At 45.4% G+C, this 69,717-nt stretch overlaps 3 protein-coding genes across 6 annotated transcripts; 2 read left to right on the forward strand and 1 right to left on the reverse strand.

Annotated features, from left to right (window-relative positions):
* The first annotated feature begins 11,811 nt into the window (after positions 1 to 11,811).
* Positions 11,812 to 20,473, forward strand: OVOL2 (ovo like zinc finger 2). The gene is made up of 4 exons (XM_032682978.1): positions 11,812 to 12,053; positions 12,722 to 12,912; positions 15,081 to 15,270; positions 18,953 to 20,473. The coding sequence occupies exons 1-4, from the start codon at positions 11,954 to 11,956 to the stop codon at positions 19,261 to 19,263; spliced, it is 792 nt and encodes a 263-aa protein (XP_032538869.1). The 5' UTR covers positions 11,812 to 11,953; the 3' UTR covers positions 19,264 to 20,473.
* Positions 20,474 to 22,582: 2,109 nt separating this feature from the next.
* MGME1 (mitochondrial genome maintenance exonuclease 1) lies at positions 22,583 to 31,285 on the reverse strand. 3 transcript variants are annotated; one of them, XM_032682583.1, is made up of 6 exons: positions 31,128 to 31,285; positions 29,651 to 29,697; positions 27,188 to 27,788; positions 25,817 to 26,039; positions 25,230 to 25,362; positions 22,583 to 24,017 (listed from the first exon to the last, which is right to left on the reverse strand). In XM_032682583.1, the coding sequence occupies exons 3-6, from the start codon at positions 27,708 to 27,710 to the stop codon at positions 23,883 to 23,885; spliced, it is 1,014 nt and encodes a 337-aa protein (XP_032538474.1). In that variant the 5' UTR covers positions 27,711 to 27,788; positions 29,651 to 29,697; positions 31,128 to 31,285; the 3' UTR covers positions 22,583 to 23,882. The 3 variants fall into 3 exon arrangements, with proteins under 3 accessions (XP_032538474.1, XP_032538475.1, XP_032538476.1); XM_032682584.1 differs by lacking the exon at positions 27,188 to 27,788; XM_032682585.1 differs by lacking the exons at positions 27,188 to 27,788; positions 29,651 to 29,697.
* A 1,183-nt stretch (positions 31,286 to 32,468) lies between these two features.
* SNX5 (sorting nexin 5) lies at positions 32,469 to 51,867 on the forward strand. Of its 2 annotated transcripts, none has more exons than XM_032682581.1 (13): positions 32,469 to 32,864; positions 40,834 to 40,938; positions 41,428 to 41,538; positions 42,123 to 42,244; positions 42,566 to 42,689; positions 45,936 to 46,031; positions 46,888 to 46,993; positions 47,072 to 47,147; positions 47,979 to 48,018; positions 48,113 to 48,199; positions 49,277 to 49,436; positions 50,220 to 50,305; positions 51,306 to 51,867. In XM_032682581.1, the coding sequence occupies exons 1-13, from the start codon at positions 32,832 to 32,834 to the stop codon at positions 51,351 to 51,353; spliced, it is 1,194 nt and encodes a 397-aa protein (XP_032538472.1). In that variant the 5' UTR covers positions 32,469 to 32,831; the 3' UTR covers positions 51,354 to 51,867. The 2 variants fall into 2 exon arrangements, with proteins under 2 accessions (XP_032538472.1, XP_032538473.1); XM_032682582.1 differs by lacking the exon at positions 32,469 to 32,864 and adding an exon at positions 34,474 to 34,573.
* The last annotated feature ends 17,850 nt before the right edge of the window (positions 51,868 to 69,717 follow it).

Raw genomic sequence — 69,717 nt, forward strand, 5'->3', positions numbered from 1 at the left:
GCCCGACTGTGCCCGGCCGTGCCCGACTGTGCCCGGCCGTGCCCGACTGTGCCCGGCCGTGCCCGACTGTGCCCGGCCGTGCCCGACCGTGCCCGGCCGTGCCCGTGCCTCCCGGTGCCTTTCCGGAGGGGCTGTTGGCTGGAGCTTCCTGCCGGCGTTCGCTTGCATTTCCAGTGCGGTCGCAGCTCTAAAACGAAAGAAAGGAGGTTTCTTCTGAGTACAAGAAAGATTTTTGGTTTTACTGTGTGAAGTAAAACAGTTCTGCACTTACTTGGCCCAGAAAACCCGAATTGTGTAAGACAAGCATCTGGAGAAAGACGCTCTTCAGTTGTTTGGTTTCTTCTCATTGTTCAGTGTGTGGCTCTAAAGCCCCACGTTTGGCACTTTTTGATGCTCCGAAGACAGAATTATTCCTCTCCCTGGGGGCTTTTCCCTGGCACCTCCTCAATGGAGTGTGTAAGTGCTTCACAGACAGAGAAAAAGTTATATTTCCAGTGCTCCTGTGTGAGAACAACAGATGGCTGTCATGAATGATACTGATCACCATGTTCAGAGGTGATCCAGGCCTCAGCTAGAAGACTTCAGCCTTTCGGGGCACTTTTGCCCCATAACACTTAAAAGCAAACTTCTCCCTGGCTTCTGTGGAGCAGACAGATGCTCAGCCATGCATCGGAGAACCTGTCAGCACTCACTATCTGCTGCCTTGCCACTCAAATGAGCATAGCAGAGGCACACAAAAGGATGTCTGGTGGGGAGGGGGCATATACCACGAGGTCTCTAAAACCCTGATAGAAGTCAGGGAACAACCATTCACTGTTTCCCACAGCGAGTGGGTAAGAAGCTTAAAGAAAGCAGAAGAAGGTTGCACCATGCAGGACTAAGTGGTGGAAGTCATAGCCCTTGTACTCCAGAAATTGAACCTACCTATAAATTCAGAAAGTAATTGTACAAATTCCTGGAGCACCCTTGATGTCTGGATGCTGTTTTTGTCTTACAAGCTCCTTAAACCACAAATGAACGAGAATGTGGGAGGTTTGTTGTGAAAGATGTAGGCTTATTCCTGACTCCTTCCTGTGCTTTTTTTCCTCCAAGCATCTGCCACAGCTCACTGCCAGGCAGTATGGTGGGGCACAAGGAATCTCAACCTCAGCAGGTGCCTGAGTTTTTTCCATGGTAGGTCAGGTGTTCCTGCTCTTCTCCCTTCCTCCCAATAGATGGGCCTTGTTGAAGGGCTTGCCTTCCCTGCCATGGCCCTGCTCTTCTGTTTTGGGGGGTTACCCCCTCTCCATGCTTAGGGTGAGCTCATTCAGGGAGGGAACCTTTTCCAAACCCAGCCATGGACCAGATGGTCTGGTTCAAAACCCTGCAGTAGCAACAGTGTGGCAAAGCCCATTTTCCTTTTTCTGAGACACTTTTCCAGCTGGATTGGGTAAGCCCACCAGAGGCACACTGCAGAGGCACGGAAGTGGGGGTGGTGGAGGAGAAAGGGCAGGAGTGCCCAGTGGTGACACCAACTGTTTTAGGTGGTGGTTGGGAGAAGGACAAGAGAGAAGATATCAGAGTTGCCCCAATGAACACAAGCTTGGTGACCCTTGGCCTGTTGCAGAGATGTCTCGTGGGGCTGATGGGGCGTGTGTGACTGGCAAAGCCTAAAGGAGACTCTGAAAAGCTGAAGGCCATTTTTCCCCTGGGCAAAGAGCTCAGATCTATATAGTGGTCTTGGATAACATATCTTCAGTCCATCCTTAGGGGGTATTGTTTCCTGGATTTCAAAGAAAATTAAGCTTGTGCAGCCTTTGTGCCTCATCCACCCCCTCCCTTGCCTCTATGCTCTTACACAGGCATTTGCCACCCTCCTTGATAAGGCTGCATTGCAGGCCCCATCTCATTAAGACTTCCATGTGTATTTCTCCATTCCAACCATTTTGATGATGTGGAGGAGTTCAGGCTGAGCTTTGTGTAATGGGTGATTATGCTGAGCAGTGTAATATCCCATGAAGGGAAAGGGTAGCAGTGTCAGCTCAACCCTATTAGCCACCAGAGAATCCAGAAAACAGTTTGCTCAATTGTGGCTTGCCTTAGTGACAAAAAAAAAAAAAAAAGGAAAAAGCCTAAGGAAAAGCCTGCAAGATATTGCAGAGGAGGAGGACAGTGTTTGAACAGACCCTATTTCCAGGTTCATGTCCTGAACCATAGCCCCCTCCTGCTCCATTTCTCCCATGGAATATGAGGAACCACTCTCACTTATCAAACTGCAAACAAAAATAATCCTAAAGGTATGTTTTCACAAAGCTTTCCTCTTCACAGAGGCAGCTCTCCCTCCCTCCTGGGTGGGCATGTACATGAAGGCATGTGTGCTCACACAGGAGACTTTGCAAGCACCTGGAGCACTCCACCAGGACACAGTGGCTCGGCTACCCTAGTGGCAAAGAAGACAAAAAAACTAAACCCAAATTCAACCTAAACCAAGTTTTCATTTTCTCTGTGAAGCCATGTGTGGCTGACGAATGCAGGTATGCATGCAGGTGCCTGCACAACAGTCTGCAAGGTCTCCAGATAGATACAGAGCTCAGCACTCAGGACAATCTACCAAAGAGAGGAGCACACTGTGCCTGCTCTTATTAGCATTGATTTTCTCCCTATGGCAGCGCTAATAATAGCAGCAAAAATATAGACATGCTATGATGTAGAGACACTTTTATCTCACTGTGATACCTTTTTCACTTTGAGAAAAAGAATTATTCCTGTCCCCCCACAACAGTGACAGACCTGGTTATGACAGTGTAGGCATCTGTTGTCCAGGTGCAGCTGCTCTGGCCCTGCAGTAAATGTTTCTATTGGATTTGCTGGGGGGGGTCATGTTGTTGGTATTGAAAACTGCATTATGCAGAGGAAAAAACTGTAATGTGGTAATTTTTGTGTCCCTCCTCTGTAATTCAGCGGCATGGTCGCTGGGGACTTCTCTGTGCGCAGAAACTAAAAAAATAGTTTAAATTAATGAAATGTATGTATTAAAAATGCCTTATTGTGACCAGGTTAGCCTCCTCTCTAGGCAGGTGGAGGTATGGCTGGCTTGGGCAAGTTTTATTTTCTGTTGGGCATGAATGAAGTGAAAGCCATCCAAACTCATCCCCTCAGCACTTGTATGGAAGCTTCACCAGCCTCTGATGTGTTCTTACCAGCTATCTGGATGAATTTTGTTGCTCCTCCCATGCAGACAAGCCCCAGGGCTCTGATAGTTCTTCTCAGGGAGCTGGAGGGAAGCAAGTTTGATTGTCCTGAGGTTTTAATGATGGAGGATTGCACGATTACGAGCAAGATTACGAGGAAGGGAGCATTAAAACTTTACTTCCATTTGCAGAGCAGCCCAAAAAACAGTTACTTTTGATTTTAAATTCCCCGTGCATTTCCTCCTTCCAGTGGTGAGGGCAGAATCCTGGGGCAGCCACTCCTGGAGTCTTGCTGATTTTATAGTCAGTTATGTTAGTTACATGTTAGCCGCCCAGCCCTGGGGACACCAGTGGGTTGCCTCCAGGTAAATAAACTAAGGTGTGGGCTACCACCTCATATTGCCCTGGCCACAGGGTGGCGAGGCCCCCATGGCCCCAGACACCCTGCCCCACCAGGATAGGGGAAGGGGGGAGAGCAGTTTGGATGGTGGCTCCATACCACATCTCTCCCCGCTTTCCCCATGACACGGCTTGTGTGTGCCCTTCATTTTGGGACACTGCAGAGGGTACCCAACTCAGGGAATGCACCCTGGCTCCCTCCTGTGTGTGCTTCCCCTGAGAGAGGAGGGGCAGTTGAAATGCAGGTGGAGGCCAAAGTCTATCTGCTCAGCAGCAGAGAGAGGATGTAAACCCAGCACTTTATAATTATATTGGTGGCAATTGCACAGACCCTTGCCCATGGATGGTGGGAGGCAGGTGTTTTAGCAGTGCCATTGGGAATTGAGGGCAGAGATGATTACAGGCATGGGGTTGGGTTTTTTTTTCCTGGAAATCATTGTAAAAGGCACTGGGAGATAAAAACCCTTATAGAACCCCAAAGCATTGGCAGAGTAATTCTGCAGTCACCTTCAGCTTGCATGGCAAAGGTAACCCCGCCTCAGCACTAGGGCCACTGTGAGGCAGGAAGGTGTGGGAGTCTCTGGCCCCAAAGCAAGGTGAGTCCTGTGGGGTGCTGCACCCCCCAGCTCATACCCTCCCAGGGCTCCCCCAGGAGAAAGAGGGCTTCCTGGGCTGCAGTGGTGCTGCTGTGCAGGGAGCAGGGAGAGGAGGGCTAAAGTAAGGCTTTGGCCTCATCTAGGTGGGCGTGGAGGGGGCAAGAGACATCCACAGGTGCTGCAGCCAGCACTATGTCCCTCCAGCTGTCAAACCACAGCTGTAGGGAAAGGACCCCAGCTGGAAGCAGCATCACTGAGCTCCCTGGGTGATTTCATAGGCAGTGGGTATATATCCTGGTGCTTAACTCATCCTGGGCTTGTTGGAGCAGATGCTCTGCTGTAGCATAGGCAGGACAGGCAAGGACTCTCCAGCAGCAGCACTGGATCCTTGCAAGGAGCCAGCCCTCCACATGCACACGTGGCACCAAGACAAGGAGCAGGAAAGGTCCATCTCTAACACAGCAGTATTAAAGACTCTCCCAACAGGGGTTGGGACATCCTGTCCTGTCCCCTGGCCCTGCCTAGAGCAGTTTTGTGCTCAGGCTGGCAGCACTGCCAGTAGCCAAGGCTCTCCTGGTGGTTCTCCTTGATGGAGAGGAGCTGAGGGGAGCCCAGAGGAACCTCATCTTCTCTCTCTACTGTTGCCATAACCCCCACCCAGGGAGTTGCACTGCTTGGCCAGGGGTGGCAGCGATAGGACCATCCTGAGCACCCAACTGGAGAGAGTTATTCTTTCCTCTAGCTCATAACTGACCCTCTCTGCTCTGGTCACTGCTCCCTCACTCTGTTAATCTTTCTGTTCTCCCTCAAAAGCACCTGTCAAAAATCTCTCCTGGAGATTTTTGAAATGGTAAAGAAATCCTCCAACTCCATATGCATACAATGGGGTTTATGGCAGCCATCATCTGGCAGGAATGAGGAAGCCTTGGGGGCCCCAGAGGTGCCATTTGTCCTTGGGGAGGGGACAGGGGATTTTCTACCACCGAGGCTGGAGCTTGGAGGGGGATGGCAGTGTTGGCAGAGCTTGTGGAAGGGGGAAAGCACAGCCCCCTACAGCCCTCCAAGGTGTTGTGGCAGCTTATCAGCCCATGCCAGCTGTGGGAAGCTGGGGTTTTAAAGGCATTTCAAAAGCACACTCATTATTTTTTAGGAACCTGGAAAGGGAGTGACTGGGTCAGACCCCATTTGTGGCTCATTCAGCTTTTTTTTCACTAGCGCCAGCCAGCACCCACCTTTCCATGAAGAGTTTTCCCTAGTGAACCAGGTGACTGTCCGCTCCCTAATCCCTGATAAATCCCAGTCAGCTAATGAGACAGGCTGCTGACCCAGCAGCCAGGCTTTGCATGCCTTGCTTGAACTCTCAGCCTCAGAGCACATCCTGGTGTGCAGTGCATCCCAAAAACAGTGCATCCTGATGGCGGTGCATCCTGATGTGACGTGCATCTCAGCATCAGGGCATCCCAACAGCAGCACATCCCAAGGTGCAGCGTATCCTGGCAGCAATGCATGCCAACAGCAGCGCATCCTGACATGTGTCAAGTGTATCTTGACAGCAGTGCATCCTGACAACAGCACATCCCGACGTGCAGTGCATGCCAGTATCGAGGAAAATGTGTCTTTTCTGGGGCAATGCCTCCCATCTGCATGGGTCACCCTGCTGAAGCAGACTCCAACTGGGCAGCAAAATGGTAGCATGGAGATATGGTGATGATGAGTTGAACATAAGGAGGGAAAACATCTCTCTCAAGGATAAAGCCAGGGAGTGGATGACAGTGGACAACCTGTGGTAGCCTTTCCGCTGCATTTGAGCAGTAGCTGTGGCCGTAGCTGTGGCCCTCTCTGGAGATGGAATTGGGCTCAGATGGGGAAGCTGCTTATCTGGTTGAACCCACCTGGCTGAATCTTTCTGTGACCTGCCAGAGAGAATCCAAAATCCAAATCACTGGACAAAAAGAGCAAGAAGCTGCTGCCCCATTTCTTCGCTGTTCACACAGCTGTTGGGTTTGGTGCATAGAGAGACGTCTTTTGTGAAAACATCAGAGAAACCCTGGGTTTGAGGGCCACCAGCAGCAGCAACTGGTTAATTGAAGACCTGGCAGGGCTCTAACTTACATGGTTGTGGCTTTGGGAAGTTAGAGCCTGTGTGGATTTGTTGGTGTCTAGTAAAAGCAGTATATTTTTAAGTACAACAGGAACATTCAGAGGGAGTAGCTTTCTGTCCTCTATTTAGCTACCAATTTGAAGGAAACTCTTGGAATTTCACTACCTTTGCAACCTTTGCTGCTCTATTAGGCTTGGTAGGAACACATTGAAGTTCCCAGGGAGGAAACACCAGACAGTGAGATTGAAGGGATCCAAGCAACAAAAAAAAGTTAGACAGTGCAGTTAAAGATGGTAAGGGGCTTCAGAGACCTCCAGAGACAGACGCTCACTCAGTCAGGTTTCTATATCAGAGTCTGAGAGCTCAGGGCTCTGCTGACCACCTTGTGAGAGTGGACATCTCTCCAAGGGGGTCATGATCCTCACAGAGTTGTGCTGGACCATGTGCAGGGGATAAGGGGCACACAGGGTCCTCCAGCAGCCTCATCAAGGCTATGGATACCATGGGGAGGATGCTCAGGGGTTGTTGCTGGGGTCTGACACCCCACAAGGACTTTACAAGGGTGGCTGGGTGCCATTTCCGCAGGGAGTGGGACTCAGAGGCTCATTGGGGAGCAGCCAGGCAACCTGGGGTGATGCTGGGTGCCCCAGGGGAGCAGAACCACAGTGAGTGGGCAGCCAGAGAGACAGCGCCAAGCTGACGGGGGGAGTGGGAAGGAAGCGGAGGTATAGGTGGAGAAAGACAGGGAGACGCCGGGAGTGGCAGGGTCCGTGGGAGGCAGGGAAACAGGAGCCCGGTGAGTCAGCCTGGTGGGGTTCTTTGAAACTCAGCAGGGAAGCACAGGCAGGGCAGGTTCTGCTGCAGCCTGGGGAGCCATCTTCCCCCAGCTGGCACCTTCTCCATCTCTCCCTGCTCAGTCAAGGAAAGCAGATCACCCTCCAAACTGGGGCAGCTTGTGGAGCTGCTATTCTCTCCTTCCAAGATAATGCTGGCGTGGAGCCACTCTGTCTCCATCCGCTGTGGTGAAGTCGTTCCTCATCTAAGGAGAGCTGCCAAAACCTGGCTTGGAAGCACAGCTTTCCAGTGGTCAGGCTTGGCCCCAAGGCGGCAGCACAGAGGGTGTTGCGCAGGCATGACCAGGGCAGTAGCTTTGCTCTGTCAGTCTGTGCCACCCCCAGCAATGCTCACATCCCCCAGACCTCCTGGAGATGCCGTGCTTTGGATGGGAACCCGCTCTCAGAGACAACGGCAACCCCTCCAGCAAGGCATGATGTGTGTTTGCAGGCGTCTGCTGAAACCTATCTGAGTCATGCTGATGCTGCAGGTGTGCGATGGGGTGTGGGGCGGGCTGGACAGGAGCGTCTCCAGGAGCGTGTTGCCTCTTCATAGGCAGATGCTGAGCTGCAGCACCAAGGGCAGCCATGCAGGTGAAAGGAAAGCTGGGGCTGGAAACAGCATGTACCCCAGGTGAAGGTTTCTTCTAGAGCAGGGGGACATTTCCTCTGTCCTTTTCTGTGGGCTTTTAAGACATGGTCCTCAGAGGTCCCCACAGTCCTTCTTGAAAGACCCTATGACATGCTCGACCTCCACTGGATAATCCAGGGAGGCAGCAGGTTGGGAAAGGCTAGGAAAGAGATACTTCCTTCTGTGAACCTTCTCTCTGTAATGTGGCTGGGATGCAAACCCAGGGCTCCTGGTGGTCTCATGGTGTCCATTCCTGGGTGCTGCAAGGACCTCCATGCTCAGCATCCCACCTCGGATGGAGAAATGCAGAGCATTTCAAGGAAGGGGTGTCACACCAGGGTATTTCCTGCAGAGAACTGGGCAAAGTTTTGACACCCAACCTCCTCTTCATGTCTCACAAATTATCTCTTAAGAGCAGCATGAGGGTTCACCAGCCAAGGGGGTGTCAGCTGGGTGTTTGAGTGACTTGCAGCAGCCCAGATGTCCCAGCCCTGGTGTTTCAAGAACATCACAGAACACAGACAATAAAGGTTCATCTTCCCAAGGATGTGAAGCTGTGGCCTTTCTTTCATGGTCAGTAAACTTGTATAAATCCCCCCCACCTGAGTTCTGGTGGGAGCCAGAAACCGAAGGTTACACTGTTGCATTGCCAGGCTCCTGCACCAGCCAGGGTCTCATTTCTGTCTGGCCTCATTTGGATCAAAATCATGAGAAATCAACAGAAATAGGGCCCTGGGTGACTACTGCCAGCCTTGTGGGCAGAGTATCCCCAGCCCCTGCAGGTGTACCTGCTGGAGTCCCTCCACTTCTGCGAAGGAGGAGTGATAGCTGGGGTCAAGATCCCACTGGGGGCTGAGCATGAAGGTGGATTCCATGCTCTAAGACATCACCATGGCATTGCTGAGGGACTGTGCCTTTCAACAGTGTTCGTCTCTGCTGGGCTGTGCAATCAAACCCACGTCCCTGCCCAGGCCATATCCCTCTGCAGCTGCATCATGCTGATCATGATGAAAAGTAGCCCAGGCAAGAAGAAGAAAGGACAGGGCTTCTCAGGATCACAGGTAAAATATTCATTACACCTCTTTTACTGAACATCTCTCCTCTGCTCTTCTCAAGCCTCCTTCCCTTGCTCCCTGCACCCAGGTCCTTGCCCCCAAGCATGCTTTCCCCACTTCTTTCTAGGTGCCATATCAATAGGGGTGAGGCTGGCAGCGAGATGAGGTCCTCCAGAAGGGACAAGTCCCCCTGCTCCTCACACATGGCCATCAATTCAATCTCCCTACAGGGTTAGCTTGGGAAGGAGCGGGGTTTGATTGTGACTGCAACACATGGCTGATTCATTGTTTGATTCCATCTCTCCCTCCTCACTCACAAATTATTTGAGTGAAATGAAATACATTTTAGTAGTCAAATCTGTAAGGGGGGGTCCCATTGTGCTTTGACTCTACAGGGCATTCTGTACGCTTAATTTGATTTACACCCAAAATGTTAATTTAATATACTGAATTTTCTCCCACACCCAAGTAATGCTGAAAATTAAACAAGACCCTATAGAAATCTTTGTGTGCCATTATCTCATTAGTGTCATTATTTATTGAGTGATTACAGTGCTTGGGCTCTACGTGCAACATCACTTCAGTGAGTGTATAGAGAAGGACACCAGCAGCCCACAGACACAGACATGTCTGTGGGCTGCCTTGCCGAAGACAGTGTGGCCCCAAGGATTCCACTTCATGCTGCTGCATGTGGCTCCCTGCAATAGTTTTGGTGGGGTTGTGCTGTGAGCATGCTCCCCAGGCTCTTCCAGGTTAGAAAATACCAAGGAATGGTACTTTTAGGAAAGGCAGTATGGTTTTCTTATGGGCTCTGGTCAAGCAAAAACAAGGCTTGGTCAACAGTCTGTATTTCTACCTGCTAGCTCAGGGGAAAGGCAGCCTACCACCACTGAGATGCTCTACTTCATGTAGCTGATGTCTCTCCATCCAGCTCTTCTTGCCTTGCCAGAGGCTGCAGGACTTTCTCCACTCTGTGTCTACAGTGGTGGTGGGCACACCTCAGCACTGACCACCCATGTCAAGGCTCCAGAGCTCATAATAATAATTTAGTTCCTGATTCAGCTGTGCTTGTGAGTGCACATCTGAATTGTAAGTGAAGTGTGTCCTCCAGGACCTCATTAAATAGAAACCTCAAAGCAGGATTTGAGAAAGCCCAGATGACAGTGAAGTTGTCTCTTGGTTTGGGAGCATTGTGATTAATGTAATTTACTACCTCTTTTGGCTTAAAAGACAAGGAATCATTAAAATAAAAGAAATTTCAAGTTGAAAGCATTGCAAAAAATCAATTAAACCCCACATAGCTGCATTTTGTCCTGGAGCAAAATCTCAGACATAACAGAGAAATTACACAGCCTTAAAGAGAAAGAAAGAGAAGGTTTTACTTGTGGTATTGCTGAGGTGTTGCCCGAAGGCATGCTGAGGTGGCTTCTTACTGGTACCTGCAGAGACTGTAACTCCCTGCAGGAGTAGGGGCAGCAAGTAAGTGCCCCCAGTCCTTGCCGTCACTCCCAGGGCCTATCTCGTGGGTCAGCGGTCAGGGCTTAAAAGCCTTTCTAGAGGACAAAGTGCTGAGCAGTGGGGTAACTCCTCTGCTGGGATAAAGATGTCTGTGCCTGTGTGTTGCTCAATTAGACCTTATCAAAACAGTGGGTAGGGCTGCTGTGGCTCATGGCTGAGATTTCCTGGCTGGAAATACCAATTGTTGGAGGAGATCTCTGCCAGTGTGTCAGCTGATGCAGCACTCGGGGCTGGAGCCGGGGCTTCTCCATCTCTAGCGGTCCAGCCAGTCTCACACCCCCATGTCTCAGACCCATACAAGAGCTCACACCTCTTTGCCCCTGGAGCCCAAAAGAGTAATGAGGATCTGAGTCAAGCTGAAGTCTTTCACTTGGCTTCGACATTTGAAGGTGTGTCCTTTCCAGAGGCTCCAGGTCCAGCCCCTGAAGTTAAACTTTTGTCTCGAGGAAACAAAACAGTGAAACTCCCATCAATTCCCCCTGGCCTGTGCTTTGCCCTTAGGGAGGAGAGCCGAAACCTTAGAGAAGAGTGACCAAGTTTGAAAGGCCTCTTCCTTCATGTGGGGAAACAGCTCTTGGTGCTCAGTCCCACCAGCCTCAACTGCTCCATCCCTGTGCTGGCTTTGCTGCAAAGATGTGCTTGGGGAGGAAGGCACCAAGTGTGTTTCCACTGCATTTAATTAAAAAGCAGATTGAATATTAGGCAGGAGAAGGTACTCCTGTTAAATACCCAAGGCCACGCCAGGCATAGGATTTGCTACACTTGCAGACTTTTCAGTGCAGTTTTGTGGGTTTTCTTCTGCTTCTTTTGCTTTCTTCCCCAACCCCCAGCCTCTTGTCTTTATTTCATTTCCACTTCGGGAAGAGGGGTAGAGGACAAGAGGCAAATAAAAAAACAAGGAGTGGGGGGAGAGGAAAGGCTGTGAGACATTTTTAATTTTAAATCAATGACTGAAAAAGAATAAAACTTTTTTTTAACAGAAGAAGGGCTTGTCATTAAGAAAAATAGTAACAACTTTCTCTTCCGGCTGCTGCCCCGAGGGCCTCTTCCTCGGCGCCCTCGGGAGTCTTCCCCTCGACGGGCTGTCCCGGGGGCTCTCAGCGCAGCCCCCCGTGGACGGTGGGACCCGCACCCGATAGTGGTGAGCACTCTAGGCTGCCCGCGGCATCCCAGTGCGGGGGGCGGGCAGTGGGTCCGACCCCATGGGGTCCCCGCCGGCGGGGTGGCGGGCAAGCGGCAGCGCCGGGGCTCCCCTCCTCGTGTGTTTTTTTTTTTTTTTTTAATTTTCAGACGTTAAATTCTTTTGCAAACATTCATGCCTTAGGAAGGGCTGGAACAAAGCTCAGCTGCTCCAACCGGTCGGACAGGTAAGCAGACTTGTTGACACCGTTATGTTTGCAGCACGCATGCTCCTTCCCAAGTTTCCTGGTGCATTTTTCTATTCCACCTTATGAAACTTTCCTCCCCCCCCACCCTCTCCCCTCTCCTCCCCTCCCCTTCCCCTCCCCGTGCCTCGGCGGCTCTGCCCGGTGCGTGCGGTCCCGCTCCCTCGGACGGCAGCGCAGCGCCCGCGCCCTGCCGGGCTGCGGGCGGGCGGCGAGGTGAAGCCGCCGCTTCGCTCCGTGCTCGGCCGTGCCCCTTGCCCTCACTATGCCCAGAGCCTTCTTGGTGAAGCGCCGGAGCCTGCAGCCGGCAGTGCGCAGCTGGGATGGGCTGCCCGACGAGGAGAGAGCCGACACCTACATCCCAGGTACGGCGCCGGCGGGCTGCCTGCCCGCACCCGTCGCCGCCGGGAGGGACGGAGGGAGCGGGGTCTCCGACAGCCCCCGTGGGCTGCGGACGGGTAGAGTTGGGGAGAGGGCTTTGCTGGGCCGAGGGAGCCCCGAAGGAGCGGACAGGCGGGCGGGCGGGCGGTGGTGGCTTGGAGAGAACTGTAGTAAACGCGGGGAGGGGGGGAAGTGGGCAACACTTGGGGGAAAACTCCCCTCCCGTCGGCAGGGTTCCTGCCCCCGCCGGGAGATGCCGCCCCTATGACTGGCACCGTCTCCAACCCCGGGGATGGCGGGGCGGGGGGAATGTGTGTGTGCCCGGGAAGGTGGGAAACTTCGTTTGCATGAGAAAGGTGGCGGGGGGAGGACAAGGACGGACCCAGGGCGGCGGGGGTGATGTACTCTAGGCCTCCTCCTCCTGCCCTTGTCCGGGGTATAACGGGAAGGCGGCGGAGCTGGCTTGTTTGAACTTTGGGACCGTTCGTGTTTGAGTTTCCGATTGCAGCGTGAGCCTGGGATCCTCCCCCGCCGCCCGCGGGCCCGCCCGCAGGTTAAACACCGGGGCCCGGCGGCTCCCGCCTTCTGCGTCCCCTCCCCTGCCCCTGGCTCCGTGGTCCCCCCTCTTTATCGCGTCCTCACCTCGCTGCAGGGGGAATCGGCTGCGTGATGCTGGGCTATGAGGACAGCTGCAGCCTGGAGAGCAGCGGGAGCAGCGGGACCCGGGATGCTGAGCCCAGCGACCCCCCGACGCCCCAGCCTGCCTGCGGCGATCTGGGCATGGCCGAAGGGATGCTGCTGGACCTGGCCGTCAAGCACCCTGTGGTCAGGTCGAAAATCAAGGTAACCTCCCGCACCCCAACCATCTTACCACCCGTGATGGGGTGACCACAGTTCAAGGTCAAGGCTTGGCTGCTGATCAGCAGGTGCCAGCAGTCCCTTGGGCTTTCTCTGCAAGAGATGACAGCAAGGGGTCTGTGAACATGCTGGCCATAGGATGGCAGCTGCAGGGCAAGCTTCATAAGCGATATACTGTAATCTTCCAGTGCCCTTTGCCTTCTCTTATCCTTGCCTGGGACATGCTGCCCCTGACCTGCTTGGCTCGGGTCCCGCAGGAGCTCTGAACCCAGCCAGGAAGGACCAGCCCTGGCAGCTAGGAGTCATGCCCCATGGTGCGTGGGTGGATCTCATTCCTTAACGTGGGGCCTCCTTAAAGACTACCTTCTAGGTTGTAGTCAAGCCTTCACCAAGGGGGGCTGGGGTGAAGCTTCACGCTGCTCCCCTACCCTCTTAACTTATCAAAATAGCAGCTAGTTAAAGGTTCTCCTCTGAAGCTGTGAAAGGCTGTTTTCACCTTGAGGTCAACTGGCGGCTTAGGGTGAAATGAAGCAATTATCTGTCCACTGACTTTGTTGAAGAGCCCCTCTGCTGCAAGGGCAGGATCTCTGGGTGTCCCTCGGACAGAACCAGGAGAACAGAGCCGTGATTTCCCTCCCAAGGCTGAGAAGGCAAATTACTCATGGTGCCTCAGGTCCCCATGGTACCGAGAACTTAACACTGACCTCCCAAACAGCACTGAACATCCAGGGTCCCCTCAGCGGAAGTGGAGACAGGCCAACCCAGCCTAGGAAGGAGATGTGTTCACTGCTGGTAGTTAACACCTCCTTAAACCCTGGCTATTGCTTCGCTGGACAGAGCTGTAAAAATTCCCATTGTCTCTGTGGGATGACAGACTTTCAGTCATCATATTCTCATGATTAACATTAGGTTTTCACCCTGGTTATGTGCAGCTGCTTGAGGAGGAGTTATACCCCTGTTGCCCAACAGATTCTTCCCAGATGGCTCCTCCTTTAGTTTCACACCTCATGGTTTCACAGCTGCGTTTTTTACAATTTCAAGTAGCACTGCTTCAGTAGTAAGCAAAGGAGGAGGACTAGGAAAAATAATTGGCTCTTCAGGAAAAAAAAAACCCAAATGTATTCCTGTCTTTGTGAAGAGCTTGCCCTGCTGCTGTTTGATTTTAACCTACTCTGTAAAATTTAACCTGGGCTACTAGTAACTGTCACAGCATTCAACCCATTTCAGCAGAGTTGGGTTTTTCTCAGGGTTTCACAGAAACTCCCCAAAAGCACCATGAGGGCTGATGGATGTGTGTGCATGGTGCTGCCTGCTCTGCTGGCTTTCTCACATCCTGAGTGTCTATCAGTGAGCATGTCTCTGTGTTCTCCCATGAATGGGTAAACTAGCAGTGAAGTATTTGCAACTTCCAGAAACTGAGCTTTCCCTCTGAGGAACGATCTTCCCCAGAGCTGAATCATCAATGTCTCCCTTTGTCAAATTAGGTCATGGTGTTGGCAAAATACTTTTGGTGCTAGGAGTGGGAATGAGATTACCCCTTAATGTCACTCTGCTGTTAATTAACGAGCCAGGGAGACCAACGGAAGGAAATTAGTGCCATTGTTTCAGTCTCTATTGAGTTAGCACAAGGTGCCTTAGGTTTATCTCTCCAACCCACTCTTTTTATCACTGCTGGGACCCATAGCAGCTGGAAGCATGATTAGCAAAAGCATCGCATAATACAACTTTCTCATACCTTGGAGGACTTCCCATCTCCATCCAGGATATTAGCTGAGTGCAGGAGCAAACATACAGGCGGCCCCACGGAAAGGTGCTTGTAGCCTAAGCCCTTGTGCTTATGGATGTGACTGGACAAAGGTTGTTGCCTCTGGAAGGTATCCACTACACAGGCTTTGTTTTAATCACTGATTCCAAGCTGGTGAGTGTTGCATCAGTCCCACTGCACATTAAATACCCCACTTGATTGCAAGGAAAATATGAATGTTTCGCCCAGCAGGAATCTCCTGAATGCTTTCACTTTTCATTTTTAATATATCCCAAGATTTATTTTAATGCCACAACAAGCCATCCCTCCTTATTTTGGTTTTTTTCTTCTACTGGTCTTCTGTTGTTCATCTCGATGCCCACTCACCCAGTCATCTTCCATTCCTCAGTTTACCACTGGCACCTGTAATGATGCTGCACTGCATAGCTGCGAGCTGTGTGGCAAAGGCTTTCGCTTGCAGCGAATGCTCAACCGTCACATCAAGTGCCACAGCCAAGTGAAGAGACACTTGTGCACCTTCTGTGGAAAAGGCTTCAATGACACCTTTGATCTGAAAAGACATGTCCGGACCCATACTGGTGAGAATGCATTCCCTGGGGACTCACGGGAGGCTCTGAGGAGTAGGAGGTGGGAGGAGGGGTGAGGTGGAATGAGGACAAGGAGAGGGTGAGGGTAAGCTATCAAGACCATGATACAAAGCCCAGGTTAACAACGTTTGCAAAAAATAGTGGAGTTGCAGTGGAGGAAAGGGGAAGACATGAGTGTGGACAGAGAAAAATCCTGGGAATGATGAAATCTGAGAACAACTAGTGAAATCTTTGTGAAGTAGTGCGGGTGTACGCCTGACATCCAGACTCAATGCAGACACAGCCACATGCTGCAATGCCTGGGTCAGCAAGATTGGGATAACCCACTGAGGATAACCTGCCTGGGATAACCCACCTGGGATAGCAAATCACCACACATTATTGTGAGACCAGTGCACAAAGACAAGCAGAGGCAAGAGGTGGATGAAAGTGCTTTGCCCTCTAGAGGCAGCGAGCAGCAGTGTCCTGGGGTTTTTTTTTTGCTGTTGAGAACTTTCCCCACTGGCTATTCCACAGGATGGGGTTGTGGCTTGCTTTTGGCACTGTCTGGAGAAACCAGAGTGTTGTTCATGCTGTGCCTGCAGCTTCTTTAGGGAAACTAGGCAACACACCTGACTTCTGCTAACCCTACATGCTGCATCCCTTCCTGATTTGGGCTACCAGCTCCTCCAACTCCCTTTTGGAGCTGTTTCCTTCTGCATGTCATGCTGTCCAGATCACTTTGACCACTGGCCTAAACCATTGTTATTCCCTTGTCATGTGGGGTCACAGCATGCATTAAAAATCAGGAGCAGTGGGTTGAAAATCACCTGACAGCGGTTCCTGCTCTTGTTCTTTTATTGCTCTCTCAGGCTGGAGGGATATGCTTTCTGTGGCCACTCTGCTGTGGATTGAGCTCCCGAGTCCATCCCAAATAGTGGTGGTTGTGTTTCTTTGAACCAGATCTGTTGCCTCAAATCCAGCTCACTGCTACAGAAGTGCTTATCCCAGCCTGGAGCAGGGAGAAGGCTGCCATTTTGATTTGCTTCCTTTTTCTTGGTGGAAGTAATGGCTTAAATAAATGTCAACCCCCATCCTCACCAAGGGCGATGCTTTCTGGCGGGTCAGGTTGGCTGTGCTCAGCAGGCTTTGACTTTGCACTGTTGGGCACCCAGAAGATGCATCCACCACATCTCACAGGCACATTCCATCTTTCCAGATGTGTGGTTACCCAATGGGAGCTGGAGACTATGTGGGTTTGCTCTGCAGTGCCCTTTCTTTGGCTTAGACACCATTAAGCAGGCAAACTGCTAGAGGCAACACAAGTACAGTTAGTAGGTAGGAGCTGTTTCTTAGCAGTAGAACAATAGAACTCATAAAAATGATGCCCATTTCAATGGGAAGGCATTGGCTAGAAGCCAATGTTTTGGGCTGTTTTGGTTTGTTTGCAAAGCTTTCATTTGGAAAGTAAAGCTGCTGGGTGTGAGCAGGGAGCTATCACTGGGATATGGCTGAAGTGGGGAGTCAGTGCTTCTAAAAGAAGTGATTTTTCGGTCTGTATCCTCATCCTTTGAGGCTAAGAAACTTAATCCAAGACAGTCTCTGTTCAGAAGCTGTGGCAGGTAAAGTTGAAATCTCTTTGCAGGATTGGAACCAATTTTGTGAAACACTGGAAGGGGAGAAAGATCCTTTTACTGGACAGGAGTGAAAACCCTGGAAATGTGAATCTTAGATTGTCCCCAAATTTACTAGAAGAAATCTGCTGTCACTATTTCTCCTCTCCATCTTAAAACTAGGATGAACGCACACATACACCGTATTTGCCTGGTGCCTTGGGTGATGGCAGGGGTGAGGGCTGGCTGCAGCAGTGGTACCAATGTGTATCTTTTCCAGGCTGAGATACGGCATCTCTGAAAGCAGTGACCTTCTTCATATCAAAGTTGGTTGTTGTTCAGGAAAGCTGGGCTGTATTTGAATATTAAAAAGAAGGCAAATGGGCTGGAAGTGGTAGTGTGGGCTTTATTGTGTAGCTACAGGTGATCATCTACATGTGCTTTACTGGGTGTGGGTGTTTCAGTGGAAACTGTCATGCAGCATTTGAAATGAGACTGTGCAACAGTAGTTTCAGAGAGAGTAAAGGCATCCCAGTCTAGCTTTAGGGTATGAGCAGACTTAAACATTAAAAAGCATCTAAGATACACGGTAAAAGAAAATTTTAAAATTATTCCTAATTGATGAAGAGGTTCCCACAGCCCTGATGGGCTGTGCCATCCTGGCACTATCTTTTTTGTGCTTGTATGCATGCCTGTGGAGCACTGGAGCAGGCACCAAGGATGGTGCCTGCAATTTAAACCTAATTGCGTTCAGAGGAGCATAAAACTGCACCCAGACTACCGTTTGTAAAAAATACATTTTTCTGTGTGAATCCTAATGAAGGTTTGGGCTTTCTCTCCAATTGCAGTTTAATGTAACTACAGTCTCGCAACAGTAGGCATTAGGAAACTTCAGTGTTGATAGTTAAATCCGGTGCACTGGGATAACCTCTTTTTACAAGACTTGCAAAAATGCAGTTGAGATGGTGCTTTTCTTGGAACTTCTCTTTAGCTTGGATTTTTGGTAGAAGCATCAGCGACTGAGCGGTAACACAGTGCAATCACAAAGTTACATCTGTCTGAATGGACACACGTGCTTTGCCCATTTCTGCCTGGCTCACCATAGGTCTGATCTTCCAGATTGTCATGTATCGCCTTCCACGGGGAAAAAAAGAGGTTAGGTAACTACTTATATCAGTTTTAAGGCTAGTCTTTGCTTGAAAACTTACTGATCTAGTCTACTAAGTAAAATTCCAACTGGTTTAGGTTCTTTCAAGTGTTGCTTAATCCTCAGCTATTTAAGTACTGGAGGGTTGTTGTTAAATCAGTGTTGATTGGTGGTAAAATGGATGTCCTTTACTGCTCAGCATTTCTGTAATGTTGGTTGTTTGTACTGAATGAAATTGCCCAGGCATTCAAATCACAAGCCAGCTCCTTCTGCCTCCCCTGGACACACAGAGATTTATTTCACCGGTTTATTTCGCAAAACATGCTGAGTTGGAAGGGACCCACAAGGATGATTGAGTCCAACCCTTCTTTCAGCTTGCTGAGTTTCTCTTCTAGAATTTGAGCTTGTAGTCTCAGTCACTGTACTTATCGTACAAAAGTGCTCTCACTCCTTTGAAGCACTGCAATAGCTGGGCATTCACACTAGGGTGCCATTCACTGAAGCCTCAGTAAGTTTTGCTCACTAAAAGAGAAAAATCAAAATCTTACCAAGATAGAAGTTTTCATTCATTATAAAACCCAAAATGACAGGTTAGCTGAAATTTTAACCTAATCACAGGACTTCAAAAAGTCAAGAGGTCTAAGAGTAAGTTTTGCAAGAGCTGTAATGGTGTCCTTAGGACCAAAGCACAGTTGGGCCCCTGTTATCATCAGCATCTGCCTACACCTTTTCAAAACATTTCTAGGTTTTCTATGCCTAAATATGTCAACCCATTCCTGAAAATCTTAGCCTGAAAGTAGGATGTTTTATTTAGATAGGTAGTTCCTTGGGCTAGTAGCTCCCCGCTGCTAGATATGTGCTCAGTAGCTGCCAGAGCCTTGCTCCTAAGCCAGCTTTAAGAAACGTAAATCAGAACAATCTTTTACTGTCACAGGAATTCGTCCTTACAAATGTGAGGTTTGCAACAAAGCCTTCACCCAGCGCTGTTCCCTGGAGTCCCACCTCAAGAAGATTCACGGTGTGCAGCAGCAATATGCCTACAAACAGAGGCGAGATAAACTTTACGTGTGCGAAGACTGCGGCTACACAGGTCCCACGCAAGAGGACCTATACCTGCACATTAGTAACGTTCATCCTGGAAGTGCTTTCCTGAAAAAAACCTCAAAAAAACTTGCAGCAGTTTTGCAAAACAAACTGAGCCCTGTCCTGCAGAGGAACTCCAAGGATGATGACAAAGATGAGTAATGCAGTGGATTACAGTGGTCTACAGGAATGAAGTTTACATGTAGGATGAGATATATATATATATATATATATATTATTTTTTTAAAAACAATTTTGAAAAAAGTACCTGCAATTAAAGGGATGCTTTAGTTAATGCGACTGTCTTGTTGCTGGTAGAATCTCAACTGGAAAGAAATATTCCCATTTATGATGGAAATATCAAACTTTTTTTATCTGGCCAATAAAAATGGAAAGCTTGGAAGAGGCTGTCACCTCTCAGATGGAGTATTTACTGAACTGACATTTGGGCAATCTGTCTTCCGTTTCAGCTCTACCACACATCAGCTGCCACTAAGTTCACCTTTCCCCAGTGTATTTTGTAAAGTTAATTTCTGTTACCTCCTGTACCAATTACTTTTGAGAGATTTGAGTGAAAAGTGCCAGGTAAGAACAGGTACTAGTACATTGTTCTATGCAAATTAAAGTGTCTTAAGAACAGGAGTACATTGTATTGGTAAATAAGTTAAAATGTGCAAATAACCTTAACTCTGCCCCCTGTGCAGTAGCTAACAATTTATGGAAGGGTGATCCAAGGTGAGTTGAAACTCTTCTGAAAGGATGGAGAACTTTTCCTCCCAAACTTTCTCTACTGGCAAATTATTCCAGGGCAGACTTCTGGTTTTGATTTAGGTATTTTAAGCCATGAACTTACTCTTATGTTTAGATGCAAGTGGAACCTTAACTCTGATGTTCCTGGACTTGTCATGCTTTGAGGATTATTACCACATCCTTTTAACATACATCAATATCAACCCAGAAACCCAAAGAAAACTTGAAGATAAGTATTTTCTGTCATGATGAAATACAGTTTTGTCTGTATTTTGTGTGTGTGGGAGGGATGTTTGGGGATTTTTTTTTGTTTTATAATCAAATGCTTCTTCATTAATACAACAGAGCAGTGCAATGCAGTGAAAAGGGGGACTTATCCTGTCTCTGCTTCACGAGATCAGTGCAAAACTGCAGGCACGAATCTGGCTGCTCATCTGTATCCACTGTCAGTTTAGAAGGGTCCTAGTGAGACTGATGCTACCGGGGAAGGATATGATGATGATGAGGGACTGGTACTACCTCTCTGTGCTTTTGGATTTCTGTAGTCCCACTCCAGCTCCTATTGACCCAGGACAGTTAAGAGGGTAGCCTGTGGGGACTACTGAGTGTGAATTTAGAGATTTTTAAAAAAAATAAAGCTGTATATTTGAGGAGGATATGCTGTATTCTATATATGTTGAAACAACAGCTGAAATTAAGCCACCTAAAATACAGAGTCCAGCGTAGCCAGGACTTTCATAGTCATTACTGCTAAAATGAGAGATTCTGAGCAATTCTGCAAGAATTTTAAAAAGCTTTTCCATTTGCTTCAGTTTTCTAAGGCATCTGCTTGGGTTTTTGTGGGGAAAAGATTCTAAGGTTTTTAAAGCATTCCTAATGATATTAATACTTTATTCAGCACAACTGTTGGTGCCTGGGACCTTGAAAGCAAGGATAATAAAGTAATGCTACTGTGTTAAGAACAAACTTGTCATTCTGTGTAGCAGGAAAGTTCACAGAATAATAAATGGAAAGTTGCTGGGAAAAAAAGCATCTGAGGTAAAGTAGAAGATCCTGACTTTGCAAAAAGCTTATGCACTGATCCCCAGTTCTTTGGATATCATGCCATTACAACTGAACAGTATAAAGAGAAGGTTGCTCGCTCTGAGCAAAGCTTGCTTGATGGCAAATAGTCACAAAACTGCTGGGCTAAGGAAAGCATTAACAGCTAGTTCAGCCAGTTGTGCTGGTGAGACTCCTCCACAACCTGCTCAATGAGGCCTCAGTCATGAAACTGCTGAGTTCTGCTCCAGGGCGGGACTGTTTAGGACAGTCCCTCTGAGCAAAGAGACTAGTGTTCACCTAACTGCACAGGATTTGTGTGCTCAGCTCTGCTGAAACCTCAGTCCTTACACTGGTGCAGTGGAGTCAGGGCTGAAACCCTCCCTCTGCAACTAGAGACACATTTTGTGTGTGTACGTATGAGCATGGGCTGTTTTTTAACCCCTCCTGTAGCACATACTGGTTTTGGTCTCCCTCCTGTATCACTGCCAGAGCAAATCCCTGTGGAAAGAACCACAGGCACATTGAGGTGGCCACAGAAAGCACTCACAGTAACAGAGAAAGGGAGAAGTTAAAAAAGTGAAAAAACCCTCTCCGGATGGAGAGCAAAGCTCTGAGAAGCTGCACGTTGTAGCTGAAGTAACTGCCCTGATTGCCTGGCAAGTTTTTCTGCAGAGGATAATGCCCTGTGCACATCAATTTAACACTGGCAAGTCAGTTTAAACTGATCACAAAGTGGGTTTGGGTTTGCGTGACACTGGCAATGGCCACCTGCCAGTTCTGTTACGGGACAAACTAGTGCTAGCCTGTGCCACTACAGAAATGCTGCAGAGCTTACCCAGGGATGCCCGAGGCAGCCACGCTTTCAGAAGTGCCTGACACGAGTGACTTCCACCACTGCTGTCTTTGAAGGCTGTCTGCCTTCTCCTGGCTCTCTGAGGGTATAGACTCAGCCAAGACTTGATAGGTTTACAAACCAACACTGCTGGCAGCGTTCCACAGACAAGGCTTTTGTTAAACAAACAAACACAGACGAAGCCAACAGGTGCCCACGCTGCCCAGGCTCCAGACTTGTTCTTATTTGTTAGGGGGCAGGATGAGTTTGAACATTTACATGGTTCAGAGACATCTAATGGCTGTATGACTCACTGACGGAGAAAGCAATCCCACCCAAACATTGCCCAACTGTTCCCTACTAGCCTGATCTATCAAATCTCAATCAACACAGGGATTTCAGCCCATTTTATCACCTCCTGCTACTGCCCAGGGATCTTATCTCTTGCTTATACCCACCCTCTTTGTATCCATGGAGCTATCCTTCACAGAAAACTGGCAGTGTTCAGTGACACTGAACCATCCACTTGCTAAAATTCTGTGATGTGGGAAGACACTTGTAAAACAGGTAGAACTTCTGAGAGCTTGTGCTGTGTCTTCCTGGTTAGTCATCTCTGAACCCAGTTTTTCCATCCCCATGGTTTGACTTTTTAGATAGAAATCTAATTAAGCACAGAGTAATCATAACATCACTAGACCAGGTTTGAATAAGTAAGTACCACTATAACTAAGTTTCATTGACACATTTCCCTGGATCAGTAGTATGGAGGAGCACCAGATAGCTATAGCTATTTAAGTTTCTTCAGCAGCAAGCCTGTCCATTTTTTTTTTAGGTATCATTCTGGCTGATTTTTTTGAAGCTTATGGGTTGGTCATATTTTTATTTGTAATCTACACTGGTATTGTGAAAACTCATACATACAATTTGGATAAAACAATGAGAATGAGGGAAAAAGCTTTCCAGGTGTGCAACACACAAAGCAATACTGCCTGACATCATCAAGGCTTACTCTGTGTCTTACAGACTTGATTTTATAAGCTTAAAAATTAACTTCTGTTTCAAAACATTTATTCAGAAACTTATTTGAAAAAAACCCCAACAAAACAAACACAAACCCACAAAAAAACTACCCCCCAAAAACCAACCACCAGCTCTTTATCTCTCAGAATGCCTGGCTTCACAGCCACAAGCCTGCTTTTATACAAAAACTCACCTGCACTGGCGTACACACTCACTTGACACTGGAGATCCTTCCACCTGGGTGGGCTCATCGTCGGCTCAGACCCACACGAAGTCAGGAGAGCTCAAGGCAGTTGCAGCCTCGGCCTGCACAGAGCTCACAAGCCTAAGTACGGAGCCCATTTCTCAGTGCTCTTCTGTGGGCTGCACAGGCTGTGCGTTAAGAAACCTGCAGGAGGAGCCACTACGAGTAGCCAAACTCCCCACCTTTCAGAAAACTTGCTGGAAATTTCTAAGAGTATTGTTTACAATTCTGCTCCTCTCTTACTGAGCCACTTCTGTTAAATTATCACTTTGCTGTAGTATCTTAAACAAGACTTAATGAGAACTTTCATTATAATTCTTAGCAAAGGTCTTCCAGTTGTTGTAAGAAAATCCACAAATAGTAACAAGCCTGTTAATAGAGACCTTTGACATAAGCAAGAACTAAACTGACTGAAACCCAGTCTACTATATCAATTTCTTTATCATTTGCATTTCCCTCAGCTCAGACAATGCAGATGTTCTTTTGCTTTAGTTCACCAACACTTTTCAAAGTCTTAGTTCTGCAACAATTTTTTTCTCAAAAATTACCAAAGAAGGATGACTTCATTGAACAGTTTTACTTGATAATAAAAACTTTTCTATAAACCTTAGGTTGTATAAACTGTGTGGGGGGAAACGCAGGCTAAAGAAGTTGACTTTGTCCTGCACGGACCATTGAAGTCACCTACAACATAAGCAAATACATATTCTCCATTTGAAATTCACATGTGGATTTTTTTTTGGTTTTTGGTTTTCTTTATGGTGGAAAAAATACCCCTGATGGTAAGAAATTAGCCAAAGTTATTAAAAAAAGAATAAAAGTGGTATACATAAACAAAAGAGTCTTGTTTTGTCTCTGTGCTCAGACCACTTGCTGCTTCTTCATTTCTTCTCAGTTTCTGTCCATGTACTCTTCAAGGCGCAAAAGCCACTTATTCCAGTACTGCGAGCACAGATCAGGATCCATGAAATGTGGATGCGCAGGGGAGCCATTCTTATAGGCAACCACGATGAGTCCACAGCGAACCTACATTCAAAAACAGAGCGCTGTCAGAAATTCAACATTCAGATAAAATTCTAAGAACTAAACCTAACTACAAAACATAACAACACATACATATGTTTCTTAAATAAGAAATGGGGAATAAAAAAGGGCAATAATTCACCATAAAATACTTGGAGACTAACAGTCAAATACTCCAAAAACCCAGAGACCAAAGCTTTGACCAGAGGACATGAACTTTGACTATGAGTGATATTTAAACCTTGTAGATGGTGGTAAAATCCCCAGTGACTGATGAGGTTTTGCCTGGGGCCATATAACCAGACTGATGCAGTCTCCAGCATCAGTCTGAATGGAAACAGGTACTTAGGTTTGTTCAGACGTTCTTCATACCTGACAAATCCAAAATCCCAAATCAATCCCAAACAGCCAGTGCTAGTGGGGGGGCAGGAGGCTAATAGCAGAATTCCAGAATTACTGCCCACATTTCCCTCTGTAAGGATGATGTCTGTTAAGTGCTTGAGTTTACTGACCTCTACACTATTCTAGAAAGCCTTTTGCACAACCTATGAATTAACCTGCTCTCTGCTGCTTCATATTTTCCCCCCTTCAATGTTTGTATTGAACTAAAAATCCTTCAGGCCAAGCAGGCTAGAATTGCATTTGGAGTCTTTAAAAACATTATTCCACTGTCTTCTGATTAAGTGATTCACAACACACTGCTTTCCCCAGATGAAACACGGTACAGCTTCCAAAGACCAAATCCATCATTTAGTCCCTCATTTGTTAGTGTGATATAGCAACACATGACGCAAGCAAGGCCCTCCCACACCATTTTCCTGTTTGCAGGCTCTTTTGCTTTATTACTTCTCCTGCCCCTTCCTACTCTTGACACAAGTAAAAACCACACAGAACAAAGCACAGGGGACTGCCCACATGCCAAGTCACTGTGAGTTCATCTGACCTCTTAAGACTCTGAGCTTCCCTTGGTCCCACGGAGCAGGTCCTTAAAATCACTGAAAATACACTGCCGACAGCCAAAGGCAGCAGGATTAGCAGGAGTAGCCGAATTATTTCACAATATGTCAGCTTAACCTGATCTAAGACTGGGCTCCTTTGTCACAAATCCTACCAACAATTCCACGATGGACAGCAGGTTCTAAAGGCAGTAGGCAGGGAGAAATGAAGATGATATGGGTGCTGCTACTTGTCTTGGGAGGTAGCAGGCCTACTGACCTGGAAGTCATAGTTGGCATCATGATTTATGGCTCCAATATATGCTGCAACCTGTAATGGGTTGTCATAAGTATTCTTCAGAAATGGCTTTGGTTTCTCTGAAGTTTTCCAGTCAATCACACACAATTGGCCTCTGCACAAGAGAACAAGATAGGACAATGTTTTAAACTTAAGTAGTCACAAGTAAGAAATGAGGGATGAGACAGCACATAAAGACCTATCACACTCACCCGGTTTCACCCTGATGTCATGTTGCTCATTCTTATGTCTAAATATTTCTCTTCACACTGGCAGTTTAGATCTCAAAAACTAACACTTACTAATACCTGCTGCAGTTCCTGGCAAATGCTGACAATTAACCCTGTCCCACTCACACCCTGCTCCAGTAAGGAACTCTCCATAAGAAAAAAACAGCACTTCTGGCACTTCTGTCATCCAGTTCATCCAGGGGAGTTAATCTGTTTTGCTGGCCCTGGAGATCTGCCCAGCTTCCCCCCAGCCACTCAACAACATACCAGCTGCAGCCCGGGACTCGGCTTCCCATACACCACAGACATTACAGGTGCCTTAGGGTAGAGGAACCTCACCGATACTTCGCCACGCAGTCTACCAGGCCCAGATACTGAAGGGTCTCGTGATGAACTCCACTTTCCAGAGCTTTCACTTCGCTGATATCTTCTAAGACATGTTCCACACTTGATAAGTAACCAGAAATAACACCATCTTCGCTCTTCTCCTTAGCTGCCATCTCTTCAGACAGGAATATAGATTCCAAAGCTGAATGAAAGCGCTCTCCTTGGAGGAAAAGATCTGAGAAAAATAGGAAAAAACACATTTTAGACACTACTTCAGATTCATATTCTACATATTATACAATGTAGCTCTTAAATCAGTCCTGGTTTTTGTACTGAAAGCTTGAGGATGTGGGGAGAAGGGAGACAGAAAATAAATTGTCAACAGTGAAATTAGTATCTCTTATATTAATATTACTTTACTTTTTTAGTCTCACTAATTACTCAGAAACAAAATACGAGTTTTAATTTATTGTATACAAAAGCATTTGTGAGTTTCTAGGAATTAAAAACATTATTCTTGGCTGCTTTTGCTGCACTTGCTTATTCTGCTGTATCAGTTCATTTGAATGGAACTGATCTCATTAAACGAATGGGCACAGTTCTAGGAGTAAGGGCTTATCTCAGAAATGATTCCAAGAAAGATAAATTTTCAACTGTTATATAAGGTTTGTTATGCCACCTTATCCATTGACGTGCTTAGTAATTAAAAAAGCATAATCACAGATATTAGTTTTAAAAAGCAAAAAGCATAATAATTCATGTAAGGAGCACTCGGGTATTTATCAGCCTCGCTACTTACTGTCCCCTAGGTCCTCCCAGATCTCTTTCAGTCCTGCAGCTTGGAGGAAATCACCTTGCTATGTCTTATGAAATGAAAACCTCTAAATGCATGGCAATTTCATGGAAGAGGCTGCACACACTGGATAAACTAAACAGGTATTGAAAAACTTCACCATAAATAGCAGGATATATTGGTTTTTAAACACTCAAGATATGATTTCAAAATGCCTATTTCCATCTTGTTACAAAGTAGCTTTGTATCTGCAAAGAGGCTCAGTAACATCAGCTGGAAAATATCTACTTGTAAATAGGTATTGGCAAATAGAGAAACAGAGGCAGACAGGATCAAGTAACGGATGTCTCCAGTCTAATACTCATTTCCCACAGATTTCTAAATCCATTTTAATGGTTCTAGAACAAAGATCAGAGCTTAGGCTCATTGATAACAGGTACACTCACAACATGCTCTCATGAAAAGGAAACAACTTAAAGGATTTCCAAAATGCTTGACCTGTAGGGCCCGATACTGCCACTATGTTAGAATATACCTGCCAGTTAAATTCTACTGCTTCTACTTTGCAATGTCACTGTGGTTAGACTTACTTTTGGTATACTTTTCAAAACCATCTTTTCCAAGTTCCACTATCATTTTCTGCTTCCATCTTTCTAGATAAAAGACTTGCTGTGGAGGGAGAGTTTGTTGAAGAATATGGGTAACACTGGGCATTTTCGTTTTTTGTAACATGATTTTCCTGGGGAGGTTTGAATCACTGTTAAGAGGGGAAATTCTCTTGTCGGGGTTTATTAAAGGAACCCGGTTCTTGGGAGTCTTTGTCCCAGCTTTAGCTGGAGGTCTGTGTTTATTCAGTGGCCCATATAACAAATTGTCTTCTTCAAATATTGTCTCTGGTGTTTGGGCGCTGGTTTTGTAAGATGTAACAGAGTAGACCAAGTTTTTGTACTTTTCTTGGTCAACTTGTTCATAACTGTTTGCTTTTTTCTTTTTACTATAAATACATGCAGAAGTAGACAGACATGAATATGGGAATTGCTTTTGACAAAATGGTATTTGAAAAAGCATTTCCAGTTTCCCCGGTTTCCTGGACAGTATCTGTAGGAATTGCATTCTGACAAGAAGTGTTTGTGAATGGTTAGAGTTTTCTTTCTTCTGTTAGGAACATCTGGAGGTTACAATATTTTCCTCCTGTAGAAAAAGACATATGTGATTTCCAGAATCATAAAACTTTACCACCATCTTATTTTTGCCCTTGGCCAAACAAAGAATTGCTACAGTCAAAGTGTCCTCATATACTTCATGCCACCAAAACATCTTCAGATAAATAAGAGAAAGAACCAATAAGCAATGAAAAGAGGAAACAGTCCTGAAAAGAACAGGTGCTGGTCTGCAAAATCTGAAATGGGGCAAGCACATAAGGATGTTGCAAGTAGCAAAAGCTGCAGCAGAGTACATTCCTACAGGAACCGTATCATAAATGCCATGAAAGTAAATACAAAAACCAGATCTGCCACAAACAACCCCTCAAAAGAGGGAGAGTGAAATTAAAAAAAAAGCTACACAGAAGAGAATGAAGCAAATCTATTGCTATGAGGTTTAAAAACTTTTAAGTTTATAGTGAATGCCCAGCTTAAGGGGACTGTGGGGACAAGGTACCTTATGGAGAATAAAACCATGTTTTTCTTTTGTAGGAGAAAGCAGACAGCAGCAGTACATACAATTGTGAGACCTGAGACTAAGAAAGCCAAAAGAGAAACCATATGTACTTCAAATATCTTCAGACTCAAAGAAATCTTTCAAAGTTCAGAATAAAATACAAAAGTATTTTTCTAAAGTGAGTTTCAAACATAGTTGTGTTTTGAGACACTTAGGAAATTTAAAGGCAAGAACAGTATACCAGCAATACTGTACTGCATGGTAACTGCAGTGCTAAGTCCTAGGAAAGTTTTTGCACGTGGAGAAAATATAACACCTGCATAGTGGCATTTCACTCAACATTAAATACATGCAGAATTGAGGCCCTACTCTCCTACTGAAAGTTATCTGCTTACCATTAGAAAGTTCCCTCCACCCACTGCAAAGAAAGAATCTGCCAGCTACCATCTGCATTCTGTTCCAGGCGATACTTTCACGTTATTCTTTACCTTCCCCACACTCCTTAAACAGCACTTCACACACTGCCCGAGCTGTGCGTGCCACAGGAAACAAAAATGTACTATGGGGAGTTATTTTGTATGGACAGATCCCATGCTCATGCACAACTGCTGTGGGGGTGCAGGCATCTGTCACACAGAACAGTTTCCAAAAATGGGTTTGTACTGGCTGCAGCTGATTAGATCAAAGCATCTCATAGCAAGAGGCTGAGACCTTGGACTTGGGTTCCATAAATATTATTGTTCATCTGTAAAGGACAAAACCATCCAGCTGTATAAATTTAATCAGGAATAGGCAGATACACTGCTCTTTTTCTTCACTGGCTTTACATTTTCACACTGACTTTGTATGACCTAGGCAAATCAAAACTGTTCTGTAACCTGGTGGCATGCAACCTGATACAAAAGTAACCTCTCAAAAGCAAATCCAAACCAGGAAAACACAAGAAGAACTTTGTTTCACGTAGCCCTAGCATTTGTGACCCAGTACCAGGTGCCCTGCAGCCAAATTTGCTATCCTGTTGTCAAACAGTCTCACTCAGTCTTTAGTAAGGGCTTCCTGTAATTACGATGCATTTCAATCAAAACAGTTAATGATTTTAAAACTGCGTCAAGGTCCATAAGAGAATAATAGAGGAAAATAATGAAAGTACCAACTAGTTAGTTCTGCTACTGATTTTTTACAGTCTGATTAGGCATAAAGTAAGCCACCTCACAAGGGATACCTTACCAGTTAAGATACTTTGAATATGACACTTTCCTTTTTTAATAATTACATTATATTTAATATCAAAGAAATTCTAAAACTGCTTTCCTTATCCAGCAGAACTGGGCTGGGTGGAGCTGCACTTGTTCTCTCATTTTTCAGTATTCAACAGCAAGAATGGATATGATCACCTGAGCATCCTCTGACCTTCAGATTCCTGTAAAATCTACTCTCCTGCCTGCACAACAGAAAAGCATAGTTAGGTGCACTATGAAAGGACAAACCAAACAATTAAAACCATTTTACTGCCATAAAAGCATGCAAGTTCTGCCAAAAAATAGAACCACCTGCTTTAGACAGTTTACATAGCAGCAAGAAATTGGACTGTGTGTTTTGTAACTGAACTCCTGCCCTGCTTCATTTTATGGACATGTGAGGAAGTTTTACAAATTTTTGTGAAACATAACCAAATGTTATGTTTCCTGTAATTTCTTAAATGATGTCATAAGCTGTTTCTACAGCTCAGCTTGCTAGAAATTTGTAACAGCATAAAGAGGTAGTTTTTATATTATGCATGTCTCAATTCTTCAGTTCACCCTGGCTTTTCAGTCAGTGAATTTTGTGTGTCTTCACTATTACTGCTAATTGATTCAATAAATATAAGAAGCTCCCCATGTTTTGTCATTTCAATATCATGAAGCAGCTTTCTTCTGCAAACCTGCTACACCAGGATTTGCAGCAACTCATTCTTCTCAGAGACTATCACATTTTTAATAGATTTTTCAGTGTTGGAACGGGATTGGTTACCTGGTAGAATGTGCCCTTTGCTAAAAAAGAAATAATGAATGATGGTATCGCATTTCAACAGGTGTCAGTTTGCTGTAGGAGGTAACAAAACAGTAGAAGCAGCAAAGAGATACATAAAGGTGAGGCTTTAATACTGTAAGAATATTGCTTCACTGTATTTTTTAATCATAAAAAGCAGTGCAAAAAAATTAATCTCTCCTCTCCTGAGATTTACCTCTAAGTAAAGCTGTGATTTAAAATAAACCAGGAAAAATATACTCTTTTTCCAATGTAATAGTGCCCAAGCTTGTAGTTTCTTGGGCTATTGTTTGAAGACCATTAACATGTGCATTAATGGTCATTGTGTATGTGCCTTAATCAGAACAGAACACATGTTGGGCCAATGACTGTGTATTTGTTACATCAGCCACAGCACAAAAGAAAAAGTTTATTCTGGCTTTTTGTCAGCTGCAGGAAGCAAGATGATACCTGATTTAGCATAAAGTTCATTTGCAGTAAGCTGCCCCCTCAACATTTTTTAAGGAATAAATTTATACCAGCTCAGTGTTCTAAACCATGGGGCTACTGAAATATGGAATATTATGAGCTCTACAGCTAATTAACTGCAACACTGATGCAGTGCCTCAGTGATTAGTAAAAATTTTGATTTAACAGCATATATTACACAGGAGTAATACCTGTGGAAGTGTTTGTGCACTCTGTGAACTGAACCACCAGGAGAGTCTGTCCGCTGCTGTCCTGTTTTACAAAAAGAAAGAGGTTCTAGGATTGCTAAGAAATAAGGAACACTTGTGTCCAGCTAAATAAAAAATCATGTGCTTTTCAATAAATCACAGTGGCATTTCTGTGCAAATAACTTACATTTACAAGAAAGAAATGGAGTTGGAGTGGTTTGGATCTACTCTTGCCCCTGAAGAACAGAATTTAATTAATATTTCCCTCTGGGGAAGTGTCTCCCTTCTCTCTGAAAGGGTTTGTGTTTGAAGCCTGGCAGAATTACTTCAAGTGTTGCATGATGAGCCACATTGGAGGAAAGAAAAGAGGAAAAAAAAAGCAAGACTTAACTTTCCCAAGCGAGTTGAGTTTTCAGCTCCAGCAATAACTGAGCTAACAAAACTGAGGAATTTTTTTCCCAGATAGGAATGAGTGGCTTAACAGAAGAAAATCAAAAAGATTACTTAAGAAAAATTTCACATCTATAAAAACCTACCTCTAATTATGGTTTCGGAAAATAACCACCATGGCTTTTTCTCCACAGCCACCTGTCCAGCAAACAAAAACACTAGCTTACTTCAGAGATAATAAGAAAGGGCCCCACTAAATGCAGCTACAGATCTGTTGCCCTGTGTCCCTAACTCCAGGAGAACAAATGCACTGATGAAGGTATAACTAAGTTAACATCGCAGGCTTTTCTCTTGAAGAAGTATTACTAAGTCATGTAGAAAGGCAGCAGTACCCTACATTCTCTCTTTTTTTCTGGCTACAACTTAATAAGGTAGGGTTTTGACAGCTGTATTACTTTTAGAACCTTACACACTTGCCCAGTCCCTGCCCCCAACCTCTCCTCCTTGGTTCCCTGCAGTTTGTAAACTAAATTATTGAACCTATCCAGGTTAAAAATACACCTCCCTCTTTTGGGACGTTTAAAGCATGGAGAGAGAAAATTTAGCAACCCAGTTTAAAGCACAAGCCCACAGAGCTACCCTGAAAAAAGTTCAAGCTTCATTCCCAGCTCAGCATTGGGAATGGAATTAGTGGGAAACAGGGCTGTAACACGACGTCAGCGTTTTTGGCGATCTGTGAGAGCTGGGCTAACATCGGTGACCACCAAGTGCTCTCTAGTAGATAGACAACGTTTCTACATGGGCACCAGGCGTCCGGAAACGCGACAGGGCCGGATAGCCCACTCTTGTGCAGGGCTTCTTCTCTCTGGACAAGAATTCCCGCTGAACGCGGGCATACCCACCTAGCCACGGCAGCCCGGCCATGCGGCCCCCTCGGTGACAGACCCGGAGGCAGGGCGAGCAGGGTTCACCCGCCAGGGGTGCACGGTGGGCCCGGCTCGCCTTCCTTTCACTCGCTCTCATGACCCCCCGGCCCAGCCCCAAGGCGCTCACGACCCACGGCCCCGCGTTACCTCAGACACACTTCCCGCCACCGCCGCGGGAAGCAGCACGCAGGCGCGCTCCGCCCGCCGCCGCCGCCGCGCTCACCGCGCACTGCGCCGCCCTCCGCCTCATGGGAATTGTAGTTCTCCTGCGCCCCCGGCCCCTTCCCCTTCGCTGGAGCACCTCGAAAACTGCGAGAGAGGCATGCCTGCTCTGTCTCGCTCTCTTTGGGTGTTATTTGAAAGGCTCTGAGGAAAACAACCCAAATCTCTAAATGCAAGGAAAAAAAATATAGCGTTTTGCCGCCATCTTGGATGAAGGCAAGCAGCACCCTGCCCTCACCCCAGATGGCGGCCACCCCGCGGGGGGTGTGGCGGCGGCGGCGGCTCCGCCTCGGGGTATATGACGAAACGGCGGCGGGGAGGAGGACGGACAGTGCTTGTTCGTGATCGGAGACATGGCTCTGCACGGCGGGGACGCGCAGGACAAGGTAGGCGGCCCGGCTGGGGCAGGCGGCGGGGGCGCAGCCGGGCTGGCCCCGCGGGGTGAGAGGGAGCTCCTCGCTCCCTTTGCCCCCGACAGCGCTGGGACAGTGACAGGTTTTTATTTCTGCTCCGTTTAGAGTTTGTTTTTTAAATATTAGTTACCTTAGTCGCACTAAGCTCTCCTGAGGGCAGGTGGTCAGGGTGCCCAGGGTGAACGTGGGGTGTAGCTCCTACAGGAAGAGGCCCAGGGGGAGATAAGGGGGTGGGGCAGGCTTAAAGCCGGAGTGGGAAGGAGGAGGATGGAGGGAAGGGTTGTGCAGCTGCCGTGAGGCGGTGCGGGCTGCACTTCTGGGCTGTGGCAGGAGCAGGATGACAGCCAGGGCTCTGGAGCTGCAGGAACGGGGCCTGGCAAGGAATACAGGAGCAGGACCTGCTCATGAGGACCTGTCTCTGGGCACTAGCGGCGAAGTGCTGTAGGCAATTGTGCTGCCGAGGGTTCAACTTGCTCTTTCTCAATAGGTCTGCTGCCTAGTGTGTCTGTGACCAGCCTTGCTGGTTATGTGCTCTAGGTCAGCTGTCACATCAGCTGCGGTGCCTCTTTCCCTTGGCTGTCACATCAGCAGCTGACTTAGTTTTCCTTTCTGTGTAGTAGTGTTCGAACCTTTAAGTGCCAAGGAGCCTTTAAAGCAGCGTGGGGTGTTACCTAATGTTCTAAGACTCTCAACTTCTCAGAGGAAATATAAGTTAAATACTAAAACAGAATCTTTGTGAATTAATGTGTATGTAATGTAGACAGTGATTGAAATTATTTCTCCTACTGGACAAGCTACCTGGCTTAATCTACCTAAACTACCTGATTTAATAACTATCCTCAACACACCTTGAATAGAAGGTAAGGCAGCCCTGTAACCGTCAGTGAATTGCCTATTTGCCTTTCATGTTGTTGCATCTTAATGTAGTTTTGCATTGTGATTAAGCTTAATTCACTTTCAGGAAGATGACTTTGTTTCAAACTGTTAGGTGTGCTTAAGTCTCTTCAGTCTGTGTTTTCTCCAGCTTGTTGGAACATATATATTAGCTGACTTGAGGGCTAGAAATACACCAGGCTTGTTTACCAGTTTAGTAACTTCCTGTAGATACTTTCTTTTCATGTCTTTCCCTTCCATATGAATCTTGTTTTGAAACAATGCTGACACAGTAGAACAGGCAAAAGTTTATAGAGCAAGTGTTTTCTAGTAGTTTGCTGTGAGCTGGCCAGTGCTTTAACTGTTTTCTGCTGCATGTGAAACTATTTGTATTAAAATGTCTGCACTTTGAGAATAGTGAGTGTGAATCTTTATAGTCTTGCAAGATCTGCAGGTGATGGGGTGGAGGGGAAGGTCAAATATCAACTCTCTTGCAGCAACTGGTAACTTTTGAGTGTTTATGTGCCTTTAACTTAGCAGGCAGGAATATTGGGGAGGGGAAAATGTTCCCATGGTGAGGGTTGGAGTAGCTTTAAACTCTGTCAGTGGACATATATTAACTAGTTTGTTTCAGGTTTTAGGGCTGTCTTGGGATTCTAGCAGCACGGGGGAGGATAGAAATACTCCTGTCTTGTCTGTTCCTGTTTAGGTAAAGAAACAGCAACAGGGAACTGGTATGTGGCCAGTAGATAAAGCCTGTGCCTGTAAAGAAAGCTTCGTTAGGTATTAACCTTGAATAGGAACCACTGGTAAGTGTAAACTAAAAACTGACCCTGAGGTGGCAAAGCAGCAGAGGATCAGGATATGTAGGAAGAGAAAGGCAGGGTAGGATAAGGGTGATTGGAAGTGCAGTGGGAAAGAAGGTGTAATCTGTCATGGGGGAGGAAAAGGCACTTCAGAATGTGAAACAAGTAGTGGGACTGCCAAGATAAACTTGAGTAAATACCCTGGTATTTCCTAACATTGGTGGCTTGATAGTATTTTAAGGCTTTGGTCTGCAGTTAAAATGTTCTAGATCAAAATACTGAGAGCAAGTATTGTAAGCCCTCCTTCTCAAAGCAGTCAGTGAAGACAAAATGTTGTGTCATAGCCTGAGACTTGCTGTTATAACTCACAAATGGTGATTCTCTGTGCTGGACAAATTATGCTACATGGTCTGAAGGAATGAGGGCATACTAGGTCTTGCCTATACTTAGCAAAACAACTGCTTCTGCATGCTGCTGGGCCCAAAATCAAATAGGGAGATGAACTGCTAGCAAGGTGAAAGGTACTGGATAAGGATAATGTACTGTCAAAGACATCCAACCTCCGTGAAGCTGGCCCAGCGGTTTGGGCTAATGGCACAAGTTCAAGTCCGTGGAAGGTGAAGCCAGTGTGGTGAGGCAGTATTTCTGAGGCTCCCGAAGGCCAGCTCTGGCCTCACTGCTGGAGGGCAGCAAAACAATCTTGTGGATGCTGACTGTGGCTTAGGAGTTTGCTGCCTTTGCACCATTTCCAGTTTAGTCTGCTGTGCTTTGTGTTACAGATGGCATATGGGCTAAGAGTGCTCAGCCACAAGCCATGCTCTACAGGCACACTACTGCAGCAGGGTGGATTTGGCCTGCATGGCCAAAGCTGTTGCTTGAACCCTCAAGCTGAGGAATCAGTGTGTTGGGTAGAGGTGTCCTATGTGCTGCTGGTGGATCAGGGTGAGCTAGCAAGGCTTTTGCTTGGAATAGTGGTCCTTGAAGTTTTATAAACATTACTCCCTCTGTGCTCTTCCTTCTGTAAGGAGGTGTATGACCACTTGGTTTCTGTAGAGAGTGATGCAGGGATCCTGCTGACAGGAGAGCTAAGTGATCAGGCACAGCCTGATTATTGCACAGCCAGAGGCAACAGGTGCTCTGCCTGCAGAGGCTGCCTTCTGCTTACTTGACAAGCATTGTACTTGGTGAGGAATGGCATTTCAGTGTGACTAAATTGAACTGTTGTTCCCCATTCATTGGTGCTTTAAGCAAAATAATGAAAACCTTTACATCACTGGAGTTCTGCAGTCCAAAGTCACAATGTGGGAAAGCATTTTTTATAGCATAAGTAGCAACATGAAGACTGGTTCAATTTTTCCTGGCTGTTTGCAACCCAGACTACTTCAGGACTGTTCAGCTCAATGTCAGAGATAAGAGCAAGCCTGTCATGAAGGCTGCAAAATCAAAACTTCACATACACTGTGAAGTGTTGTGTTGGCTCTTTACGCTGCATGTGTGCAGATGTCTTTTTAGTATCTTGACTGAAAGGAAACTTGAGGTACGTGTGCTGAATATGACTGAAATGTAGTTCCAGCAACCGATGCTGCTAATATCTGCTGGCCAGATACTCTGCAAGTCTGCTGGTTAACTCCTGGGTGTCGAAAAAGGCCCTCTGGAACTGATTGCTCTGTATAAACTGCCAGAAAACATCGTGATCTCTTAGTGCTCTCTGGAGAGCACTTAAACTCGATTAATTAAAAAGACTGTTCTGTAAAAAGTAATGAATTCTGGGTAGTGGCAGATGTAATTACTACTGAAATCTTGTTTGTGGGCTGTTGCTTGAATGATAGCAGGAGGTGATCAGTAAGGGGAGAGGGTTTTTGTAAGGTATCTGACAATAAGCAGAAAGCTCTGATGTGGGAGCCCTTGTGGAAGGGCTCCTTGCTCTTTTCAAGAGCCTGGCTATGTGGAAAATCCCTGGGTTCACCTGTCTTTGAGAACAAATACATATTCTTATTTCACTAACAGTCAGATGTTGTACGCAGTTGCTTGCAGTGGCAGATTCTTTTGTTAGAATGCAGAAGTAACATCGAGTCATCCAGAGCCGATGCTAAAACTGCAAAGGGTGTAATTTGAAAAGCAGCAGTTCAGGCCACTCAACAGAACTAAGTGGCTTCAGTGGCTGAGGGCATTTCCTTCCAGGGATGCCTGCAGGCATCAAGATGTGTTTGCATTTGGGTGAGGCCTGATCAGAAACTAAATGTCTGTTAAGTAGAAACCTGGGTAGCTGATGGTCCTCACTGAGTTGTACTTAAATGATGCAACTCTTTTTTGTTTGGTTGATTTTGGGGGTTGTTTGGTTTTTTGGTTGGGTTTTTGTGTGGTTTTATTTGTTTGGGTGTTGGGGGTTTTTGTTTTGTTTTGTTTCCCCCTCCCTAGCATCTCTAACCAATAGAAAAAAAGTAAGTGCTTTAAAACTCTCTCTGGATTGGGCAAGTAGTGCTCTCTGCTGTTTCCTGGACTTCTAGATCAGATGTTCATCGCTATGTCCTAATTAGTACCATAATATCTAGATTTAGTCTTCTGGTCCTGAAACCTAGAAATGTTAATAATCAGTATGATGACTGTATGTTCTTCTGGAGGGCTCTGCTTGATGTCTTGTTTTAATTTCCAGGTTAGACAGTTGTGGTGGACAGTATCTGTACTGAACAGGGAAAGTTTTTCTTGAATCCTCAAGAAAGCCCAGGGATCCTGAAACAGGTCACTAACAAGACTGAGCCTAGTAGTGGGAGATGTTGACTTCTGTAGTCACTACAAACCAGAAGTGGTTTCTGAGAAAGCGAAATGAAAGTGGGAATACTGTGCTGGGTTTGAGTGAATGTTTGTTTGCAGTCCAGCCCAGCTGTTTCCCCTCTGTGTGTTCTCTGTACCTCTTTGGTCATGTGCTGCAAGTAAGGAATAACCCCTTCCCAGTTGCTGAGCTTGGATTATAATTATAGCCCCCGGAGAGTGTGAAGTGACAGACTGGTTTCTGGTAGCTGGGGGGGGGAAACTTCAGTTCTCTTGCCCACTGCCTGGAGTGCAGGGAAGAAGCAATGACGTCCTACAATGACGCCTCTGGATACAAAGGACCTGCCAAACATGGTAGGCTAGAGAGCTAAGGTGGAGTGATATCCTGGGAAGGCCTTGTGGTAAAAAAACAAACCTGGGGCCTGTAGATGACAGTTTAATTCTCTGCATAGCCTTCATGTGACCATAAGCAAATTGGTTCTCATTCCTACTTGTAGGATGGGTGTAGGATAGATGATGGCAGGAAAGGTCCTGAATGCAAAGCTGTTAATGCTGCCGAAGTTGATGTTTACATTGATCAAGGGTTGGTGTGGAACATCTGCTTTAGGTGCTCACGGAGTTAGAGCTGTGGTGACAGGAGGGGGGCCTCTTGCTTTCTGTTCAGTGCAGAAGTGCTACTCCAGCACTTTTTGTAGGGAAACAAACACTCACTCCTCCTGAAGTCAGGCAGTGTGAATGGTTCCTTTGTAGTCTGAGCCTTTCGGCCCTGATTGTGTAATCCTAAAGGTCTCTGGCCTGGAATTAGGAGCACACAGGACCTTCACAGGACTAGAGTAGACCAGTGGTCTTATGATCCTCAACTTCACATAGCTCCGGGTTCTTTACTGAAGACCAACTCCTGAAGGGTAGAGGTCAATAATCCTGTGCCATCTTCATATATTTCAGACTGCAGTGGCCTTTAAGCCTGGGTTGTGTACATTTACAGCAGATGTTTAAGGCAGTAGAAGTACAAGACTTTTTTAGCAAGTGGCTTCGTGCTGTTCTGAGGGGCAGAATCCCACCAATGTATATAGGGGTGTTCTTGACCCTTGTCCTGTATTTGAGCTAGTCTCTCACTTTGGGCCCCATGTGTAGTACATATTGCTCTGGAGTGCATAGCTGAACACTGCTGCTGACTCCCAGTTGATTCTGTGTAAATAAGGCCCTGCTGTGAGCATAAACTCACCCGCAGCATTATTCCTGGAAATTGTTGAAGCTGCAGATTACGTGTTCTTGCCCCATTGTCTCTGCAGCTTGTGCAGAATGATGGGGAGACATGCCCATGGCATGTGAGCTGCTTTAATCTGACAAAGCAGTACCACCTTGTGTCCATACCTGTCCATCTCTTGTGTAGGCAACTACTAGGCATGGAAGGGTGTGCAGACAGCATCTAATCACAGGTTACCTTCTCCACAAGACAATAAGAAAGCTTGCAAATTCAGGACTGGCTGATTTGTGTAATCCTTTCCTTAGTTTAGCTGAGAGGAAACCGTTTCCTTTGGCTTATAATACTTTCCAAACTCAGCAGTTCATATTGTTAGCGCTGCTGATCCTGTTTGGACACTAAAGATAAGTAAGCAGAATGTAAAACACTGAGATCTGTATGTCGCTACTTTGCCTGCTGGTGTTATCTGGCTGGGAAACACTGACCAGCTTGCCTTTCATTCATTTGGCAACACACAGTGAACTGTGCTCCCAGTGAAATTAATGCCTGACTACCTGTCTTTCTTGTAGTGCTTTAACGGGGTGGCTTCTGCCCAAACCAGTGTGCTGTTTGGCCTGTGCCTTTCTAGAAAGTTTTAGAATTGCATGCCTGTATGGGAACATAATAGTCCGTCCCAAGGTGTGACTGTACTGTTGGAATCCCTGTAGAGTTTGGAGTCCCACCATGTCCATTTGGATGTGAGCAGTGCTTGGGACTGCTAGGAACTGTGTTCCAGGGCATGTTCTGTAAGCATGCTTCTTGCCAAGGCAGTACCCAGGATGGGCTAAAAGTCTCGTGTCCTACAGAAGTCAGAATGGAAATGTGCTGCATACAAAGTCATTCCATAGTCATAAGGTTTAAAAGGTTTATCTCATCTAATTCTAACTAACAGTGGGGATGCAACAGATAAGTCTTTCTAATGTGGCGGATGAGGGTACAGTGACTGGGATATCCCTCATTTACACATGGCAGTCTGATCATAGAGAGTAGCAGTAACCATCGGGGGCAGGCTGGATAGAGGCAAATGCACGCTGGCCTAGCAGCTGTGTCCTCTGCAGGCAGCCAGAGAGAATTGTTATCTACCAGATCTGGGCTGCAGATGGCCAGCCTAGGGGGGGAGGGAGTTTCCAGAGCCTTTTGGAAGCAAAGCTTTACCTTATAAAGGGCAACCTATGAACAGTTCTTAGCAGCTTTACAGAGGCTTAAGGCAACATTCAAGCAATCTGTGATATGACAGGATTGCTCAGATGCTGTCTGCCATTTTTTTGTGGGCTTTGGTGTTGTGTGCACTAGTGTGCTGCAGAGTGGTGCAACATCAGTCATGGTCCAGTTCTCCAGCTTGCTTTTCTGGGAAGGCCTTCAGAATTGTCTCCAAAGGATAACCTCAGGATTCATCCTGACTCTGACGGACACTCTTCAGCAAGCTTCCTGTGTTGTGACCTTGATCTCTGGTTGTTTCTCCCTTATACAGAAAACAAGAATGATTTGTTAGACTGCAGCCCTTAAGGGAGGGCCTCTTAGAAGACAGGCTTCATATGTAAGCTAGAGGGTCCTCAACTGAAAAGGCTATTCCACTGCTCTGGAAGTTTCAGTATAGTTGAAATTATGTTCTGGGTCTAGGCTGTTGGAATGAAGAAATAAACCCCCAAAGGAAGATGCTGGCTCAGTTTAAGGCCTGTTTGAAGCACTGGGAAGGCAAGTCAGATCTTTATTGAACCAGGTGGGCTCTGAGGTCTCCTGTAAATGGTACCTCACATGGCAAGCTCAGAAACCTCAATAGCTCTCTGATCTAAGGGTGAGGAAAGAGATCATAAGGCTACACTCTTAAGAGCTAATGTTCTACAATCCTGTGGAGGCACAGGATAATGAAGAGAACTATTAGGGTTGTTGCTGTCTTTTGAATGACATAATAGGCTTTGGCTTGGTGGGCTCCAAGTAAACAAGTTGGAGAAGTACTGGAAGGAGGATGTTGTTTTCAAGAAGAGACTTCCCAAATACCTCTAGTGTGAACTCCAATAATCATTTCTTCAGACTTTAGGCGAACAAGCCCTTTTCTTTCCTGTGCTTGGAAGGGAAGGCTTGTTACAGTGATGTGCAGGTAGTGTCAAGTTCGTCATGCTTGGCCATATGTGCTGTTTCTGAAGGCGGTGGTGTAGTGCAGAGTGGTTCTTATTGACAGCTGATGATCAGTCTAGCTTCATTAAGCCTACCTGATGCTTGACCAAGGCTTATACTGTGAATTCTGTTGCAGCTGAGGTCTGTATCTGTAGACCTGAATATTGATCCTTCTCTCCAAATTGATATCCCTGATGCCCTAAGTGAAAAGGACAGAGTGAAGTTCACTGTGCATACTAAGGTAAGGTCGTGGGGAAAAAGAGGTTATGCAAGTAATATGTGTATTTGCAGTACACCTACCTGTAAAGATGGCAATGAAGGAAATCTAATTAGGTGGAGATTTTCCACTTAAAGGTGGCTTGAAGGTATGTATATATAAAACTTCAGATTTCCTAAGACTTGAACGCTCTAAACAGAGACAAGGTTAGCTGATTATTAAGTTGGCTTTGCTAAGGAATCCTAGCTAGACACCAGAAGGCTGTGCATAAGAAAGCAGCTACTGGGAAATGTCACAAAATAAACTGCATTAATGCTGTTTCACAACAGTGCCTTTTATCTAACAGTCTGCTTAGTGGTACCGCTCTCGGCTCTGGAATGAGTGCCAGCTCAGCTAAAAGGAGTTGGGCAAGGCTCTTACTAGGCAGAATAGCTTCCTTTTGGAAATGGACAGAGCTGTTTCTAAAAGCACTGATTTACAAAACAGTAGGGGCTTGTCTATCTTCTCTCCCAGACTACACTGCCAGCTTTTCAAAGCCCTGAGTTTTCAGTTACACGGCAGCATGAAGACTTTGTGTGGTTGCATGATACGCTCACTGAAACTGAAGAGTATGCAGGTCTCATTGTAAGTACTTCCTAAAAAATGTAATTCTAACTGAAAAACTATAGCAATCTAAAGTGCATACTAGTAAAGGTGTGAAATATGTTTTATCAATGCTAGTAGTGTGTCATGGCCTGGGTATTCCCTATGCTTCCTGTTGCCTTAATTCCCAAACAACTTGAGTGGTGTGGCATTTATGTTAACTTTGCATATAGCTTGGAGCAGCAAAAAAGACTTGATACTCCGAGAGTCCCTGGCTCCATGGTGTTATTAATATCTACCTGAAGATGACAGTGAAATAATCTATTAAATATGGTCTCTCCTTCCTATCATGATTCTTTAGGAGGCCATGTGGGCCACAGAAGATGGCTGGCTATGGGGTGGATTATAGAGGCTGTTCTTCTGGGTTGGTTTCCCTCCTGGGGCAGGGATAGCACAGAACTGGGAGGGGCAAACAGGCTGTCAACACGCTCTAGAATTCCTGGTTCATGCACTCTTTACCACACTTTTCCATGATGAGGCAAAAGAGCCTCCTTCCAGAGAAGGCTAGAAGTAATTTTGGAAAACTGTATTTGCTAGTATCTATCACTAACCATTTCCTTGGCTAGATACCTCCAGCACCTTCAAAGCCTGACTTTGATGGTCCCAGAGAGAAGATGCAGAAGCTAGGAGAAGGAGAAGTGTCTATGACAAAAGAAGAATTTGCCAAAATGAAGCAAGAACTAGAAGCGTAAGTAAAATGACTTTACTGCCAAAAGCTGCACTTAGAGAAGCCTCCTAGGAGAGCGACTTTATTTTATTTGGTAATAACTGATCTTGAGTTTGACTGATTTGAAGAGTGTCTTGAAAATCCTGGAGCTGAGGACTTGACAAAAGTTTCTTTCAAACTAGAAAACTTCCTGGCTAAAGAGATTGAAAATAGCTTCACTATCACTAGCTAGCTATTTCAGAAGCCTGCTGTCAAATATTTTCACTGGATAACTTAAAGTAATTCTTTGTATATTGAAGAAGGCAGTACAAGAGAGGATCTCAATCTGTTCTTTCCTTTCAGTGAATACCTTGCTGTCTTCAAGAAGACTGTATCGTCACATGAAATTTTCCTTCAGCGGATTTCTTCTCATCCTGTGCTCAGCAAAGATCGCAATTTTCATGTTTTCCTGGAGTATGACCAGGATGTAAGACTTCTTTATTTTTTCCTCTCTGCTTTCCAAGTGAGGCAAATTGTTAGGAGTGCTGTTGGTTTTTTCTGGGCACAGTCAAAATGTTATGTGAATCTATATGCAGCATCAACAAGTAGATATTGTAAGATATCTACTTCTGTGAGATGAAAGGATGAAAGCCTGACCTTTAGACCTTTTTCTGTTATAAATCTCAGTGTTTATAAATCCTTGTCAAATTGGTTAGGAAGCCAACTTTGCATGCCTTTATCTTGGGAACAACCAGCAGGTTCAGGTGTACCTGTGCTGTGCTGTGTTGCATAGTCCTAAAATTGAAGAATGGAGGTATATTAAAGTTAGTCCTGCATCTGTTTTATCACACCTAATTATGAGTGCTAGATGCTGATCCAAGATGTTTGTCCTGGTTTTGGCTGGGACAGACTTAATTTTCTTGTGGTAGCAGTGAGGGAGAGCAAGAAAGGGGCTGGGGCTGGGGGAGGTTCCATGTGGGGCACCTAGGTTGTATTCCATACCACCCACATCATTACTGGGGGGTGAAAGTGTAAAGGATTCTCGCTTCTATGAAAAAAGGGGGCATTCGCTTGCGGCTGGTAGCAAAAAGGGCCATGTGGAGGGTCCATGGCCATTTTCATCTGTCTTGGGCCTCACAGGGCCTTGGTCAGTGAACATCTTGTTTGTATGTAAATTACCCTCTTTTTGCATACCTTTTGTTATTAACATTGTAATGATGATCTTGGTGATCATCAGAAATTGGCCTGAAGGTGAAAATTTCAGACTATCATCAGAAGAGGAAGAGAAGCAGGTGACACTTGCTGAGGAGGCCCCACCATATAGTCAGCTACCCAAAAATGAAAAGTGGCGCGCTCTCTTCACTGATGGTTCCTGCCGTATCATAGGGACAAATAGAAAATGGAAAGCTGCCATATGGAGTCCTATGCAGTGAGTCACAGAAGCTATCAAGGGACATGGTGGATTGAGTCAGGTTGCAGAGCTGAAAGGTGTCCAGCTAGCTTTAGATATCGCTGAAGGAGAGAAATGGCCAACACTCTACACTGACTCATGGATGGTAGCAAATGCTCTCGGGGAATGGCTAGACCAATGGAAAAAGACCAATTGGCAGAACAGAGGTAAATCCATCTGGGCTGCTGAATTGCGACAAGACTTTGCTGCCTGGGTAGCGAAGTTGACTGTGAAAGCCCATCATGTAGATGCACATATACCTGAGAGTCAGGTTGCTGAGGAGCATTGCAATAATGGTCAGGTAGATCAAGCTGCCAAGATTAAAGTGTCTCAGGTAGATCTGGGCTAGCAACACGAGGGTGAATTATTTCTGGTGCAGTGGGCCTGTGTTGCCTCAGGTCATCAAGGGAGAGATGCAACATACAGATGTGCTCATGATTGAGGGGTGGACTTAACCATGGACACTACCTCCTAGGTTATCCGTAACTGTGAAACATGTGCTGCCATCAAGTGGGTCAAGCCCCTGTGGTATGGGGGACAATGGTTGAAATATAAATATGAGAAGGCCTGGCAGATCAATTACATTACTCTCCCGCAAACCTACCAAGGCAAGTGCTATGTTCTTACAATGGTGGAAACAGCCACTGGATTGTTGGAGACTTACCCTGTGCCTTACACCACTGCCTGTAGCACCGTCTCCGGCCTTGAAAAGCAAGTCCTGTAGCAGCATGGCACCCTGGAAAGAATATAGTCAGACAATGGGACTCATTTCAAAAACAACCTCATAGATACCTGGGACAGAGAACATGATATTGAGTGGGTATATCATATTCCCTATCATACACTAGCCTCTGGGAAAGTTGAAGGGTACAGTGGACTGTTAAAAACCACATTGAAAGCAATAGGTGGTGGAACCTTCAAACATTGGGATCTACATTTAGCAGGGGCCACCTGGTTAGTTAGCACCTGAGGCTCCACCGGTCGAGCTGGCTCTGCCCAATCAGAACTGCTATGTACTGTATCAAGAGATAAAGTCCTTGTGGTGCATATGAGAAATGTGTTAGGGAAGACAGCTTGGATTAGTCCTGCCTCAAGCAAGGGCTTGTATTTGCTCAAGGACTTGGATGCACTTGGTGGATAATGCGGAGAGACAGGGAAACACTATGTGTACCTGAAGGGGATTTGATTTTTGTGGAAGAACCACCTATAATGTTGAATTGTATATGTTATATTGGTTACTGAATAACAGTGCCACTGTGTGCCATTACCTACCATGGACAATGAGGATGGACTGGCCCCAGTACACCAGTTGGGAGCTCATGATGCAGCTTACAACCAGCTGACAACACACCAGCTCTCCTGACCTGGAAGACAAATAGGATAGATAGAACCCACAGTCATGGACTAAATGAACTCAACAGACATTTTGTGGGGATGGCCATTGACTATGGGAATAATATCTGTGCTTGACTATGTTTATATATGTGTATGTAGTTGGAAGGTGTCAGATCTGGGCATGACATAGATGTATAGAATAAGGGGTGGATGATGTCCTGGTTTAGGCTAGGAGAGAGTTAATTTTCTTGTGGTAGCAGTGGGGGAGAGCAGGGAAGGGGCTGGGCTGGTGGAGGTCTGCATGGGGCACCTAGGTTGTATTCTATACATCCATATCATTGCTGGGGGGTGAAAGTAAGGGATTCTCACTTTTGTGGAAAAAGGGGCATTGGCTTGGGGTTGGTAGAAAAAGGGGGCCGTGTGGAGGGTCTGTGGCCATTTCTGTCTGTCTTGGGCCATGCGGAGCCTCAGTCAGGGAGCATCTTGTTGGTATATAAATCTTTTTGTGTATCTTTTGTTATTGATATAGTTACTGTTACTATTTGTTATTTCACTGCTGCTTTTCAAGTAAATTTGTCCTATCTCAACTCAAAAAATCTCTGGTTTTTATCTCCCTCTCGCCAGGAGAGGTACTGGGGGGCAGAAGGGGAGCATCTTGACTGGGATTTAATTTTCTAGCTGGTTTTTAAAACCAGCACAATATGTAAGGAGGAACCAAGCTGTTTTTGGGAATGAGAACAAATCAGTGGCACAGGATAATTTAACTTCTTCTAACCAATCTGTTTGTTACCTGTTACATTCGTTATGCTGTTACTGTGGAGGACTTGGAAATCAATCTGCTCTGATATATACTAGGTGTAAATGATGTTATTACATTTCAAGAGTCAAAATAGTTACTTTTTCACCACTGGGGATGACTTTAAAGATGTTTTTGCCTCTCTGTTGCAGCTGAGTGTTCGGAGGAAAAACACTAAAGAGATGTTTGGTGGCTTTTTAAAAAGTGTAGTAAAGAGTGCTGATGAGGTCCTTTTCTCTGGAGTCAAGGTAAGGTTGTTGGTTAACCTCTTCCAGTCTTGATTGTTTTGTGCTTTCTGCTCCGGGGAAGTTCCTCGTGTCTGCTTCAGGCTTGATGTGCATGAGGCTCAGTTACTAATGTCGACCTACCTTGTTACTGCTGTCCTAGCCTGTATTAATTTTGACTTCTGTAAAAATAAGACATTGGAGCTACAGGCTGTTAAATTTCAGTGTATACTTCAGGTTTCTGGTGGATGCAAAAGAGTTGCCTTAACACCTGATTCTGCTGGGGAGGAAGGAATTACACCTTCAGCAAACATGCTTGTGGCTTTTGTCTACTTTGGAGCTCTGAATTTATGTGTTTCTGCTTGCACTAGACAAGATCAAATGCTAAAAACTGTAACTGGTCCAGGTTCAGCTTATTCTGTCACATTGCCATGGTAGCTCTTCCCAATAGGCTTGCTGTCCTAAACACAATGTCACGAAATGTTACAATATGTGTCATATTTGATGTGGATGTGAAGCAAGCTTGTAAACTGTTTACTCCTGAGCTGCTGTGTTGCAGCAGGCCTAGGAAATAAAATTCCAACTGTTGGTAGCCCTGAGGGCTGTCTGATAGTAACTTACTGGTTGCTTCAGACAGTCTGCATCAGTGAATACTTGAGTGTCAACTTCATTTTCACCACACAGTGTAAAAGAAACTTGCCAAAATGGCTTGGTGTGTTAAACCCTTTTCTCAGGATCTTACCTTGAACTCAGTTTTTCAATAGCCATTTGGTGGGCCTGTGCTCAGGTCCAGGCTATGGTTGTTTCTTTGGCCCTTCCCAAAATAGGGAAAAGTTTGTATTCTGCAGGAACTAATTTAACAGGTCATACTCTTTTTCAGGAAGTAGAAGATTTTTTTGAGCAAGAGAAGACTTTTCTTGTGAACTACTACAACAGAATCAAGGACGCATGTGCAAAAGCAGATAAGATGACAAGATCTCATAAAAGTGAATTTTTTCAAAGATCTTTGAGAAATCATGCAGTTTTGCTGATTTCAGCCTGAAAACCTTGTCTTGTTCTTGCAGATGTTGCAGATGATTATATTTATACTTCAGCTTGCTTGAACAGCCTGGCATTGGAAGAACCTACAGCTATCAAAAAGTAAGTAATTCAAACTGTTCATAAACATATCCTGAGTCTGGGAATACCAAGTTTCTTCTGTAAAATCCAGAGGATTGAGTCATAACTGGTTTGAGTTTCTTGAATTGCAGGCAAGCAGCATTAAAACTTTCCTCTAGCACTCCTGGTGCAGCAAACCTAATGTTATCAATTGCAACTTAACTAGTTGATCTCTTGCCAGTTGTGCCCTGGAGCGGAATTGTGCTGGTTGTCAAAGCTTCTTCTTAGCAGAAATTTCCTTCCATTTTTTCAGGTCATAAACTCCCAGAGACTATTGGAGAAAGGATTTATGCATGTGTGTTCTGATGTGCTGTTAAATATAACCACAGCTTACACTAAGTCTACTATCTTCTAGACCTTTGCAGTTCCAGCATAGTAGGGATTTTTTTAAGCTGTAGAAACCTAGTTACCTTTTCTGAGGTGAATTCCACCTTTCAACTTTGCTGTCAATTTACCAAGACCTTGTTTAAAACAGAGTGTATAGCTGAAGAAACAAGCTGGTTCATCTCTCTTGGAGGATAGCAGCAAGGAAATTCTCCACAAGACCTTTATGCTCTGAAGATTAGCATTGTTACTTTAAATGATGTCTAGCTGCTCAGCTGTTAGGCTGGAATCCAGCACATTGAACCTTTTGTCCAGGCCTTTGCCTAGACCTAAATTCTTTTCAAACACTTGTCTGGATCTGTATGCAGGAGAAAACTCCAGCCTTCAGCTTTTTGGTCTCCTGACAGTTGATCCTGGCATTTTTCAGACTAAGAAGTATCTAAGCCTTACTTATGCTTTTTTTTTTTTTTTTTCCCTCCCCCTACTTAGGTACTTGTTGAAAGTTGCAGAGCTCTTTGAGAAACTCAGGGTAAGGAAAACTTTGGCAGGGGGTGGGGTAGGGGGAAAGAATATGTATGTTGCTGTTACCTGTTCCATACCAACTATTTTTATTTCTTCTGCAGAAGGTAGAGAGCAGAGTTTCATCTGATGAAGACTTAAAGCTTTCTGAACTGTTGAGATACTACATGCTCAATATAGAAGCTGCTAAGGTGAGAACAGTTTTCTTTTTGAAGCTGTTTTGTTATAGGCATCATGACTCACGCATGATATTCTTTGTGCTTTAAGAAGACAGGAAGACGAGCCATTGTTTTGCCTAAGAAACCTGACACTCTTGAACCACAGCAGAATATAGAAACTATATATTATCTGGAGTCCAGCCACTTACAGGAGATCTTGACCCAGTTTTTGTAGTGGAAGAGCTCTTAAATTTCTGTGAGTTAGAGCAAACTGAATTTAAGTCTGCAGCAGCATTCTTTCCCATCCCCTGCCTGAATACTCATGGACTTGTCATAAAATCAATGATGACTAATTAGTACTTGGGATGTGCTTCAGGATTTTTAAAGTACCTTAGCACAAATATGCTGTAACATGTGAAGGCTGTTGGAACCTGGACTTCCAAGAGCGCTTTGGTAGATTGATTAACTGCAAAAGCCTTGCCAGCAACTCTTTTCTAATCAATACTTCATTTGACATGGGGGTGTCTATGCTGAAAAAAGTTATCCAGGTATAACTTGGGCTTCTTCATCTAGTGTCTTACCTTTAATGTCAGAAATCCTAGAACATTCACTACAGGCTCCCACCGTGTGGTGTACTGTTATTTAGATATCAAGACTACACTGCTGCTAGATTAGAAAGGAATTGACTCAGACCTGTACTACGTCTCATGTCTAGGTTAGTATAGAGCTTCAGTCACACTGTCAGGTCTCCAACAAATTAAATGTCTACCGGAAGTAGACTGAGGGAATTCAGAAAATGCTGTTCCTCCTTAGTGGGGTAACTCACCTTGTAGCCAGATAAACTACTTTGAGGGGAAAAAACTATGCCTACAGTAGCCATCAGAATTCCTTGACTAAGGCATAAGTGACTGTCCTGAAAATTTAGTACTACACTGGTGAAAGGCATAGCAATAGGCTATGCCAAGAGTGTGGCAGGCAGTAATAGCTTATTGAAGGAAGCAGAATCTGGTGCTGAAAGAAATGAAACCTCTTGCTGCTAAAGTAGTTGTAACCTCAGTTTGGGAAGTATTCCTCTTAAGGCTTTGGTGTGCTATTTCTATCTACATTCAGGATCTTCTATACAGACGAACAAGGGCTCTTGTTGACTATGAAAACTCGAACAAAGCTCTAGATAAAGCCAGACTAAAGAGCAAGGATGTCGGGCTGGCCGAGGCACATCAACAGGATTGTTGTCAGAAGTTTGAAAAGATTTCAGAATCTGCAAAACAAGGTAAAACAGGCGTTGCTGTATTTATGCTTAAAAGGAGATCTTAGTGCAGTCTGGGTCTCCATCTGACCTTCAACTGCTGCAGGCTTCTGAACACTCTCCTGAAACAAGTAGTACAATGCAGGGCAGTATAGATGCCTGTAAAACTAAAACAGCTAAACATTTTTTAAAACCATTCTCTTTAGCAGAGCAGTGTCAGTACTAGACCAGCCTTATTTATAAGCCCCTAGTATTTGCTTTCTAGGTTGAACTCCTGATTTCGGCCTCCACCTGAAGGTAACTACTCAGGCTTCTAATTGTCTCAGTCAGAACTGTGCAAACAGGCTTTTGCTCTGTCCCAGTATAACTGAGTGACTTATACAGAGTTTCAAACATTGATTCTTCGTAGAAGAATATATATATATATATATATATATATATATATATATATATGGACAATATAAACCAGAGGAAATGTGCTTTCATGGCACACGTGCTCTTCCTTCAGTGTATTTGGCTTTTAAATGCTCTGTGTTCTCACAGAGCTTGTGTGGCTTATTACTGTTTTACTCCAGTTGTCTTCCTACAAAGCTTTTCTCTCTTAGGCTGCCTGTTTCCTCACCAAGATGTTGGTGTCATGAGATGAATGAATCTCTGTCTAGAAAACAGCAGGACTAACTCTTGAACCTCTTTTTTCTTTTGTCAAATACTGTAACTAGAGCTGCATAACAGAACTCATGAAACATAAGGGGCATTACTGAAACTTGTCACATTTTCTATACGTCTTACCTATGTTCTTCTCTACAGAACTGATGAGCTTCAAGCAGAAGAGAATAGCAGCATTCCGCAAAAACTTAATTGAAATGGCAGAACTGGAAATAAAACATGCAAAGGTGTGTTCTATTTGGAATTTAACAGGCATAGGTTCAGAGAAGTAAGTACTGCGTAACTTGGACGATTTGCTGGGTTCCCTTTAAAACTAGGAAGTGTGAAATAGAACAGCTAGGCTCTTCAGCTGAGATCTTAAGAGGAGAAGCTGTAGGCATAGTGTGTACAAAGTGCATAGAAAGAACAAATGCTGACAGTTTTATCTGTCCCATGCAGAAAGTCTGCATTCCAGCTGTCACTCCTAGGACACTAGCCTACCGCAGTAAGTGAGAAGTCTCAGTTTTGCTGGTAGTACACAACAGATCACCTGACTTCCCATCAGGTAACCTCTGTGGGTTTGACTGTATCTGGAGGCAGCTGCTGCTTCCAGTGCTCCTGAGTGCTGTGAGAGCACATCCTGTAGCTTGTGATCCAGCTGTCAATCATTCTCACTTTGGCTTGTCACTGAAAGGGGACACTGGCTTTGTAGTAGCCTCTATTAAGCTTCACTGAGCAGGCTTGAAGGTTGCTGCAGGGACCACAGCTTAATCTAGGAAAGTATACACGAGTTATGGGGTTTGTTAACTTAGTGTAGGGAACAAAGCAGGAAGAGGTAACTGTGCATCCTCAGCTTCTTTTGAAGAACGAAAGTCTAATGTCTCACTCCCTAAGAGTACTGGACTTTACCACAGGTAGCTACTTCAGTGCTGAACTGGAATGTGACACCAACGACTTGACGTTACTGCTCAGTTTGGCCCACTTTAAAAGCTTACTGCTGCCTCTTGCCCCTCTCCTTATAACTGAGTCATGGTTGAAGGCCTGCAGGAAGAGGTAGATTGCAAACTATCATCTGGTTTTGGTTTTTTTACTGCTTGAACACTTGTCTTTGCAGTAGAAGATCTTTAGCATTGGCACAGGCTACAGAATCCTGGGATGGACCTGCTATTTTGGAAGCATCTTCATTGTGAAAGGCAGGATTTAAATTATTAATTTTACTCATCTGAAACTAATTCTCTTCCTTTCCAGAATAATGTTTCTCTCCTGCAAAGCTGTATTGACTTGTTCAAGAGCTAAGGCGCCTTATTCTGAAAATGTGACAAAAGCATCAATTGCACTCAATGGCCAGGGGCAACTTATTGGCTTGATTTCATTAGCTTAAAATAAATATTGTCACTGAGATTCTGTTTGACTAATACTTAAATATGTTGATAGCAATACATTGACTTTATAAATGAGAGCTGAATTATGTATGAATTGTCTGGATGTAGCTAACATCCTGTTGGCTGATAACTCAAAATGAGTCAAATATAAGAAATTAATTTGCTGTTGACTGACTTCATCTAGCAGAAAAAGTGTACTGTGAACTTTTTTTTTGTTTGTTTTGGGTCATTATCTGCCTCTTCATGGCCCTAATATATTTGAAACTTGCAAATGGAAGTGACTTAAGTGTAGTAATTTTATAAAGTAAATATCTTAACATTCCACTTCCCAGACAGATTTCTACTACAATATATTTTGAATTTCTATAACTGCATTCACTATTTGTACACTTGGGTAATACAGCAAATAAAGATGTCTGATACAACAAGCCGTTGTTGTATGGCAAGAATTTGTGTGGGATCTAAAATGACAAAACAGGCTTCAGACACAGAACTACCAGAAATTGCTCATCAATTGGAGCTCTTCAGATAACTAGAGATAAATATTTGACACAATAGGATTGTTCTTAGAATGAATGTTGACATGAAATGTGTGGACTTCCAGTAATGTTGCTGTTTGAGTGGGTGTCTGTAGCTTTTACTTCCAGTATGCTGCACGTGAGGAAACCAAGCCTTTCAAAAGCACTGATACATATAGATAGCTTGAACTCCTTCACATTGACAAAAGATGAAGTATCGTATAGTAGTCTTTACACCTCCTGCTAGCACCAGGAGGCTGTTTAAAACTTCAGGGCTTCTGGAAGCACAGCCTTAGACAGTCCTCCATAAGATAAATCTCTTGAAATGTTGCATGGCCAAATGGGTGCACACTGCCATAGCAGAGGCAGCTCAGGCTGTAAGCCCCAGGGTCATCTTTTGACAGTTTACTATCATTTGCATATGTGGATATAGGTCAGTGAGTCATATCCTTCTAAAGGCAACTTCTTGAGTTACATGAGTGTCTCAGCCTTGCTTAGTTTCATGTGAAAATAGGCTCTGTACCTGTGCTCTGGGCAGACTGCCTGAAGCAGCTTCAACCAGAGAAGCTCTGAGAATGGGCACCTCAGTGGCAGTATCTAAGGATTGTTCAATAGTTTACTTTCCTCTGACCTGTTGCTTTTTCTTCTTGGTATCCCATGAAAACTGAGCAGCTCTTACCACCCACACCATCCTGCAGAGGTCTAGCAGAAAAATGTCTGAAATGTCTCCTTTTACCTTTGTTTGGCAGACACAGTTTCAACTTGTGGTTGCTTGCCATAAACACTTTGCTTGTGCATATGTGACCTCCATATAGCTGATAGCTGACAGATCTCTTATAAGCTCCTAGCCACTTGTCTTGGAGCAATTACTGGACCCAAACCGAACGATTTATGCTGGCAAAACTTTGGCTTTCCTAAAGAGGCATGCTGTGCCTCACACTCTCACTTCTGACTGCTTCACCCTATGCTCCAGCTGTGCCAGGATAAATTTCTCCTAGCGTGCTGTAACTGTTTGGAGTCATGGTTGCTTCATGTCCTCTTGTATTTACTGCCTATGCTTATGCTGTTTTTCAGTAAAATACTGGTCTATACTGGGTCTTTCTGAACCAGCTCCAGTAGCTGGGTGATCTTTGTGAATCAGTCAGTAGCCTATGCACCTAACTGTCTTCAACTTAAGAAGCTGAGCTCTTAGTTTATCCTAAACTACTTCAACTTGGTTCAAAGGCTTTTCTTACTTCTCCCAGAGAAAGGCTGCAACTGGTTTTGACATGGCAAGCAATACTTTGTCCTTACTCCAGAAGCAGTCTGGGCTTCATGTTGGGCTTCATGCACTGCCATTAACTGTGTTTGAAGCTGAGACACCCTTTTTCTCTTTCAAATATCCTTTTAGAGCTTTTTCACGAGATGTTTGTTTTTGTGTGGTTTGCACTCTAAATTCTTGACATATCTCAATTAGAGCATTAGTCTGAACAGATTGAAAATATGTAAAATACTTTGGATGTAATTGGCTTTATACTGATGTTGTAGTTATTGTAGTTATAGGTAATTTACAATAACTGCAAGAAACGGTAGCTATAAAGCAGTCTGTGACAATACTACTGTTGCTCTGAAGGAAGCTGTTATGTGTCAGCTATTGCTAGCAGAGTGCATTGCAGTGACCTTCAGTGTGTTGATTTGGAAAATAAGTCAGCACAGGTCACACTTCTGGAGGCCAGTGGGTGGCAGGCTGCAACAGTCACTGGTAACCTACTCTCGACATTTACCCTCAGACCAAGTTGTAAGGTAGTCCTGGAAAGGGTGCTGCATATGTGTTTCTTACCTGGTAGATGGACATATGTTGATACGTAAGAGAAATTAGCTGCCTATGTGGGCAGTCTGCTCACAGGAAAGGACAGAAATCTTCCTTTAACTAATGTAATATCACTGGACCTGACTTTTCTTATAGCAGGGCCTTGAATAAAGCCTTAGCAGAACAAAAATCAACATGGGCAGATCAGTGTGATAAGACAGATTATCGTCAATATGAAAGTAAGTTTTTTTAGAAATGTTGCTGAGACTTAATTTAAAAGGCTGGTTGGGGTGGATGAGAGCAGAGTTTCATAGATGTCCCAAACAAAGGCTGACTAGTGTACATTTACTGATCCCATCTCTAAAGCAGCATACCTTTACAAGCTTGTTGCTCTAATTTATGGGTTGCAAATTGGCTTTTGAGAACAGGCATAAGCCTTGCTGCTCTGGTGGTAACTGATGTGAAGAGCCACACACCACAGATGTCAATTCTTCTTCCTCTGTTTGAATGAGATCAGAAGAAAATCTACTGTTTGGTCTAGGTTATTAAGGTTTGTTTGACATCCATCAATGATGTTGGTGATGAAGGCAGATGCTGCTACTGCCTAGAGCTCAGCATGCCATGTCCTGCAGCACTAGTGCTTGTTTTAGTTCTATGCAATCCCTTCCAGCCATGTTCCCTCCAATAAGTAGCAGGTCTCTGCGAAGTCAGCTTGCCTTGCCTGAAATGGGCTAGGAGTTCTCCCAGTAGCAGCACAGAAGGTACAAACCTCCATCCTGGAGACAAGAAGATATAATCTTTAACGCAGCTGGTAGCAGAGGTGCATCCCCCTACACTTTGGTGCTTGAGGCCTGTTTTACAGGAAATGGCATAGAGAAACTGCCCTCCAAAGGAGAATGCTCCTGCTGGCATGCAGCTGCTGGGCTGTAGAGGGTACTAGAGCATACTGTGCTCCCTTCTCCACAGGATGAGTTTGGAGTCTAGCTTTTTCTCTTCCATCTTGGGGAGGAGGAAGTACTTTTTGTCCTCCCAACAGAAGCATGGATCCTGAGGAATCACTTCTGTGCTCAGCATTAGAGAGTAAGGAGATGATTTGTGTCTCTGGACAGCAGTAGCATATATCTACTTTCAGAGAGGCAGTGATGACTGTTGTGATGGTTCAGACAAGACAGGCTAGAACCGAGCTGCAGGTATCTGGCTGCCTGTCTCCAGCGGAGCAGAGCTAGCAGTTAAGATGGGTGCAAAGTAGTAGATCTGGGTTGCAGTGCAAACCCAGGAGAGAGTAGCAGCATGATAGCTGGATGCAGAAGGCTGCAGTCTTGGTTTGATGCTTGTAGGGGGTCAGGTGTACTAAAACAAGAGCATTTTTGGGGTGAGTGAAACAGGTGTTGATTGTACTTAGGGAGTTGGTAGTATCTGGATATTGAAAAATTGCAGATGGGAAACCAACCCGATCACATAAGAGAGGCTCATAAATGTGTTCTGTTGCACAAAACTGTGATTCCAGGTGGTGGAATAAAACAGGTTTGTAGCCATAGAAAGGGAATGATTAAGGATTGAGTGCACTTCAATAAAGAACTGGTCTGCCCTGCTTTATGAAAGTACTTGGTTTTAGGAAGACACATCCCTGATGCAAGACAAAACAAAGAACATTTTGTGTGCCTTTGAGATACAGAAAGCCTGGAAGAGCTGTGGGCATGTACTGTTTATGCTAGTTGCTGCTTGGTCTGTGCTTCCCACAGTGTTTTTGCAGCTAAGACTGGCTTTACAAGCCTCAGAAACTCTGCTAGCACTCTGGCCAGACTGGGGGCAGAAATTCAGCTGCCATCCAAATAATCATTGGGATGATTATGAATGTTTTAATTAGAAATTCACATGACTAGTTGTTTGGGGGGGTTTCTTTATTTGTTTTTGGTTTTCACATGCTCCCAATTTATTCTGCTCCTCTCCATTCCACCCTGTTTCTTTTGGACTGCACACTCTGTAGGGGAGCTCTCATCTGAGGCCCTGCCTTGTGCTATGCTTCTGATAACAAATGTGAATTTCTCAAAACATGGAGTTGGGAAAGTTCTGTCAGCAGGTATTGATAGTTTCTCATTTGCCGTCTCCTTTGAAAGATTGGGAGAAACTGCTTCTTTATGCTGTGAAGCAGAGAGCTCTGCAGAATTCCTATTCTTGGATGTAATTTTCAGTACTTTCCTGCACTCCTTGCACTTGATGCCATGGCTGAGAGCACAGTTACAAGTTATTTTAATTTGTACTCCTAAACACCTGCATTTGTACTCCTAAACACTTGGTGGGGTATCTGAAATGGATTTGAAATATGTCCATTTGCAGCTCACTAGTCACTAGTGAAGGAGTGCAGGCACTGGTGATTCATTTTAATCCCTCAGATTGTTGCCTGGCTCCATCTTTGGACCTGTAGCTCACTGTTTCCCAAAAATTATGGTTCATCTGCTACCAAAATGCTGTCCAGTGGCTGAATTATGGTGTAGGCTCAGCCTTGCTTTTTACTTTATAATATTACAAAGCCAATGAGAAGGCCCAGCTGAGATCAGAGTTCAGCTCAGCTGGGTTTATGTGCTTGCATTCTTAAGGTAATCCCTGACAGGAGTGCTTTGCAACTTAAATAGACAAGTAGGAACAGTGTCTCTTTTACAGGGGAGGGGATTCAGGTAGTGTGTGGAAAAGGTGACTTGCCTGTCATTCCACAGGGAGTTTTTCTCAGAGCCGGGAATTTAAGTTTAATCTGAAATTCCACTCCAGGGCTTCTGCTGTCTTGATCAGGTGCTGTTGAAAGCGATCGAATGAGTGCTTGTGATTTTTAGTTTGGCTGTCCCTTGGCTGTGGTTTACTGCTCTTCTATGGAGATGTAACTGCCAGTGTGACTGTTCTGCCTTTGCTCCAGTGCAGTAAAACATGTAGTTTTAAATGACTTTTAGTGTTCTCTTCTGTGGGTCTGTTTTACTTGGCAGAATTGCAAGTTCACTTTCTGCAAGAGAGGGTGGTTAAGTCCTAGGCAGGTAGAAATGCGTTGTGAGAGCTGCTGTGCTGGCGCTTTGGCTTCTTGTCAGCACTCAAAGGTAGAGTGCAATGGCTGGATCGCATGAAGCGCCTTAACTTCTTTTAGGTAAGACTGTAGAATTCTTCCCTATCAGTTAAGAGATTCTTAATCCCTTTTCATTTCTTGTGTTTAATCTTGCTTTGCTGTTGCTCAGAAACTTTCCTAAGCCCGTTCTGTGTGGGGAAATGCCCTTGAGAGTCTGACTCACTGATATAAAATAAGAGTAAAAAATAATTTAAGATTCCTGTTTAATGCTAGCCTACTGCCTGCTTTGAAAACAACATACTGCTTTATTATGTCTGGTTTAGTTATGATCAACTTTGTTCTGCTCCCTCTCTGAGGGATTTTAAAAGAAAAAAGTAGAAAGAAGAAAGCCTGACTCTGAAACAGCACAGGTTTAGATTGCACCTGTGGCTCAGCTTGAAAATTTACCTCAGGTTAGTATAATTTAGTCAGGGGCTTCTGGTTCTTTTTGAACTGCTCCTCCTTGAAAGCTTTGCTGAACAAAACCTCTTTAAGCATAAGAGGTTAATGAGTGGGTTAGCAGTAATGTTCTAGTAAAATAAAATTTGAGACAGCAGTGGATGTAGTTTCATCATAAACCTTCTGCCACTGAAAGGGGATGGCCTCACTTCCCCTCCTATTTTGTTCTTATTACATCCCTTGGGCTGGTCCTGATGTTCATGTGGCCTTGTGCCAAGCTGATATAACTCACTAAAATGGCATGAAATGGGCCAAAACAAAAAAAAGGCTTTTTGCCAAGTCAGTGCACTGAATCTGTGTTCCTGGAGTTGAGAAGCATGCCGACTTGTGCAAGGGTGACTCAGAGGGGATGGAGAGGGGACACATTGCTGGGGACACTTAGCTTAGCTCAGCTGTGGTTTGGAACTGTTGGACCAGCACTGGTCCAGTGAGTGCTTCCCTTTCAGGAAAGAGCAGCAGTCATTGCTTCTAAATCTGCAGCAGGAAGACCTGGGACATCTAAATCCCAGGCTGTCTGCATGACAGGGACTGTCTTTGAGCTGGGAACTGTTACTTGTTGGAAAAGGCAAAAAGCTTGTCCTTTGGAAGGTGCATGGACAGCTCTTGCTGGAAGGTGCTGGTGGTTAGTGACTTCTTCGGAAAGACTTGTATCACTAGCGCTTGAGAAATTTCCCTTTCGTGGGCAGTGCAGCACTGGAGATTTACCCCCACTTGCAAACCTTTTAAGGAGGGTAGCAGAGTGGATTTGGACCATGAGCGTGGGAAACATCAGCAAGTCAAAGCTGGGAGCTAACAGGCAGTGCCACTTTAAAATTTTTCATTCTGCTCTGGAGTTTACTGGCACAGCCTCCTTCAGTAAATGCGAGGTTGTTGCCATGGAGGACAGGAAATCCCTCGTCTGCACAGAGTAAGAAAACATTGGAAACTGTCCTACTGAAAAGCGCAGCTGCCTCTGTGCTGGGAGAAGCGAGCTTGCTTCTATGGGGTGTTTTCCAAAGGACTCTATTTTGGTCTGCAAATCTTTGCACATATTTGCTCTGTTTCTTAGTGGGCTGTTTGTGGGTTTTAAGAAGAGCTGGACAAAGGAAGTTGAAGCATCTGGTTAGGACTAGTTTTAAATGCCTTGATGAATGTGAGAAGCAGGAGCAACTTTCATTTGGAAGTAAGATACTTCGCAAACTTTCAGTATATGCCTCTCCTTTTAACTCCGTAGCTCCTCTTATTCCTGTTTCCCTCTACTGTTTGCAGAGGTACTTGTCTGCCTTTTCTTCCCTCAGGCCTCCTGGAGCAGCAGGCCTCTGCTGTGCTGGTCTGTGTTCTCTACCTGGTAGTCTTTAATATACCCTGGTTGCTCTTGCTGGAGGTGGGAACACCAGTTCAGACCATGTATGCAGATCTAGCAGCTGGCCAACTGTTCCTGCAAATACCTAGATGCTTAGAGGTGTCTGCCCTTATGAGATGGGGAAGAGGTAAGACTTGAGGAAGATCTTTCAGGACATGTTGGTGCCATCTTTCCGCTGCAGGCTCTGCGAGAGGATCCAGTTCCCCCAGGACCTGAGTCCAGACAAGCCTGTGGTGGGTTACACAGCTTTGTCAAGCCATCACTGGTAACATCATCAAGCTGTATAAAGGCTAAGCCATGTCTGACTCGGCAAGCTTTAGCCTCTGCTTGGCAATTTTTCTGGGCCAAATTTTTGAGCTGATGTTTATGAAATTGAACTTGTTTCAAGGCTCCAGAGGATATTCCTACAAGTAGTGTTCTGGGAGGTGTTCTGGCTGGAGAGGAAAGGGAGCTGTGGTCTTCAGCTTCTCGTTGTACACCAGTCATTGCTTTCAACATGATGTGGTACTTTCTTTATGTTTAACTGAGCTATGTTGTTCCTAAAGCCGTGTGCTGTTAAATCAGCAGCAAGGTCTCTGGGGATACCTCGTGGAATTGCTCATAGGGATACTGTGGGTGAATTTAAGGTGCCTTTGGCACCCAGTGTGATGGGAATGGTGTCAAAATCCCAGAACTCCGGGATCCTTCCTGAAGTTACTCCAGGATTTCCCTTGCAGCTGTTCCCAGACTTGCCACAGTCTAGCTTTTATGCAGCAGAGAATGTTCAAACAAGTCTCTTGCACTGTTTCTTCTCATGTTGGGAGGCTACCTTCTGATGTAACCTGGCATCACTGTGTTGACTTGCATGAATGCAAGGCTGATTTACACCGACAGGACTCTCTGGCTGTGTTTGCCTAGCCCTGAATATGGCAGAGTATCACATCTGTCTGGAGTCAACATGCGGCAACAATGACGATCTGATCCACGTCTTCCTTTTATGAGTGACCACAAAGTGCCACGTCCTCCTTTCTATCACCAACCCTCCCTAGGTATATTTGCACAAGTGAAGTCCCACCCTCTGTATTGCTTTATTTTCCCATCAGTAGCTGATAGTGTGTGTTTTAGATGTCTTCACCTTGATGTGAGGTTGTATTCACCTCTGCCTCTGTGAGGCTGGGCCTTTTAAACTTCATATCCATCTGTTGCAGAAAGCCTGCTTAACCCTGGGTCTCGCATTCTTGGTCTGGACTGGCACTGTTTGGCCCATTGGTGTAGGACGTGGCTGGGTTTCTTAAAGGCTGCCTGGTTCTCATGGTGTTTCTAGTCTTGTGGTCTATAAAACATGCAAGGTGACGTGGAAACTACTTACTGATGTCAACAAGACATTGTGAAAAAGAAAACCCCTGCCTTTACCTCATGTGTGTGCAAAAAGAGGACTTAAAGGCAATAAATGAAAACAAAGATAGTCTTGCTGGTCTTCAATTTGGTTGTCAGTGACAAGCATTCTGGCAACTGTGTGTTGCATGGAGCCTGTCTTTTATTTTTAGAGGACCCAGCAATCCTTTCTTTAAAAGAAGAGGCCTTGGAACATGGCTCAGGGATAAACAAATCTCTCACATTAGACCCTAGGACAGCGTCTTCTTCCTCTGTGGCAAGGATTGGCAAAAAGAATATCCAGAGCTTGGTGTTCTGCAGGAGAAAGGTGTCAGATGCAATGCTCCAAAAAAGGGACTGAATGGTTGTGTGTCTGCCTATCTTTTGTATTATGGATAGACACACCATCTCTTTATATCAGACACTTTGAGGGGCTCTGGAGAGGGTGATGTAGAAAATCCTTTGGACTGCATTAAATCAAGTGCAAAATGTAACATGGCATCTGGATGCTGTGTGGCTCAGCCTTCAGTAGAGAGGTAGAAGAGGTGAAAATGCATATTTATTTACTATATTTGGAACTGTGTGTGTAATGTTGGTCTGCTTGAGTGAAATGGCAAGCTGGAGAGTGTGCACTGAAGGAAGAAACGTGATGCTTGGCTGAAAAACTTCTCTCAGGCAAGATAATTTAGTCTAAAGAAACTGGTTAATCATAGAAGCCATGAGGTGTGTGAGTACACAAGCCTTAAACTGCCAAAGCTTCCTTGGTGCACACAACAACCAGAGGGAGGTACAATGCAAACAGGGAGTGCTCTGTAGGAGACAAGCATCCCGTGTCTTAGTGGTGAAATCTTTGTAAATAAACCACCTGGCTCTGTTTGCTTACAGAGGAGCTAAAAAAGGAGCAAGGACACTGCGAGGATAGGCATCCTATCTGACAGCTGGTGAGAGATAGATTGCTTTGGTGAAAGATGGAGGTGGTGACATCTTCCTCCCCTCTTTCCCAGCTTCACCCATGGCACGAAGTATGTAGGAATTATGTTATTCCATGTTAGCATTGTGCTATTGAATATTCCTGCTGGATGTTCAGTAACCCACTCTAGGGCAGGTTTTGCAGATAAGAAGAGGTCTGCAGCATGGCTTGGGGAGCAGGCACAGCAGATAGCCCATCTATGTCCTTGGCCCTGGAGCAATGGATCTGGGATCTTCTGGCAGCTCCCCTGTGGGCTGAACAGGTAGGGCACTTCTGGGGACATTGCAGGAGGCATAAAAAGGGACCAATTCTTTTGAAAGCACAACAGAGAGAAGGAAATGAGAGCCTTGATGGCACCTCCTGCCTTCTGTCTTCCCCTTTATGCCACTGTGCACCTCCTGTGCCTACAAAAGCCACAACATAAGGCAGTCCTGCAAGGAGATTTGTTTGCTGATGTGAGTGACTCTGAGCTTCAGGCTGAAATTACACAATCCTTGTTTAAGTGGCTGTCCTGCAGCTCTGCAAAGGTGTGACAAAGCAGGTAGGGTAGAGGCGTGCAGATGTCTGTGCTGCAGGTAGTTGCGGCGGGAGGGGAGGGCAGCATGGCAGTGCCATGACATGGTGTGCTCATTTCTCACTGGTTTGGCTGGAGGTGTGGCAGTACCCCCTCAGTGTCAGCAGCCTCTAGCAGCATAGTACTGTGACTTTTCAGTGGTGATAGATGGTGTCCCTTGCTGTCCCAAGGAGGTGAGGAACATCCTGTATTGGACATGTGTTTGAGCTACTTTGCCTAGGCCATGCCATGGGGAGTTGGTCAACAAGTCAGTCAATGCCCCGGGCTGCACTGTGGGTTTGGGAGCAGGTTGTATCCTGCTGAGCTCTATGGAAGAGACATTTTCTGTCCCTGTAATGTCAGCTGGATGCACTACATAACATGGATACATCATGGGTACTCTGGCTTTACAAAAAGCTCTGTTTCTCACTCAACATTGTCAGCTCTCCATAACTGTGAGTGTCGTGTTTGCCAATGAGGAGTGCACACATGCCAGCCACTTGGTTCCTATGTGGAGGACATGTTGTATTGCTTGGTGGGAGGAGAGAGTAAAGAAAACCTTTACTGTGCCCTGAGCCTCCCCATGGGTTCCATCATGGCCTGTATCCCTGCCTGGCCGCTTGATTAGGCCTCCTGTGCCTCCTGGTTGGGCTGTGCAAGATGTGTTCTTGCCATATGGTTTTTGTTGCCATGAGTGAGTGAGTCCAGAAATCTGATACATGAAAGCAATATCACAGCTGATTTCCTGGAACTGGTAAGGACAGGAATTGGAAAAATAACTTGGCATGTTTCAGTGGGGTGCTTCTTGTAGCATAGCTTTAGGCTGGGAAATGAAAAGCGGAAAGTAGAGGGTGATGAGCTGTGACAAGGACACTGCAGCAGGTAGGAGGGTTTTTTTATAATGTGCATGTTTTTAACATGAGGGGCCCTGCTATAAATTTGGGAGGAATATGCTCCTTTACTGAGGCAAGTCTAAGTGAAATTCTCCCTGTTAAGCATCAAAGTCAGGCTCTGATTCTGTGGCCAACATTGCCCTGGTAAGCGCAACTTGCTTTCCAGCCAAGTAAAAAGGAGAAACCCCAGGAAACTGGCCTCATGCTTTGGATGGCTGTGAAGGTCAGATCAAAGAGGAATTCATAAATGAGCCTGCAAAAACTGGAATAAAAGAGACTCCACGCACCCTAACTTGTCCCTAGGTTTCCAAATGGGGAAATGAGCATCCACGGGGCTATGTTGTTATAAAGAAGTTAAAGATATGCAGGGTTTTTTGTGGCCAGGTTTGGCCAAATCTGTACGTTATTACGTTACCTCCAGAATAGGGTAGCCATGTCCATGCTGCTGCTGGAAGTGCTGTCTGGCCTATGCTGAATCTTGGATACCTGCAAAATGAAGCTACTTGGCATGGACTGAAGCCATACCAAGGACCATCCTAATAGTGATGGTTCCAATTCTCAGTCAACCCAGAAACTGCCTCCTCCTTACTTTAATCCAGTTGATCTATATGAGGACAGGAGGAATGTTCAAGCTCCGTGACCACCTGGACAGGAAAAGACTGAATTTACCTAATGGAGTGTCTTTTGGGCATTTGGTGATGTCTGGGAGATGATGGTAAGGGGTTCCTCTGGCTGCTCATCTTTCCGGCAGCAGTGCCAGCCTTTCCTGCTGGGGAGCAGGCTTATTGTCACACCAAAGCCTGACATGGGGTGCTGTGCTGAGGCTGGTGTGCTGGAGAACCTCGTGTGTTGCTATGGCCTATGATTGCTTGGCAGGTTAATAGGATCAATTTCTCACCCCTACTTCAGCTTTGTTCGGGTAAACATCTCAGCTTTAAACCAAATGTTTTGAAATCAGTCTAAGAAAAAGTTATTTGCTGCTGAAACTGGGATTTGCCAGGTCTGTGTCTGCAGCAAGCACATGCCACAGCTACCTTGTCAGCTTCATTTGCTGCCCAGCAGCACCCACAAGCACAATGTCTGGCAGAGCTCCCACCTTCACCTTGTCTGTAAATATTTGTATCCTTTCCTTGTCAATCAGCAGCCTGGTATTTGCACAGAGAGAAGATAACAGATGTTTGAAGAATTAATTTTCTGTGCAGCCCATTTCCAGGAGCTGTGTCGGAAGGCTTCTGGGTGGGACTATGGTGTAATAAAGCAGAGGAAGCAGCATCGATTCTTTCTGCTGTGTAATTCTGCCAAGGGGCATGGTCTCAGCAATGTTCCTCTGGGGATTTATGGAGCACTGAGCTTATCTAGCACCTGACTGCAAAACAGGAGGTCCTTTCAGCTTGAAGCACTGGTGTTTGTGGGCAGGTACAAAGAACAGGGCTCTTTGCATACTAATGACATGTCTAATCTCTCATCTTTTAGTGCTTTCCTGAGTCAAGCTGGTTACAGGTTTACAGTTTCTTTTTTCTAAGACTCACCATGGGTCTGCAGTAGCCCAGTTGCCCAGCAGCAGGACAAGGTGGGCAGGCATCCCTTGCCAGCACTCCTGCAGAGCCGCGACCCCTCTGGGATCAGCAACATTCCACTCCCAGTGCAGGTTTCTGCTGCCACGTGGAGCAAAGGGACATGGCGGGGCTCTGATTTGAGCCTTCTTCTGGGATCTCAGCAGCCTTAACTTCCTGGGGCCCAGCTTGGCAGTTCCTGCCTGAACACCACGGATTCATCAACACTGAATGCATGGATTCATCTACATTGTCTTAATTCACAGCATGAGGGTTGTCACCCATGTGATTTCTGCCTAGCCTTGTCCCATCAGTGGCTGTGTGGTGGATTAGACCATGTGTCTGCTCCAGCTTAAAACCCTCTTCCTCTCTCGATGGATTCTTCATCGTCCTCCCAAACCCAGACATACCTTGTTCCATCATACCAAAAAGTGGCTGATAGTTTTTCAACTCTCATGTTGTCTTGATCCCACTCTTAGGGACGGTAAAGGAAGAAGGATGAGGAGACCAAGCCAGGCACAGTGAAAGTCATTAGCTTAATCTTCTTCATCTCTAAACTGCTGTAATTGCTGTAGAAGATGTAACTTGCACCTTTAGGGCACTTACACATTGCAGTCTTTGGACAAAGCTGGTTTGTGGATTGGTGTGTGGACTGCTAATACCACCTTTGCAGCAGCCTGGAGCATGTCAAGCATCCCAAGCAGGATGGCTGTTCCTATGGCTGATGCTGGGGAAGGCTCTCTGTTACAGCATTCTTCTGAAGCAAAGGAAGCATCCCTGGGGTGAAGGTACTGACTAAGTCTGCTAGGATCTGCTTGACAAAATTTCATTTCCAGCGTTTTTCTTGATGCTGTTCAGGAGATACCCACCCTCTCCCTGCTCAAACAAAAGAAGCTTTTGGGAAACATTTGCCAAATGCTTCTCTTTGCAGGAACACAGGCTTAACTAACGCTCCCTGTTCTTGCCTCCTCCTTTATCCACAACATCAGAAGTAAAACAGAACTGATCCAGGATAAAAATAACCTGGTAAAACTGATGGCTTAAGTGTCACTGCTGACACAACATGTAGCCATGGTCAGAGATGTTAGTTAGGTGAACTTCCCAAGAACTGCTCTAGGATTTTAGGTACAGGCATGTTTTGTCTGAATAGCTACAAAGGCTGGTATCAGAGAAGGGTTTTGAGAAATGCACAGCTGCTTCTGCTGGCATGCAGCTTTTGAAGGTAATGACAGCGTATTTCAGGGCAAGGAAGCCCACCAGAATTGGCCTAAATGAGTGTGAATGATGCACCAGGCAGGTTCTAATGTTGTTCCATTTTCTGATTGTCTTGCTGGGAGATGTTTGCCCTTATTAGAGGGGTATAACACTGTCCCAGAGTCCGAAACTCTTTTATTTTGACCTAGTGAAGGGGAAGACAGCAGCAGAAGGGGTTAGCCGGCATTAGCCCCTGAGGAGGCAAGAAGGCAGCTGGCATTTTTACTGGTAAATCTCTGCCTCCTCCACTTGCACATTTTCACACTGTATATTCACACTTCCTCAGGAAGTGCTCATTTCTTTGAATGTAATAGCAGTTTCATTAATAGCTTTGCTGGGTTGAATGGAGAGATACTTGCTTTTTCAGAAATGGGTTGTCGCTTTTTTTGCTCAGTGCAGAACAGCTCATGGCCCTGTCTTGGCAAGTCCAGCCATGGTCTGTCCATATTTTTTGCCTTTCTCAAGGCACTGGAAGGAAGATTTTTAAAATACTTTCTTTTGTTTCATTTCTTCTCATTTCTCACCTTCCTTGTGGGTTCAGCTTGGGGCAACCTGGGTGAGAAACTGGCTCTTCTTGTTTGCCTGAATGTAAGGACAAACTGGTCTGCGTGAGAAAGGTCTGGTCTGCTTTCCTGCTAAATGAGACAAGGCCAGTCTGTCTGTAGCCCGGTTGCACATGTGGTTTGGTTCGTGGCCTAGTGAAACAGAGCAGTGCTCTCCCAGTGACAACTGGGCCATGGCTGGAGGTGGTGGCATGCAGCCGGTTGCTTAGGGAATGGTACGTGTGTGACTGCCGCAGGGTTGGCTCCTTCAACCACCCCCATGCCAGGGCAGTAAAATCTGCTTGCAAGAAGGGCTGTAGCCTTCATATGATTTAAGGAATGGGTAATTAGGGCCACAACAGCATGGTGTGGGGCTCAGGGGAATTCCTGCCTGCTGTAACATGGTGGAGCTAAGCCACATCTCTGCCTCAGCCAGAGGTTGGTCTCCAGCCTCTCCATTTAGAACCAAAGACAGTGTGGAAACCCCTGGGAAGAGCTGGAAGTGATATTGCTGTTCCCTAACAGGTTATCCTCTTCCAGAGCAGAGTCCAGAGTATGCTGGAGGTAATCTTTCCTCCTCTTGTTCTCCTTGGTTGCTCTGCACCCATCCTTGAAAAATGGTGGGGACTGGGAAGGTACAAGTCTCTAGGCTACTTGCATCTCACATCAGCATGTCAGTACTTCAGTGTTTACAGGGACTCCTGAAAAGGAGAGTGCTGGGAAAGCCCCTTCCCTCAGCATACTACACTTCAGCATCTCTTCAGAGGAGAGAGCTGTGTTTTTCTGAGGACTAGAGGGGAGTTAGGTGCCTGAGCCTGACCAACAGGGACATAATGTCTGCTTCCCTTTGACCTATTTCTGTAGCTCATCCATTTGGTCTGTGATATATTGGGGAAACTAGGCCTGTAGCATGGGTGGAAATTCACTTCTGACCTTTGTGAGTTTTGCATGTAGCCAGTGATCCACCAGAAATGTTCCTCAGTTACAGGTCAGGAGTAAATTGCTGTGTGTTTTCTGCCCTAGTAGGTGTTTGGTGAATGTGTGAATGTGTTCTTCAACAAATGACAACACAGTTGACTTCTGGGCTGAAACGTCCTTGGTTTCTTGGGGTGTGGTAGCATCTTGCTTTAAGCTGCCACCACCTTTCCCAGCTGTGGCTGTGCCTGAGATCCCTGCAGAAGCATCTGCCATTTTGCCCATTGCTGGGCAAAAAACCTGTGTCAACAGCTGCCATGCTTGATTCTCCTCCAAAGGCTACCAATTAATTCCTTACAACACAAAACATTAAACTTTTGGTGAAGTGACTGTGAGTCCTGGTGCTCCTGTAGGCTGATGAAGCTGTCACCGGAAATGGCCTATTCTTGTCCTTTTGACCACCTGCAGAAACCATCGCAATTGCAGAAGTATGTCTGGTCAGTTTAGAAGTGTTTCGCTCTCCCTTATGCAGCTGCTGTCCTACCATTCTGGGTACTGCTAAACCATGTAGGTCTTTTTTTCATGCTGTTCTTTTACTGTCATGTTTTAAGTTTTTAGGCTCTTCTGGAAGCATGTTAGAGTAGCTGAGATTTGTCTCTTCACATGTGTGGTCCTCACATAACTCTATTTCAAGGCCCTGTTCTCCAGAATGAAGTGAGGGCAACAGTTCTGCTTGTCACATGCAGAACTGCTGTCACGTGCTGCCTCCTGTCCTTTGCAATGTTTGTTCTCTGGGCTGCAGGCTGTGGTTTCAAAGCTCCTAGTAACAACATCAAAAAATATCCCATCCCCATGATGCAAGGCACTAATGACCCATGCAAACTCACTTTTCTGGTTCAGATTCATTAAATACTTTTGGCAGGCTGATGGGAGAGCCTTGTGCCACATCAGGAGCTGCCTGTCTCTGTGTCCCACTAACTGTGTGTTGGACCACATACTGCCTGTTTTGCTGCACAGAGACAACATAAACTCCATCGACCATGGCTAATTGGGTAAGAATTAGATGTTCTACTCGTGCAAAACTGAGATGAAGTGTATGCTGTTGAGTGGTCTAGGGCACAGATGCTATATTCCTGATGGTGAACGTTTAGCCCTAGCACTTGGATGCTCTCCCTGTGTCTTGGCACAGCCTGCTGGGGTAAGAGACCAGTTGTAATCATGTCTTGGTAGACAGTGCTGCTTCATCACTGGGTCTTTTACACTGCTGGGAGTGCAGGTGTGGATGCTGACGTGGCTGAGCTGAGATGTGATAATTTTTGAAGTCCCCGTAGGTTTTAGCACTTGAAATCAATTGTTTCTTTCACTGTAAAATTGTTGCTACATGATTTCACTTTGCAGCCTTTCAAATAGGCACATCTGTCAGACTTTGTTTTCAGTGTTTTATCATGTAGTATTTTCTTTTTATTAAGAGTGGGGCTTTTACCCAAAAAAAACATCTCAATCACCATCTCAGTTAAAACAGTACATCTGAAGGTCAGCTTACCTGAAGTCATCTTGGGGACTGTTTTATCTTAAGGACAGCATATAAAAAACCCAGCATCCGTGATCGTAAAATCTGAACAGCTTTTGTCATTCTCCAGGCACTGGCAGAGAGAAGATGTGATCTGCTTCATTTTCATCCTTTTCTTTGCCTATATGGATAACATAATGTCTATTCAAACACTAGGAAAAAAATTATATAAGACACCTTCTGTGTATACATGGAATTGGAGTCCCACAACTGATGCTCTGACCTTCCCTGTGCTTTCCAGGCCAGAGTGTGACATGCCACATCATCCCATGGGAGCGTGAGGAGAAGAGGGCAAGGGAATCTTTTCGTAATTGTTATGGTCATCAAAAAGTCAGTCCCTACAGCAACACTTATCCTAGGGAGCTCGTTGCCAGCTGTGTGGGCAGGCTTAAAGGCTGGGTCATGTGATGTGGATGCAAATTCAGTGCAATTGAAAACTGAATTAAGCCCTCTGGCTGTTCAGTAAGCCTGTGGAGAACAGCTGTTGTGGCAGCAAGTAAATGAGTGGGAAGGGAAAAACACTCTTTTCTTGTTTCAGAGAGAGAAGAATCTCTGCCTGGGGCCCTGCTATGTAAGGAGCCGTGGGGCTGCATGTCAGGCTGGGATTTGTATCGCAGGATCAAGATGGGAACGACTATCTTGGCTATAGACCTGAAAGGATGGAAAACCCCACACTCCCAGAGTACCTAATATGTGTCCAAGGGAGTAGGCAAAGTGATAGTGAGAGGCTCCAATGCCACCAGAGGAGCAGCTGAGGACCGCTTGGATATCGGAAGGGTTAAGCAGTCTGGACTTGAGGAATGAGCTGTGGTGTTCCTTATGTGATTCAAAGGGGGAAAAATGTGCTCTCCCTCTCAGATGCTTCCTTCTGTCCAAAAAAGGCTAAATAGGCTCAGTGAAAAACCAGCAGAGGCATTCCTCATATTCTCTGGAGTAACTGTATGTAAAAGCCCAGATTTAAAGGGCTAGCTTGCAGCAAATTAAATGCAACTCTGAAAGGAATTCACCTTCTGTAGGAAAGCTGGCTGTAATTTCATTAAGGAAGGACAAGCTGGGGGCTAACTAGAGAAAGATGAGATGGATATTAACAAACACAGATGATTCATAAGTCATCACAGATTATTAAACACAGGAGGCCTCTTCATCTTCTTTATTTTATTAAGGACAGCTTACATGCACAGTAATAACCCCAGGACTCAACTGGGCTCAGCAGGTTAACAGGCTCAGCACCCAGGTTAACAGTGTTAACCCTGATGCAAAACCTGCTCATGTCAATGGGGGACTCTCTCCTGACTTTCAACATGCTTTGGAGCACAACCAAAGTGAGTTTAATGAGCTCTTAATATATTCTGTGATCCTGCAGCCAAACAGACTGTGTTTTGTTCTCTGGGACAGGATTGCAGGCACTTACTACACCATTTGCTGGTGGCTGTCTGCCTGTTGTGAAACACATGTGAGGGCTGGTTTGCAAAATCACTT

Source organism: Chiroxiphia lanceolata, chromosome 3 (assembly GCF_009829145.1).
Source record: "Chiroxiphia lanceolata isolate bChiLan1 chromosome 3, bChiLan1.pri, whole genome shotgun sequence".
In the NCBI taxonomy this organism is placed as follows: Eukaryota; Metazoa; Chordata; class Aves; order Passeriformes; family Pipridae; genus Chiroxiphia; species Chiroxiphia lanceolata.

Excerpts from the sequence above, each read along its gene's own strand:
- OVOL2 (XM_032682978.1), top strand. The coding sequence starts at position 11,954 with ATGCCCAGAGCCTTCTTGGTGAAGCGCCGGAGCCTGCAGCCGGCAGTG. Across the intron at positions 12,054-12,721 it reads AGCCGACACCTACATCCCAG|GGGGAATCGGCTGCGTGATG; the intron begins GTACGGCGCCGG and ends ACCTCGCTGCAG. Across the intron at positions 12,913-15,080 it reads TGGTCAGGTCGAAAATCAAG|TTTACCACTGGCACCTGTAA; the intron begins GTAACCTCCCGC and ends TCCATTCCTCAG.
- MGME1 (XM_032682583.1), bottom strand. The coding sequence starts at position 27,710 with ATGCAATTCCTACAGATACTGTCCAGGAAACCGGGGAAACTGGAAATG. Across the intron at positions 26,040-27,187 it reads TTTTGAAAAGTATACCAAAA|ATCTTTTCCTCCAAGGAGAG; the intron begins GTAAGTCTAACC and ends TATTTTTCTCAG. Across the intron at positions 24,018-25,229 it reads ATGCCAACTATGACTTCCAG|GTTCGCTGTGGACTCATCGT; the intron begins GTCAGTAGGCCT and ends TTTTGAATGTAG.
- SNX5 (XM_032682581.1), top strand. The coding sequence starts at position 32,832 with ATGGCTCTGCACGGCGGGGACGCGCAGGACAAG. Across the intron at positions 42,690-45,935 it reads TCCTGGAGTATGACCAGGAT|CTGAGTGTTCGGAGGAAAAA; the intron begins GTAAGACTTCTT and ends TCTCTGTTGCAG. Across the intron at positions 50,306-51,305 it reads TGGAAATAAAACATGCAAAG|AATAATGTTTCTCTCCTGCA; the intron begins GTGTGTTCTATT and ends CTTCCTTTCCAG.